General features: G+C 42.5%; 1 long non-coding RNA gene across 1 annotated transcript; it reads right to left on the bottom strand.

The window, feature by feature from the left end:
• Window positions 1-35106: 35106 nt before the first annotated feature.
• Window positions 35107-37443, bottom strand: LOC114429321 (uncharacterized). The gene is made up of 3 exons (XR_003669672.1): window positions 37164-37443; window positions 36454-36640; window positions 35107-35435 (listed from the first exon to the last, which is right to left on the bottom strand). It is a non-coding gene; the product is annotated as an uncharacterized LOC114429321 (long non-coding RNA).
• Window positions 37444-72089: the final 34646 nt, after the last annotated feature.

Here is a 72089-nt window from a genome sequence, read left to right as displayed (position 1 = left end):
TAAGGGTTAACACACTGAAGTTAGGTTAGCCACTCATATAAGTTTGGGGACACAGTAAATGAGTTCCCAGTCTGAACAGGTTTGTATTGAGTACACTGTTAAAAAAAGCTGTATAATATATATATATATATATATATATATATATATATATATATACTATATATATATATATATATATATATATTAATATATATACATATACATATATATAACTTCGATTTTTACGGACCATATATATTAAAAAACACAACTTTACTGTAAAAATACAATATTTTGCTAAAATAACTGGGAATACTATGCTGTCACAAAGAGGCCATTGTCCGTAAAATTTGCAGTGATATTCAGAGGAAATGACAGATTTTTTTTGCACTTTTTTTTTCACTTTTAAATTTATGGAACAAAACCATTCAAAAACATATCTTCATTTGTGCAAAATGAGATGTTAAAATATGTTATGTGTTTGTAAAAAAATACAAAGTGTTATACTTACAGTATAGTGTAATGGATTTTTTTTCTGGAAACACTGTAACAATCATTTGAATTTGCCACGTTGCATTATGCTTGTGTAAGGCTTTTAATAGTTGCAGTAATTGTGTCAATGATTGTGTTAATGGGAGGCACTTACAAAGATGCACAAATAGCTGCAAAGTTATTGTTATTCACTAAGCAATCACCTATAAACTAGATGCTTGCTTAGTAAAGTTATCATCTTAAACACAAATGTTTTTTTTTACTTAAAACATTTGACTATATTATTCATTTATTATATACTTCCAATATATTGCCCATTTATTCATTGTTTAATATGCGTATTTAAATATACTGAAGCTCTAATCCCAGATCAAATACTGCAACTCAAACTCCACACCAAAAGGGGGCGCTTATACGTTACTACGCGTCAAATGCAGGGAGAAAACGGTTCGGAGCCTGTGGAGGAACAGAGGCAGGTGGAGACGTCACGGAACTTTTTGAATTTGAACCTTAGCGCCACAGCTGCGCGCCAGAGTCTGAGCTCTGGTTTTAAGGACTTAGCCTTTGACTCCTGACAACGTTTGGTACTGGAGCCAACGTTAATGCCGCTGTCTGTAAGTATACTTGAATTTACGCTGTGTTTGAGAGTAATAGTTACGAAGGAAGCTCTCTCTGTTCCTACAATAAGACTTGCTCGCGGTTAGGAAGCGAAAATTAGAAGAACTGACTGACTGTCTTATGTGAGGCATTTTGTTTTTAGCTTAGTTAGCTGAAATGCTGTACGTGCCCCAGCTGCTACTGAGTCGGCTGGAAATGCTTATAAATGCGCGATACAGTTGTGTGAGTCCGTCAGATGTAACAGCGCACTTGAAACAACATAAGGTGACTTGTTCCATGAGAGGGTGCACACGCATGTTTAAAGTGAAATCCTCATTTACTTCCACATAACAAGGAAACACAGCTTTTGCAGACAGCGGTATAAGCGACATTTACAGAGAATCACGGACACGGTTCTCAAGTGTTACAGCAGAGAAACAGGTTAATTCCACTGGATATATATATGTCAGGAAACTGAAGGGACCTTTTTCATAGAATTGTAAGTTTATTCTATTTTTAAACTGCAGGCAGTTACTACACCTTCAGGATCCACCACTCCTGTGGCCCTGGCCTCCACACTGGAGTTCCTTCAGAGGTAAACAGACACTTTCTTCTCCTTTACAACTGATCAATTTGCAATTGTTGAACAAGAATTCTTGTTTCCACACAGGTGCTTCTTCCTGATAAATCCAGAGAAGACACTGGCTTGTTGAGTGAGGTTTGGACTGATTACTCTTCATACTCTGATGGGCAAGTGGTCTATTTTTTTAAATTTTTTTTTTTTTACAAGATTTTTGTGGCACTGCTATGTGAGCATGCTGAAAATGTTTTTATTGAGTCAGCTTAACTTATGCTGTAAAATTAACGTAATTCCTATGTAATTCGATATACATCACAATGTATTTGTTACGGTAAAATCCTGGCAACCACAGCTGCCGGTAATTTACTGTAAAGCTGAACTTTTTAAATAAGTGCCGTAATATAATTTACAGGTGTCCTGCTTTATTACTGCGATATGTTGTAATTAGGTCTACAGGAGTGTGTATTTTTTAATGCAAATTTCCGTTATTTTTAGTGAAAATAACTGTAACCAGATTTACATGATGGTTGGTAACTTTAAGGTAAACTGCCGTAAACAGGTTTACAGTACATCTTATAATTCACTGTAATTTACTGTAAATACACAACATTCTTTTACTGTAAAATGTACGGTTATCAAAAAGTCATACTGTAATCTGTTATACGTCCACATCTTATTTTCACGGTAAAATTCTGGCGACCACAGCTGCCGGTATTTTACCGTAAAATACACAGATTTTTTTTTTACAGTGTTGATACAGGGTCTGTTTGTAATTTTAATACTTTAAATTAAATAGCTAAATGTGTAAGAACCCTGCAAATAACCCTGAAAGCACTGCTTTAATGTGTCATTAAGCATCAGGGTCTGTCACTGCCACCAGAGAATTACTGCTGGGTGGAGGAGAGTGGGGCTCCCTGCAGGACCAGCTGTCTGTCCTGGAGGAGGTGTACTGACCATCATCACCTCTTGGAGGGTGAGGATACATATTTTATAGCTTTTCATATTTTAAGCTGTTTTTTTATTTTTGCCCTTTTTAAAACATCTTTAGTAACATGGCAGCCGCTGATCGTCAGCTCTGCAAACCCTGATGGACGATGTGGTGGACAGAGACAGACACCCCCCTCCCCAGATGATGTCCCCACTCACAGCCAGAGGACTCCAAGGTCTTCACCGTGGCATAATCCAGTCCAGCAGCACCAAGGACCTCCTGCTCAGCCAAACATTTATATATATGTTCTTTGTGAATAGTATTTTCTGCTGATCTTTATAAATAATAAACTGTACATTTTCATAATGCCCACTGGTAAATAGTTAGAAATGTTCTGTGTCTTTGTAAATATTGTACATAACAGAACAATAAATGATTTACTGTGGCACTGAGAAGTTGTTCAAAGTTTACTTCAATTATAAATAGGTGAAACACATGATGTAACAAGGTGAGAAGAGTTTAAGAACACAGAGACAAGAACGATTTAATACACAATTTAATAAGTGACATTTAAATAACAGAACATAAAATCACTGCTGTCCACCATCCTCTGTATGAGCTGAGGTCTGTCCGTTCTTTCTCTGCTCTCTCCTCTCCCCCTCTCTCTCTCTCTCTCTCTCTCTCTCTCTCTCCCTCCTCTCTCTCTCTCTCTCTCTCTCCCTCTCTCCCTCTCTCTCTCTCTCTCTCTCCCTCTCTCCCTCTCTCTCTCTCTCCTCTCCTCTCCCTCTCCCTCTCTCTCTCTCTCTCTCCCTCTCTCTCCAGCCTCATCTCCTCCGTTATCAATTGTCAGGTTTCTTCTGTTTCTCTCTGCTCCTCCTACAACAAAATGCCAACAGGCAGAATGACCGTTTGATATAATAACGATAATATTGCTCCTCACGTGAACTATACTTTATACTATACTACAGTAAACAACAAGAAACAACATCCAATCAAAGCGTTTAGTTTTAGCGCCTCGTATCAACAGGACGTCATGTTTGTAAATATAAAACTCATTTTTTTAATGCCGCTGTCACTACTAGCATTTTAAAACTCTCGAACTACTGCTCTTTACTTACATTTAAATGTGAATTCGGCACTCCTGCCGGTGCCGCTCGCTTGGTCCGTCATCGTACTATTGGACAAAAAGTAGGTCCGCAAAGCATTGTGGGATATGTAAGGCCACGAAGGATGGTAGCGATGCGTCCTCCAAATTCAGGCAAAAGGAGGACGCATTTGGAGGACGCATTTGGAGGACCCTTCGACTTTTGGCGAATTGGGACAGCCTTCGCGCAGCTTTGTGACGTAAGCGGCCTTAAAATGCGCACTGCGAAGGATGCAGACCCTGAATTGAGACACAGCTAGAGAAAGACTCGGAGAGACACTGCAGCGCTACCACGCAGCTGTGGACCTTTCTGAACCAACCCTGAAGCACAGCCGGTCAGAGCGCGCTACGATCGCTGCGTTTAATGTTGTTGGCAGAAAAGTCAGAGAGCAACAAACTGCTGTCTTACATCCATCCTTCAGCTCTGTGTTCTAAGAGTCTGAGAATATGTGGTTTCCTTTGTTTACAGTGGTGCATGTCATGTGACTTTACTTATGCAACATGTATGATAATGTTCTGTCTCCTCTCATTTCCAGACGTGCAGCCAAAACATGTGCAGTGATGATATGTGACGGTATCATCATGGTCTCAGAGAGAAGAGCTGAGTGTCTGTTCTGATCTGTGGATGCTTGTGTCTCTTCTCCCCTGTAGTTTCTGCTTGTTGCTCCGTCACACGCCCTCTGCTGGTGAGCCGCGTCATTACACACAACCGCTCATGTAATGAGGTGAATTTATAACTTTTGACTTTATGTGGAGGAGGGATTGATTTTGGAATGAGGAGGCTGCAACCTGCGATGGCACCACTAGATGTCAGTGTTTCACAGCATTGGTGGTTCAGTGGTAGAATTCTCGCCTGCCACGCGGGAGGCCCGGGTTCGATTCCCGGCCAATGCAATGACACTTTTAACTGCGGAACATGTGAGGGGACATATATTCACCTTCACATCTATGCTGTTGTTCAGCATGTTGATTTTAAATGTGTTAACAGACCTATCTGACTTCTGTTAACATCACTGTGACATACACACAGAGGCACTACACTTCACAGACGAGCTTCAGTGGTACAGTGCACATCACATTTGAAACAAGAGCACTTACCATCACTGGTAGTGAAGGTGTCCCAGGAAGAATTACTGTGATGTTTTACCTTTAGAGCCTTTTTATAGAACACACTCATTTGATTTGAATTAAGAATGTTTGTTGGTGCAGTAGCCAGCATGAGCACTGTAGATGTCTTTATTTAAAGAAGAAAAAGAGAAAAGACCATGTTTCACCTCTTTCTGAGCCTCGTTAGTGCAGCAGGCAGCGAGTCAGTCTCATCATCTGAAGAATGTGACTTCAACCCTCACAAGGGAACTTGTTTTAGAGCCAGAATACAGATTACAAAGAGCACACTGTATGTTTACATGTCATCCAGGTCATGTTCATAGAGACCACTGAAGCAAGGCGTCTGGACTTGTAGAGTTTTCTTGAAGACGTTTCTCTGCTCCTCCAAGCAGCTTCATCAGTTCTACCTGTTGGTGGGAAACATGCTTTATATGTGGAGGAGGACCTCAGTGGGTCTGGGTCAAACAAACAATAGCACTAAATGTGTCCATACTTACCTGTGATGTTCTGGCTGCCTGGGCCAGGTGTGTCTAACACTGGCTAACGCAGACCTGGGCAAAGTACGGCCCGCGGACCGTGCGCACAATAGAAGAAGAAACAGAAGAAGAAAGAAAAGAAGAAGGCAGCAAGAGTCAGCTGTCAGCACGGCATCACCGCTAACGTGTTTCCCACCCTCGTTTCTTCTAAGCTGCAGCACTGCGTCATCCCATCTACTCTTTGGAGAGACGCGCTGTGTACACTTTAAAAATGCTGCGCGACTATGCTGAAATGTACGGTAAAGCGTGAAGAAACGCCACGGCGCATTCAGATGTTTCCGCGGAGCTGCAGCCGACATCTGCTCTTAAAAAGCTCAGACCTTGTCCAACTTTCAGAGCTTTGGGATCTGATCGTTGTTAAAACTAGTTTGAACTCTAATGGTTTTCTTCTGTAAAAATATCTTCACATCATCTGCTGCTCTGTGCGGAGTGTGTTTCAACATACAAGCAGCAACACTCAGAGTGGACCTGGACACACACAGAGGACAGAGGAGAGAGCAGTAAACACACAGACCGGTTCACATCATCAGCTCCCTCCGCCACACACTGATTCTGTGGTGTTTTTCCGCCAATGCCATTTTATAATATCTATCTTTCCATTCATTCAACTCTGCGCAACTCTCTCGCTCCTCCCGTCCGCGTTCACACACATAAGCGCACATGCACGCGCACACACCGAGAGCAGCTGATCCGCCCGCTCCTCCTTTCAATGCACCATGACTGTTGAAGGAGAACCCGGACCGGCGGATATGTTCACAGAGAAGAGCCAACGTTCTTGATGATGGAACATCGCGCAGCCATTTATGAATCAGTTAGTTACCTTGGTGTAACTTTAGTAGTTCCATATATCTGATTATAGTTTTATATGCTATTATGTGGTTAAATCACATTATTTATTTGAACCTTTATTTCACCAGAAAATGTCATTTTACAGAACAAGAACAGGCGGACACATGAGGTCAGTGTTGAGTTCATATAGTGAAATAAAAACCTTCAGCTTCAGATGTTTGTGTAATCCATTCCTTAGATTAGAACTAAACTAGGCTCAAATTAAAGTAAGAACTTTCATTTCAGTTTGGTGAGTCATCCAGGAAACATGAGAAAGGACAGGTCTGTCTGAGCAAACTCATTCTACTGGCCTGTAATGTATGGAGCTGAGGTGGGGGAAGGTCCAGGCAGGGTTCAAGTCAGCATGTATTTATTCATCTTATCACCCAGAACTAACTGAGGGAATTAAGATTTAACTGAATCCATTCAAAATGCTTCTTGTAGCTTTAAAACTGTCATAGATAAGCATGCAGGTGTATATTTAACCTTTATAAACCCCAATGACCAACTCTCCGACCGATGTGACACCGAGATGCCCCCACACACTGCTTACAGTGATGAAAATGTAACAAGAGCATATTTATAAAGGTAGACACTGTGCCAGTGAGCTCCAATTCAATTCATATTATTATTGATGAAAGAAATGTGGCCCTTTGCTTTTCTAATGGAAGTCTATGTGGCCCTGCAAAAAAAGAATTGCCCACCCCTGGGCTAACGACTATGAGACTGGAGGGGGACTGGTGGACAGCCCTTTGTTCTTGCTGCGAGTCTGTGCAGACTTCCTGGAATGGATGGAATCACTGCATTGTATGTGGTAGAAAGATGATGTCTGAGGCCTCCACCTCTGTTAAGGGAAGGTTCTTCCAGTTTCACATAGATGCTTCCTTGACTCCTCTTTCAAACCACCTTTCCTCTCTGTCTAGGATGTGGACATTGTTGTCCTCAAAGGAGTGTCCTGTTTTTTGTAAATACTTGTTTTCTATAATGATTTTTCTTTAATGTTGTTAAGATTTCAAGCTGCAACTCGACACAAAATAGATGACGGCGGCCACTGAGTAGGTCTCATCACAGATGTAATGGCAGCTGTTCTGTCCCTCTCCTGACGGTTCTCTAGCTTGTCCACACTTTGAGCTCCGAGCATTCATGGAACGTGTGCTTGCAGCTGAGCCTCAGACCTCACCTGGCAACAAGGAATTCTATTTTCTGATTGGTCGATAGGTCGCTAAGTCCAGACAGCTATATGAGCACCAGATCCAGAAAATATGGTCAATCTTTCAGTCAGTCTGGTTCTGACATCACTCCGGCCACATTGCAGAGGTGGAGCTGCTCTGCTCATGATGTCACTGCTGCTGTAAAAACACAGACACAGACATAAGAAGTGCACAAAGTGTTTTGCAGTCATGTAGCATGTGATGCAAAGCTGACAGATGAAAGTCATGTCTGAAGCAGCACAGTGCATTTCCATCTGCTCAACACAACAACACAGGTCAGAGTCACACTGTAACTGATGCTTCACAACAAGTTGTGTAACTTCTGGTGTTTTTCTTTACAATCAGCCCTCAGGTCTCATGATCAGTGAAATATGAAGGAAGTGTCAGAACCGGTCTGACAGCTGGGTGACTCTGCACTCAGACCTGTTCTATCCACTGTTAACCCATTCATGTCAGTTCTGTGTCAGGTGTCCTGTTTTCAAGGTAATGAAATAGATGGATGATAATATCCTGAATTTCCCTGAGGGACCTCATCCCTGCTGCACTGTGTAAGGTGTGTGATCCATGCTGCTTCTGCTCAGTGATTGATACTCACAGTGAGGTCTCATTCAGTCAGTAACCATTCTCAATAACACTGTTAGACTGTAGCAGACACATGTTGAATCATGTCTGCCCTCAGGAGCATGAAGGTGTGACAGGAATGCAGGTTACAGAGAGTCCGGCTGCGACAGCTGATTCTTATATTTACTGTATTTGACTTCAGGGTTTGCAGCACATTATGTCGACCAAGTCATGTAAAGAAATCGGTCCAGACAGTGTTTAGCTTGTGTGTTTTCTTGTTGTCTGTCAGAGGCTGGGTCGTGGCTCTGCTTCAGAGAGTTGGCTGCTGACACCTGGCTCCCAGCTGAACCAACAGTCTGTTTAAACCTGTTCAGAGTTTCTAGGAAGTCATGTGACCACAGAGGCTCCTCCTATGATGGAGTATAAACACCCTGAACACTGACTGCTCTCTGCTTCGTCACAGAAACCAACAACACAGGTAAGACTCACTCACTGTGAAGGAATAATGAGAAAATGCTTCCAACATGTTGAGTGCAGAGTTTTAATGTGGACATTAGCTGGATAGATCAGTAGGAATCAATGGCTTTATGTTATCATGTTCTATTATAAAGGTGACATCATAAGGTCACAGGTAAAGTATAAAAATGTTGATGAAGAGAGAGAAAAGGCTCAAAAGCCTACAAGTGGCTGCTTAGTGCCAAAACCACAGATATGTGTGCAGCACACTGTAGCAGCAGCAGGTGCAGGGCCCACATCAGTGCAGAAGCAGGTCCATGGAGTGCACAGGCCGTCAGAGTGCACACAGCTTTAATGAGCAGCAGAGTAGTAACACAGAGCTGTGCTGATCTGTAGCTCATTGATTGCTGAGCTCCATCTAGTGGACGACAGTAGAAGTGAATCAGGAAATGTCTTTCAGACACTTGTTGGACCGGTTTTAACGTCACTGACGTGTTCAGACTGTGAGGCTGTGAGGAAGTGACGGCGTCCTCAGATCAGATTGTGTCAGACAGCAGGACTGAGGAGGACCAGGAGCAGCTTCTTCTCCACACAGGAAGCTGGAAAGTGTCTGTAAGTCCATCTGAACTGATCCAGCAGGTGAGAGTCCTTCCAGAGAAATCTCTCCATGTCTGATCACACTGTGCTGCATCACTGACTGATGGTACAGTACAGATGTTTCTGCTGCTGATTGGCTGCTTTCTCTTTGCTCTTTGATGACTTTTATAGCAGATGAACAGCTGTTTCAGAACAAGTTGTGTTACTGTAGTGTTTTTCTGTTCGAGTCACAGCAGACTGTAGAACTCTCAGGTCACATGATCAGTGAGGAATGCAGGGAGTGTCAGAACCGGTCTGACAGCTGGATGACACTGCATTCATATCTGTTCTATCTACTGTTAACCCATTCATGCCCAGTGGAGTTTGTATGATTTTGCAGCATTTAAACATCTGCTCTGAGACAAAGACAAAAGTTGAAGTTTTCACATCAGTCAAGTTTGTGTTTCAGTGTGTTTGTGTTCACTGCACTCAAAAAACTGAAATGTTGACTTTAATTAAATTCCGGTATACACTCTAACATTCCCCAGCTTTAATTTGCTCTGAAACTCAGACGACGACTTGTTTAAACCTTTAAATGGAAAAAATGTTGGTTTATACTGAGTTTATCAGACGACTTACTGACACCCTGCACACTACACCTACACCTACACACTGCACTGTGTAAGGTTTACAGACTCACCAAAATAAAAGCCTGAGAACCAAACCTGGTCTGAGGCTCTGATACTAAGCTAACAGCATGATTAGCCTGTTAGCATCTACATGAAGGATCAATAACAACATGCTGACTGTGTGTTTCTGTGTCATGTTGCTGTGTTTGTGTGAAGGTGTGAGCTCTGCTATGAGTCAGTGTGAGGACAGAGAGGAGGGAGTCCCTCCCTCTAAAAGCCCTCTGTGTGGGGACCATGAGAGCCGGACCAAAGCTCAGAGGTAAGAGGACCGTCTCTGACTGTCCATGACTCTTCTCCATGTCAGAGCTCACACTCACATTATTCACACATCTGTGTGTTCAAGAACAAAGCAGCAGCACACTGCACACTCTGCTGGACCTGGACCTGGACCTGGACCTGGACCTGGACCTGGACCTGGACCTGGACCTGGACCTGGACCTGGACCCAGACCTGCCAGCTGTGTGTCCATGAAGAGTGATTTGTCAAAGGATCTGGACATTAATTTCAAAGCTGTTGATCCATCTGAGGGTCAAAGGTCAGAGTTAATGTCACAGCTGCAGTTTGTTTCCATCATTATTAAACATTTAAAGTGTAACATGATGTTCAGCATCATTTTTCCAGAAGAAGCTCAGAGTCAGTGTTTGTGATTCTATCAGGATCCAGGATGTGAGAGCAGACTCTGCTGGACCTGGACCCAGCTGTGTGTCCATGAAAAGTGATTGGTCGATGGATTGGCCCATTGATTTCAAAGCTGATCAGCCATCTGATGATCAAAGGTAAGAATCACTCTGGAAGTGTCTCCATGCTGTGATGAGCTCTGCTGGACTCTTGGGGTTGTATGTGTCTGTTTGCTCTGCAGGTGGTTGATGGTTTGGAGCATCTGTAGCACAGAGTAATGCATATTTACAGTGCTGCTTCAAAGTGTATGAATCATTTAAAATCTTCTATATGTCTGCATAAACATGACTTAAACATCTGCCTCTTAAGAAAGCGTCACACTTTTAACCCGTTAATAGCGCTAGCGACCTTATGGGTTTTTCAATGCAAATTAGCATTGTGCTAATCGCTAGCGGTTTATGCATTTTTCTGTTGTCTAGCTCAGCTATGTTTTGTCGACCTGCAGAATTCAGCATTGATCGTGTTTCGGGTCATATTTATGCAGAAATATAGAAAGTTTGACCAACTTCCCAAAACGACTGTAGCTGTCAGCCTATATGTAGCTAGGAGCTAGTCTCCTCCTCCTCAGATTCCCAGGGTCCTGGTTTGGATTTTTGCACGTACCTCACACTGCTGATTATTCTGACTTGAACACAGCCTGTGCAGAACTTTAAGGTGGCTTCTGTTCTTCGGTGTTTTTGGTTGAATTTGGTCAAATTGTGATCAAATAAATTGTGTGATAACAGTCTTTCAGTCTCTTGTAGTGGCCATCATGGACACTGATCCAGCTCTGTGTCCATGAAAAGTGAACATTTCAAAAATGTTGATACCACTTTAAGTCCTGTTTCTGTAACTTAGCAGAGTTCTTCAATGATCATGTGGGTCTGCTTGGCTCTGTAAAAGACCCATAAGCAGGTCTGTGTTTGTAGATGTATAATAGAAAGTATCAGTATGTATTTATGTTGTCATGTTATCATCTCATGGTGGTTTCTGAAGGCTTTAAGTAAAGGAAATAACAAAGGTCTGCAGTGTGATGATATAGACTCTATATCATCACACTGCATCATTGTCTGACTGTGATTCATCCTGCTGCACGTCGTTAATGTTAAAGAAAGAGAAACATGGTGAGTGGAAGATTTAACTGAACTCTTACAGCTGTGCTGGCAGCCATTAAAGCAGAATATGTGAAGAAGAACAAATTACAAACCTGCTGGATGCAGCTGAACAGTGTGGAGTCAGGATAGTTTTCATTTTTAATACACACATTTTGTGTATTAATGAATTTTCTTCACCAGTCCATTGACTGTTGCACTTTGTATTTATTTCAGTCTGAGGTTTCAGTTTCTTTCATCTGAAATAAAGGCCTTCAATGTATTTGCCTGGGACTACTTTTATTCATGGTAACAGAGCTAGCTGTGCCCCAGGTAAACATTTCCTGCATTGAAAACTGACAATAGATATTACTGAAACATATGAACATGTGGACATAGGGGAAGCTAATAAGACACAAGCTAGACATCAGCTCAGACCTTTGACTTGGAGCAAATGTGAACAGCTGGACCTCAGTGACTTTAATTGAACCCCCTGGTCTAAATCAATGTGAACATATGATGACAGTGGAAGTGGAATGGAACTCTTAAAGCTGTGCTTCAGTCATTAAAGCAGCAGCAACAGGTTCAACATGAGCTGGATGTGTGGAGTTGGGATAGTTTTCAGTTTTAATACAACAATGCTTGTTTGTCACCAGTCTATTGACTGTTGTGTATCTGTTTAAAGTGAAAACACATCAAAACACTTAGTGAAGTGATTGTGTTGTTAAATGCTGATGTTTCTGTCACAGACTGCAGCAACCCAGTGTTCAGACTCCTGCTCAGGACGCCATATTTATGGTGAGTACAAAGAGCTTCTAACTACAACACAACAGTCCTGGTGCTCTACAGAGACCCAGAGCCTGACCCCTGAGCAAGCATTCACAGAGACAGAACTGTGGTAGTAATACTTATAACTACAGCAGCTGTGCATACACAACACTTCATATCTAATGTTGTAGATTCAAGTAATACATGTATGAACATAAGCTGTAATATCATGAAACACTAAACTGTTATTCTGCTCCTCAAAGTCTGAGAGTTTATACTCTGTTGTTCTGTTCCAGCTGCTGGAGGAGAACATTGTCAGGTTTGTGAAGGATGAGCTGAAGAAGATCCAGAAGCTCCTGAGTCCAGAGTACCCAGAATGCTCAGAGAGTCAGAGGGAGGATGAGGAGGATGAAGAGCAGAGGAGCAGCAGAGAGTCATTAGTGCAGATCACAGTGCACTTCCTGAGGAGGATGAAGCAGGAGGAGCTGGCTGAGCGTCTGCAGAGCAGTAAGAGGATTTGAAGAGCTTTAACATGATGGAAAGAGGAAATGAAGTTTACATCTACACACTCTGCTGTTAATATGATGCAGACATCTGTGAATTCTTCTGACTGAAAACACAAACTGTTTGTCTACAACTGATGAACAGATTTCATGGAGACAGAAAATATTTATTTGACACATTTATTGTAGCGTTCACTTATTAATGACATTTATTGTTTGTTCAGGAACTCCTGCTGCAGAGTGTGGACGTAAACTCAAGTCTAACCTGAGGAAGAAGTTCCAGTGTGTGTTTGAGGGGATCGCTAAAGCAGGAGAGCCGACCCTTCTGAACCAGATCTACACAGAGCTCTACATCACAGAGGGAGGGACTGCAGAGGTCAATGAGGAACATGAGGTCAGACAGATTGAAGCAGCATCCAGGAAAGCACACAGACCAGAAACAAGCATCAGACCAGAAGGCATCTTTAAAGGCTCACCTGGAAGACAGGAACCAATCAGAACAGTGATGACAAAGGGAGTGGCTGGCATCGGGAAAACAGTCCTAACACAGAAGTTCACTCTGGACTGGGCTGAAGACAAAGCCAACCAGGACATCCAGTTCACATTTCCATTCACTTTCAGAGAGCTGAATGTGCTGAGAGAGAGAAAGTTCAGCTTGGTGGAACTTGTTCATCACTTCTTCACTGAAACCAAAGAGGCAGGAATCTGCAGCTTTCAGCACCTCCAGGTGGTCTTCATCTTTGATGGTCTGGATGAGTGTCGACTTCCTCTGGACTTCCACAACACTGAGACCCTGACTGATGTCACAGAGTCCACCTCAGTGGATGTGCTGCTGACAAACCTCATCAGGGGGAAGCTGCTTCCCTCTGCTCGCCTTTGGATAACCACACGACCTGCAGCAGCCAATCAGATCCCTCCTGACTGTGTGGACGTGGTGACAGAGGTCAGAGGGTTCACTGACCCACAGAAGGAGGAGTACTTCAGGAAGAGGTTCAGAGAGGAGGAGCAGGCCAGCAGGATCATCTCCCACATCAAGACATCACGAAGCCTCCACATCATGTGCCACATCCCGGTCTTCTGCTGGATCACTGCTACAGTTCTGGAGGACATGTTGGAAACCAGAGAGGGAGGACAGCTGCCCAAGACCCTGACTGAGATGTACATCCACTTCCTGGTGGTTCAGACCAAAGTGAAGATGATCAAGTATGATGGAAGAGCCGAGACAGATCCACAGTGGAGTCCAGAGAGCAAGGAGATGATCCAGTCTCTGGGAAAACTGGCTTTTGATCAGCTGCAGAAAGGAAACCTGATCTTCTATGAGTCAGACCTGACAGAGTGTGGCATTGATATCAGAGCAGCCTCAGTGTGCTCAGGAGTGTTCACACAGATCTTTAAAGAGGAGAGAGGCCTGTACCAGGACAAGGTGTTCTGCTTCATCCATCTGAGTGTTCAGGAGTTTCTGGCTGCTCTTCATGTCCATCTGACCTTCATCAGCTCTGCTGTCAACCTGCTGGAACAACAAAGAACACCTGTGAGATCTAAAGTCTTTAGAGACAAACCTAAATTAAAACATCTCCACCAAAGTGCTGTGGACAAGTCCTTACAGAGTCCAAATGGGCACCTGGACTTGTTCCTCCGCTTCCTCCTGGGTCTTTCACTGGAGACCAATCAGACTCTTCTACGGGGCCTGCTGACACAGACAGGAAGTAGCTCACAGACCAATCAGGAAACAGTCCAGTACATCAAGGAGAAGATCAGTGAGAATGTGTCTGCAGAGAGAAGCATCAATCTGTTCCACTGTCTGAATGAACTGAATGATCGTTCTCTAGTGGAGAAGATCCAACAGGCCCTGAGATCAGGACGTCTCTCCGCAGATGAACTGTCTCCTGCTCAGTGGTCAGCTCTGGTCTTCATCTTACTGTCATCAGAAGGTCTGGAGGTGTTTGACCTGAAGAAATACTCTGCTTCAGAGGAGGCTCTTCTGAGGCTGCTGCCAGTGGTCAAAGCCTCCAACAAAGTTCTGTAGGTGGATTTATGAACCATTTCAATCATGGTTGATTTTTATATGAACAACAAAACATTGACTTTGTGTTCAATCTTTTTTTTCTCAGGCTGAGCAGCTGTAACCTCTCAGAGAGAAGCTGTGAAGCTCTGTCCTCAGTCCTCAGCTCCCAGTCCTCTAGTCTGAGAGAGCTGGATCTGGATAACAATGACCTGCAGGATTCAGGAGTGAAGCAGCTGTCTCACGGATTAGGGGGTCCAGACTGCAGACTGGAGACTCTCAGGTCAGGGTCCAGCTTTTTGATCATCAGTTAAATTCTGCTTCATGTTCATGTTGAAGATCTGTTGGATTTCCCTTCTTTCTTCTTGAGTTCATGACATGTTTTGTACCTCCAGTCTGTCAGGTTGTCTGATCACACAGGAGGGCTGTGCTTCTCTGGCCTCGGCTCTGACCTCCAACCCCTCCTATCTGAGAGAGCTGGACCTGAGCTACAATCATCCAGGAGACTCAGGAGTGAAGCTGCTGTCTGCTTTACTCAACAGTCCAGATTGTAGTCTGGACACTCTCAGGTACACAGAGACCACAGAGCATGAGTCCTCCTCAGTCTGTCAGTTTAGCTCATATATCCACAGCTGTTGATGGATGGACTGAAACTGCAGAGAAGAAATAATCACTGATCCCTGATGTTCATCTTCCTCCATCATTAAGTGTCCATCATGTTAACTTCACTTTTCTTTATACACGTTCTTCATATCAAAATACCTACAGACTGATTTTCAGTCACACTTAGTGCAGATCAAATACAAAATGATGCCCTACTTATTAATGTCCTCAGCTGTAAGAACCACTGAATTATTTCCACAAACAAATGTTCCTGAAACAATCCATATGTGAAGCTTCAGAGGAGACAACAACACAATGGTAGAAGGAGGAGTTCCTTCAGTCAGAGACAGAGAGCAGGGAGACACTACAATATTATCACTGTAAAAACTACACACAGACATGAGTGAATGTATTTATTTGAAGTGTGTCAGAAACTCTTCCATCCATGACACATGTGAACCAGGCTTGTGTTTGCATATAGAGTGAAAGCAACAAACAGTCAGAGACTGTGGCTTGTTTGCTGCTTTGGATAAATGCACAATGCTGATATCAAACCTACACTGTTGCTGCAAGAAGAGGATTTTACAGTAAAGCACTGACAGAGAGCAATATTTCACAGAATGGAGGACATGAATAAACACAGAGCAGATCAGGAGAGACTCTTCTGGAGTCGACACAGTTGAGTTTCAGTCTGTTTGTGTGTCTCTGACAAACTGAGGAACTCTGCTTCATGTTGATCAGCAGTTTGGACTCATGTTGGTTAGAAAATCATTCTGACTGTGTTTCTTCCTGCAGGGTGGAGCATGGTGGAGAGCAATGGTTAAAACCTGGGCTGAGGAAGTGTAAGTTTGACTCAGTCTTTCCTCATGTTATTGTGCATGAGTCAGTGTTCTATCAGTCCATCAGAGCTGTTGTAGCGCAGCCTCGGCGGTTGGATTTCTTTGGTGTTTACTGGAGTTTATTACTCCCCAGCAGGAGTTTTAGGTTCCAGCTTTGTCATTTTCCTTTTTTCTCTTGTTAGGGAGCTTTAGTGTGTTGTAGTGTCTTTTGTTTGGGGCACTGCTCAGCTCTGAGTTCATGAACTGCAGCCTAACACTGAAACCAGCCTGTGTAGCTGCCGATCTGAGAGTGGGGACGAGTGGGGAGGTGCAGACATGCTGTGTGTGGGTTTCCCCTCAGCCTGGGACATAACAGAGACAACCAAAGCAGACAAACGACAAAATCCAATGAGAGACCACAAAGGGTTGAAAAGGTCCAAACACAGGAATAAACAGCTCCACAGTCAAAAAGCAGGCAGGACTCAGACACAAAGAATCTCATCCAAAGGGTCAGACTGGACTGATGGACTGAAGAGTGAAGACACTGAGACACTGAGCTGTGAGCAGCATTATTAGGGTTAGGGTTAGGGCGATAAACGCCAATGTTTAAGAAAACGAGTTACCACCAAAATAAGTTTCACACGGGGTCTCTATTTAAAGTTTTTAATCAATTAGTAACAAAACACGTTATCCGCCATGTTTCCCTGCACCGCTTCTTCCCTTTTTTCCCAATCTGCTACAAACTCCCTGATTTTTAGCACAATGCAGCATTTCCATTCAACCAATCACAGGCCAGCTTTCCAACTGTCATGGCGAAGCCCTGTCAGTAGATAGAAAGTATGTCCAGTCATCTTTTAAATGAGTGTTTTAGCTGTGTGAAATGAATAACTTTGACAGTATCCATGAGGCAGTCCTTGTTTCTTCCATGGGAAAAAAGCGGAAGCCTTCCATACAGAATCCCAAAACTCAGCTGGAGGGAAAATACCGGCCATTTCCTGTTCGCATACTAAAGAGAAAAACTTTTGTCATGCGGATCAACTGACAGCCGGCGAAATAATATTATTAGAAATACATATATAAATACATAAAATTAGTTTTTTGATGAAATGGATTTATAGCTTTTTGGGTGGAAAAAAGATTTGATTGTTTAATAAATGTTTAAAATCAAAATATAGATTAGATTTTTTGATGTTATTACAAACTCATGATGATATATTACAGTTTGAAACATAAAGTAGAAGTTTTCATATAAACCCTTTTTTTTGGAAAGAAAACACTTTTTTCTGGATTTATAGTGTTTTGGAAGCAATCTCTTCATTTGTTAGGCGGGACAGCCGAAACCAGTTAAACAAGCTTTTACTGACAGCTCTGAACAGACCACATTAACTTATCATTCATTTTAGTGCAGCCGCCACAACTTCCATTTCACTAAACCATTTTTTTAATCTTCATTTATTATATTTCCTTTTATTTTGCTTTTTTGCTTTGGTTTCTTTCTGTAACACTGGACTTATTTTCTATGAAGGTTTGAACTCTGACAGTGTTTGAACAGGAGAGAAAGGAGAATAAAGTGTGTAGTGAGGGGGTCACAGCCTTAAAGCATCTAGAATAACTGTAAAAAATAAAGCCGATCACTTCACGGATTTCACCTTTTGCGGGTTATTTTCGGAACGTAACCCCCACGATTAACGAGGGACCTCTGATGAGAAGGAAGAGACTGGGCTCTCAGCTGCAGTAAAGGGGGCAGGTCTGGCTCCAAAACAGGTTTCAATGTGCAAGATGTCTTGCCCTCACTTTCTTCTTCCATTTCCACTTGTCCTGAAACTTCGGCCTTCGCTGTCAACCTTCCTTTTCTTACTCACACTTGCCATTTTAGAAATGGGCAATAAAAAAAACACAGATCACTGGCAAAACAGGGTGGTGAGAGTTTGACCATGTTTGCTGCCATCTTGTGGTGAAATGTTAAATATATATAATAATAATAATTTTTAAACGCGTGATTTCATCCTGTGGACAACAGTACTGGTGGCATATTATGACATTATTGATTTTAGGACAGAGGCTTCGGCCCAGTGAACATATGAACTGGACTTTTGGTCTGTTCTACAGGAAGAACCCTAAATGATAATGCACCAACAATCCCAACCAAAGAAAGGAACATAAGGACAGAGGAATCAAACAGGAAAGAAAATAGAAATAACTATTGTATATATAACCTAGAAAATTTCACAAGAAATTTTGAGTGGGCCAATGCGCGCTCACCCACACTCTGCTGCCGGTCCGCCCCATTATATACCACCAAACCTCATTCCTGATCACCGGCATATGTGAAAGCTTAAGTGGCTTGCCTGTCAAAACAAAAAGTGGCACAGACATGGGGACTCAATATGTCAGAGGTCTAATGTTTATCTACATTTTACATTTTAAATGAAGGTTCTGTGTGAAAGCATGCCCAAACACCATGGCTTCAAACTTTTGACAGTGATTTGATGCCTGTGGGGAGGGTTGATCGCAGTTTTTCTGGATTTTTTCAAACACCGTTTATCCAATCGCTACCAAACCTCAGAGGGTAGTAGTCCTGACCGAGCCAGTCGATTTGATGTATAATTTGTAGGGGTGGCTAGCGCTAGTTAGCTGTGTAATGAATTAGAGGCTTTTATTTTGAAAATCATTGTGTGTCTGTGTAAGTGTGTGTGTGTGTGTGTGTGTGGGGGGGGGGGGACACTCCCTAATGCATGTTAAAACATGTTTAAGTGTTTTATTTTGAAAATCTACACGTCAGCCATATCCTGTTATTGTGCAAGGTCTTTTATTTTGAAAATCCCTGTTTGTGTGTCTGTGTGTTGGCAGGTGTGTATAGTGTGTGTCTGCATATTTCTGGGTGGCTTGTATGTAGTTTGCCAGGCCTAGTAAGGTCTGTAATGATGTGGAGGCTTTTATTTTGAAAGTGCGTGTGTGCGTGTGTGTGTGTGTGTGTGTGTGTGTGTGTGTGTGTGTGTGTGTGTGTGTGCGCGCGCGCGCGCGTGTGTGTGTGCGTGTGTGTGTGTGTGTGTGTGTGTGCGTGTGTGTGTGTGCGTGTGTGTGTGTGTGTGTGTGTGTGTGTGTGTGTGTGTGTGTGTGCGCGTGTGTGTGTGTGCGTGTGTGTGTGTGTGTGTTCCTGTATGGTTGTGTGTGTGTTCCTGTATGGTTGTGTGTGTGTTCCTGTATGGTTGTGTGTGTGTTCCTGTATGGTTGTGTGTGTGTGTGTGTGTGTGTGTGTTCCTGTATGTGTGTGTGTGTGTGTGTTCCTGTATGGTTGTGTGTGTGTGTGTGTGTTCCTGTATGGTTGTGTGTGTGTGTGTGTGTGTTCCTGTATGGTTGTGTGTGTGTGTGTGTGTGTGTGTGTTCCTGTATGGTTGTGTGTGTGTGTGTGTTCCTGTATGGTTGTGTGTGTGTGTGTCAGATGATAAACTTTGTATGAATGAACAACACATCAGTCAGTAAAGACAGAATGAAGCCATCAGATGTGTCAGATGATAAACTGCAGCTGTGTCTTTTTCTCTCCATCAGATTTCTGTCAACTTGAAGTCGACACAAACTCAGTGCACACAAAGCTCAAACTGTCTGACAACAACAGGAAGGTGACACATGTGTGGTGGGAGGAGGAGAAGCAGCCATATCCTGATCATCCAGACAGATTTGACGGGTACCATCAGCTGCTGTGTAGAAATGTTCTGACTGGTCGCTGTTACTGGGAGGTCGAGAGGAGAGGAGTGGTTTATATATCAGTGAGTTACAGAAGAATCAGGAGGAAAGGAAACAGTGATGACTGCATGTTTGGAAGAAACAATCAGTCCTGGAGTCTGTTCTGCTCTGATGATGGTTACTATGTCTGGCACAATAACAGAGAAACATCCATCTCCTCCTCCTCTGTCTCTCACAGAGTAGCAGTGTATGTGGACTGTCCTGCTGGCACTCTGTCCTTCTACAGAGTCTCCTCTGACACACTGATCCACCTCCACACCTTCAGCACCACATTCACTCAGCCTCTACATGCTGGGTTCTGGTTGTTGGATCGTGGTTCCTCAGTGAGTCTGTGCTGTGTGTAGAAGCAGAGTGTGTGGAAGTGACAGCAGCTTCAACTTTGTGCTTTAAATGTTGATGATGTTTCACTTTCATTTGAATCACTGACTGTGATTTCAGGTCAGAACATGTTTTTGTCTTAGAAGCAGTGAAATGAAGAATGTGAAGCTGAATTTATGATCATGAACTTTGACATGTCCTCACAAATGAAACCCTTACATTAAGAAATGCATGATTCCATGTTGTTATGGCTCTGATATTAAAATGTAGTATTATAATAGGAGTTAATGGACCTAAGTGGAAAACACCATTTAAAACTGCTGCAATACAAACACTAATAACTCCAACTCAATATTTTGGCTAAACTTTGACATGACAGATATAAAATAATGCCTGAGCCTCCCAACTTGTAAAATAACTTGTTTTGTGCATTTTTACATTAAATATTTGCATCATGCAATCTAACTGGCATTTAAAGCGTTAAACTCCTCCAATGATGTTTGGTAGTTCTGAGCAGTCCTGAAGCTGTTTCACATATTTATGCAGAAAAATATGAATCTGTTCAGTTTTTATAGCAGTTTTTAGAAGCGGACATTTTTGTCCCTGATGACACAAAGGGTAGTAAATGTGTTTCCCAGTGTTCTGGTGATGGATCAGAAACATTTACATTTGAATTCTAAAATTTGTGTTGAACTGCCCGATTGCTCTTTTTTTCCTCAACCTGTGACGTCGGTGGAACTGCGATCACTCACCTGCTCCTGCCCGGGACGTTAAAAAGAAGCAAAGACACAAAGAAAATATAATACTTATGAGTGAATGACACATCTTTGAAAAAATATTTTATATATTTGAAAAAGTAAAAACACCTGCACTGAGGGGTGAAGTGGACATCAGCTGAAACTGCTTTAGTATTTTTCCCCTTTCTTGTATTTATGATAAAATCAGGAATTTACTGTGACGTATTGACAGGTTTATTTAAGGAGACGTCGTGACGTGCCGGCCGCTGCTCATTTGCATAAAACAGTTGGAGGCAGATATGAAGGATTTTACTGCTGCGTAAATATTGAAACTGGTTTTTGAACGTTGATCCAAAAAGTTCTGATCCCCACAGTGTGTGTGTGTGAACACTGTACACTGAAAACACATCATGTTAATCAAAGGGAAACAAACACAGATATTAAAAGTGTGAAAGATTCAGATTAAAATGATTGATCCCCATAGAGAATATATCTCTAACAGATTCACACACATCACAGTGTAAACATGCAGCTTCACACACACTGAAGCTTCATCTCTGTTGTGTCTCTGTGCTTGAAGGAGTCACACAGACACACTGTGCTGTGTCACTGTGTCCTCATATTGTTCCTCTGTTGTGTTACTGTCGATACAAACTGCTTCACACATGTTAACAAAAAGAATAAAAACCAACATGAACTGATGTGAGTGTGAGACATGAAAACACATCAGTCTGTCCAATGGCGCCACCTGCTGACAGAAACCTGTGATCAGCTGCTGTCTGTCTGTCCCCTTGACGTCCCCCAGCAGAGACAGGAGGACAGACAGGACTGCACAGCAGGAGTCCTTTGATATGATCATCATGTTTCCTGTAAAGCACAGAGAGGACTCCACATTAGACTCACAGGAGCAGCAACAGGAGCAGACATTCTTCTTCTGTTACTTACATGTTACTCTGATGGTCCATGTTTGATTTGAACTGAAGAAGACGTCTCAGAAGACGAGACCCTCTGGAACACGTCGTCATGACAACGTCCAAAGTTCAGCTGCAGCTCTCCTCATGTGTCTCTGTGGACTCTTCTCTGCAACATCTCTCAGAGACAAATTCATATGTTGTAGCACATTAGATAGCAGCTGAAAAACAGCTGATCATCAGAACTCCATGTGACAGGAAGCATCAGATCAGGTTGTAACAGGTAAAAGAGTGTGAACACAGGAACATGTTGGTTCTTGGTGTGCAGCACTGACAGCTGTCTGTGATTAGACTGCAGTGATCATGGTGTCCAGCACAGAAACAGAAAGTCTCCTCACTGTAGTCTCACAGTCCTTAGTGAGTGGTTACTCTTTAGCCACAGCGCTGCCTGTTTTGCACAAAACACACCCACCGTGGCTGTTTCCTTCTTTCTTGCAGAAGGAAAACACACAAACTCATTCTGTACAAACACCTTGCTTCCACACTTCTATACAAACCTACCTGTTTGATGTTTACAGTTGTTCAAACAGCATTCATTGTGTCATTAATAGGAGCAATAATCACCAACAGCTGCTGCATATTTGTGTCTGAATCATATCAACATCAGTCAGCTGTTACAGTGTGAGTGAACCTGTGGATACTCTGTGCTGATGTCCAAACACATCAGAGGTGGGGTCATCATCAGAGGTGGGACCGAGTCAGGAGAGCTGAGTCCAAAGTTCCTAACTTTTAATTCTGAGTCTTTGAATGCATGTGTGACAGAGCAAAGGTCTGTCAGTCATTGTACAGGATGAGGTGTAACATGAACACTCACTGTGACATCTGTACAGGAACTAAGCTGAAAACTCTCAGTCACTTTCAGACATTAAATGCATTTAAACACAGTTTGCTCCTCATGTTGTTGGAAAAATACTCAAACAGTTTGAGCTGATGTCCACACTCAGTGTAAATGTAACTTTTTTACTTGTGTTGTTTCTGAAATGTGTGGAATGATAGTGGGTGTAGCCTGTATCTAGCTGCAGACTGTGATTGTGTGTCTTCATATATCACCATGAATGCTTCATTAAATAACACTCAGCTCATGCTGAACTAACCATGTGATCATGTCTGCTGGAAGTAAAAGCTTTGATATAGTCAGTGTTTCTACAACTGCACTTTCTGGACAGGAAGTGCAGACCAGGGTTGATCCAACCAGCTGGAAGAAGATGAGCTGAAGCAGTGACAGAAAAGTTTGATGCAGCAGCTGTTGGTTTGTTTTGTGCTTTGGTGGAAACGCACTGAACACGTTTCAACACAACCCAAACCACAGAGGAGGGTGCGAAGTGTCATATAAAACCACACTGTAAAACCACACTGTCCCTCCCTGTATGTATATGTCTGTATGTGTGTGGTTAAGCTGAGAAATAGAAGAGCTGGTAAAACCACAGAGGAGGAAAGAGCGAGGTTTCACGTGATGGTCCAACCTCTCACACTGTCCCTCCCTGTATGTAAATGAGCATGGTCCTGAGCAGCTCGGTGTAAATCAGTACAGGAAGTGATCAAGTTCTAAATTAAAGTCACATTCATGAACTTCACGGTTTATTTGTCGCCTCAAATGTTTTCAGAAACTCGTTTAACTGAATTATTTCAACGATATCAGAGAAAGTTTTTCACCGAGCCGCCATGTTTGTTCTTTTTGAAACCCCGCCCACAGTGAGAAACCAGCCAATCAGAGGAGACTTCTGTTTATTTAGACTGCACGAGGACTTTCAATCGCCCAAAAACTTTAAAGGAGTGAGCCGAGGACATTTCCTCCTGTGAACCATTCAATCAGGTTTGCTGTGAGTCGTGCAGCTAAAAAGGATTTCAGGACCCCAGCCTGAAGGTCAGACTCGGTGTGTTACTGTGGGTTAAGGTGATTCTCGTGAAGTGTCAGCAGTGAGTGAAGGTGTTGGTCAGCAGCTCCATCAGTCTGTAACAGCTAGGGGTGGGCGAATCGATCTAAATATCCATAGTATCGATACCAACGTTAGGATCAGTAATTACTCGATACTAGCGTGATGAGATCGATATTTCTCTGGAAGTTTCTCTTCTGTACCTTCAGCAACTTTACTCGTATTTACTCGCGGTGCAAACAGCGCTGCTCCATCACTCTGCTCAGTGCGCAGGCGCTGAGTTATTTCACAGCGACAGACGAGGAAGAAGAAAAAGCGACAGGAAAGCGACCTGCGGCTGTGGAAACACAACTCATTTACACAAACATAAAGCAGCAGAGCCCAAAGACCTCGAGCTGCAGACCAGAGGGAGGAGGAAGAGGCAGATCTCCGAACATGAACCACAGACAGAGGTGACTGACAGATGCTTAACACTCATGAATATCCAGGTAGATGAGTTAAAGAAGTGAAAGTTCAGACTGAGTAATCACTCAGAATGACTGAACAGTCATCACATCACCAGCTGAAATAAATCTCGTTTTTCTCAAATTCCAAAATGTAATTATATAAGTTTATATAATGATATGTATTTCAGTGTGGTTAGTATAATTATTACCTGTAGAAGGATCTTTATTCTTCATATTTAGGCTACATGTGTTAGACTTTAATCAAATTACCTTCATTATGATATTTAACCTACATGATTCATAAACAGCCATGGCTGTCACAAGGAGCATCGCTGACATGATGGTGAAGTTATCATTTCATACACAGTTTTACAGTTTTGCACTTTTGTTTCAGCTTGATTTACTTAACAAATGTTTATTGTGTATTATTATTCTGCTAATCATGATCAACTAATTAAAAGGCAAAAGAATAATCATTGTATGATCAGGATTGTTTTTTTTATTCCTTTGATCATCATCATTTAGCAGCCTCTCTTCACTTAAAGCCCACAGCACCATCACACACTGGACTGGGCAGCTTTATACTGTAAAATGTAATTTAACTACACTCAGACTGAATGTGTCCTTCATCGCCACCTGCTGACAGAGGTTGTGTGTGCAGCAGTGCAGACTGTAAAAGCTGACACAGAGTGTGACTGTGAGTTTCAGTCAGACTGTAGATTGATGTTGTTGTAGCCGTACTGACTGAACCTGATGACTCTTCACCTCTGTGTCCTCTCACAGAGAGAAGATGATCCTGCTGCTCCTCATCCTCACCTCCTCAGCAGCAGCACTTGAAGTGAAGGAGACACAGAGCTCCTATCAGGCAGAGGAGAACCACAACATCACACTGGAGTGGACGTTCCCCACAGACACTCAGACTAAGACTGAGGACATTTATGTCAAATGTGGACATTTTACCGAACAGAAAGAATCAGTCCTGTATCAGGTCCATGCTGGTGTTGAGCTCTCAGAGTCTGTGGATGAAGGTTTTTCAGGAAGAGTCCAGAGTGACACAGACGCCCTCAGAGAAGGACGAATCAGACTTCATCTGTCCAGACTCAGGACTGAAGACTCTGGTCTGTATGTGTGTGATGTGAGGACAGCTTCTGGTCCTGGTTCTTCCAGCTGTGAGCTCACAGTCTCTGGTGAGTAAGTTAAAGCTGCTGTCTGCTGAGAACTGTCTGATTTCTGTTCTTCTAACTGTAACATATAATATTCTGTACAGACAGACAGCATCAGGTTCAATTCAAACAGTCCACATGTTCATTTAAACATCAACAAGTCTCAACTCACATTTTTGTCCTTTACAGCAGCTGCTGCTCAGACACACACTGACAGACCAGCTCTGAGTCCACCTCTGAGTCCACCAGCAGACACAGGAGGACGATGGACAGGACTCATCATTGGACTGACAGCAGCAGCACTTGTCTTTGTTTCTCTAACAGTTTCTCTTGTTATGAGACACAGAAATAGAAAGATTCAGCACTAACAGCAGAGTTACTGTGTAGTTCGTTGCTGATGTCTCTGAGTGATGGACTGACTCTGTCCACAGCTCTTCCAGAGGTCGGCCATGCTGTGTGTTGTTTCAGCTTTATTACAGACTGAGACAGATATGTTATTTATTGACAGAGTTACATTTGCTGATTGATGATCTGATCTGATGTTTATCTTGTAGCAGCCAAGTATTCACACTCTTTAACCCTTTGTTGTCTGAATGTTGACGTCCTCTATGTCTTATATGTAACAGCTCCTGTTGGAGTTTTATTATGTCATGATATTCATGATGTGGGATAGGACTCTTCTTTGCCTCGGTACAAACTGATCTGATGCTTCCTGTCACATGGAGCTCTGATGATCAGCTGTTTTTCAGCAATAAAATCATCAGTGTGTTCAAACTGTGTCTTCCTGTTTAATCTGACTTCCTGCTTCCATCTGTGTGCTGTAAAAAGTCACATTTAGTCTCAGATGTTCAAACTGTTCTGAATGATTGATATTTACACAGCTAGCAGCTACAGTTAGCATCACAGAGATGAGGTAGCTTGGATGTTAGCTGCTAAATGATAAATGTAGCTGCTAGCTGTGTGGATATCTAATGTGCTACAAACACAGACACGATGTTTGTGTGTTGTTGTGAGCAGCAGGTTCTCAGTACACGCTCACTTCCTGTTCTGGATCAGAGGAAGGTGGCGCCCCCTGCGCTCTGGACACACACACACACAGGAGAGACGTGACACCTCACATTTTAGGACAGATGAGCCAACAGTTCTGAGCATGCATGTGAACAGATTAATGTTTGGATGATCACAGATTAACAATAATCCCTTCATTTCAACAGTCTGTGTGCACCAACATTACAGAGAGTGTGTAAATAATTTAATCAATACAAACTTTATTGATTCTGTTTTACAGGTTTCACTAAAAATAATATCAAAGTCCAATAAAACAGTCTGACAGTAGAATAAATCATAAATGATGAGCTTTAAAGTTCTGTTCGGATGAAGGTCTCTTACAGTTTTTTCTGATTGCTTAAGCACATTTCTGTAACTATTGGCTATTTGTGCAAAACTCTACACACAAATAAAAAAACCTTACACCAAATCAGCAAAACATTGTAGATCTCTTGCAAAAGCTAATACATCTTGCTTAACTCTTCAAACCTTTGTAAAGAAACAACACAAACCATCATATTACTAAGCACACAATGTGCCAACTACACACTGATGGTATTAACTGAAAACACATCTGGCTTTTGCTTTTTCTGTGCACAAGGTCTGTCCATTTGAGGTCAAACCTTTGTCATAAATAGTTCTATAAACACAGGGATTCAAATTTCAAGTATGAATGTTTATTCACACACATCAAAACAATCACAAGAAAACATACAATTTCACTGAAAGAGAGAGAAAATCAGTCTCATTGTCTCTCTGGGTCCGGCCACAGAATTTCATCAACGTCTCATGCAATGTCTTCTAGACCAAGGCACCGGGGAACATGTCTCCTGGAGTGCTGTATCCAGGCCTGACATGATGCCTGGTCCATCATCCTCCTCTAATTCTCACTCTTCTCAGTTTCCTTCTCCCTCCATTGTTCTCCACACTGAAGCTTACCTGTGTCTTATTCACAGAGCTCATGCTGATTGCAAAGTGAACTAATGATGTAAAACAGTTCTCACATGTGACAGTGTAGCCAGACAGTTGGCAAAATACTGTAAATACCAGCCATAAATGTGTGTAGTTTTACTAGGAGTGTGTTGATCATTTGGAAGTTGTGTGTAAAGCAGTGAGTTGTGTTTACAGTTCAGCAAAAAGAGTTCTGTGAAGTGGATTATATTTATACAATTGCAAATTGTGTGTTACAAAAGTGCAAATTGAGTGTAGAGCAGTTTTTTTGCTTTTAGTTTTGCAAACTCAGTGAGTGATTTTGCTAAAACTATGAATAGTTTTAGAAATTGTGCTATAGGAATCATTGTTAGTGTTTAAGCAATCAGAAAAAACTGTAATAACGACTCTGTGGCGCCACCTGCTGACAGAAGGACAGGTGGAAGAACAAGATGACTGCAGTCAGGATGTGTGAATGTGAACCAAACACACACTGTGCTGTCCCTGTACTGTTGTTGATCACATGTGTTTCTGTGGTCAACAAGTCTCACCTCACATTTCTGTCCTTTACAGACGTCCCCCAGCAGAGACAGGAGGACAGACAGGACTCAGAGCTGCACAGCAGGAGTCCTTTGATATGATCATCATGTTTCCTGTAAAGCACAGAGAGGACTCCACATTAGACTCACAGGAGCAGCAACAGGAGCAGACATTCTTCTTCTGTTACTTACATGTTACTCTGATGGTCCATGTTTGATTTGAACTGAAGAAGACGTCTCAGAAGACAAGACCCTCTGGAACACGTCGTCATGACAACGTCCAAAGTTCAGCTGCAGCTCTCCTCATGTGTCACTGTGGACTCTTCTCTGCAACATCTCTCACAAATTCCTATGTTGCAGCACATTAGATATCCACACATCATGAAAACACATCAGAGTCTGTCCAAGCGTGTTCTGTTCACTTGACGGTGTTTTAGGAGCCACTCTATGGCGCCACCTGCTGACAGAAACCTGTGATCAGCTGCTGTCTGGTTAAAGTGAGGCAGAATCTCCATCAGTCAACAGATGAAGATCTACATCTATATGAACACAGAGGTCATCTGGATCCATCACATCTGAACTTTACTATAATAAAAACAGACATGTCAGGATGACATCACTGAACAGTGCAGGTCTGTCAAGGTGTCAGTCACTGTCAGATGGATTTCTCTGCACCTTTCTGTCTCACTCGCTGCTCGCTCACATACAAACAACTTCCTGGATTGTTGTGTTACATTTTATTAAATCTATATTCTTGAACATATGAACACACAGAGTCTCTGTCAACAACATACAGACAGCATGAGCAGCACAGGAGGCCGTCAGCAGAGGAAGAAGAAGAAAAGATAAAGAAACAGTACAAACAGTCAGGATCCATGTTTAACATTCTCCTGCTGCTACCATCCAGTGATGGGTCCTGTCTGCTGGTGGACAGAGTTCTGTGTGTGTGTTGGCAGCTTTCAGTCTGCAGTCAGTGCAACAGTGATGAAGTGAATCCAGTGACGCTGAGTCTACAGGTGCTATTGTCACTTCCAGAATCTTCAGAACTGCAGTTGATCCCAGTGATGGAGTCATGTATGGCAGCTGCTCATCACATGGATGTGAGGTAGACGTGCTTCTCAGCAATAAAGTGACCACAGTGCAGGTTGGACCTTCAAACTAACAGCACTTCTGTCCTTCGGTCCATCATTTGATCGTGAACTCAGTGTGTTCAACATGAGGAAGTGAAGCCAACAGTCTGATTATTGAGACATGTCCCAGCTTGGGATGAATAAAGTATTTCTACTCTATTACATGTTTGATCCAACTGATTCTCCTGAACTGGAAACTGTGTCTGAGGCTTCGGGGCTGTAGAAATCCTCTGTTGTAGGCACACAGTGATGGAACACACACAACACAACAGGAAGCACAGAACCAGCAGAGCTGCTGTCAGTGCACAGTAGAGGCCCGTCCTTCCTCTTCCTGCTGCGTTTGGTGGATCAGCTGTGATCTCAGGTTCAGACGGATCAGGAGCTGCTGCAGAGACCAAACAGACACAGAGTGAGTTCTTCAGGTAACACAATTCATTCATAGACACAACAACCAGGTTCAGATTTATACAAAATGAAGCCACTCACCAGAGACTGTGAGCTCACAGCTGGAAGAACCAGAACCAGAAGCTGTCCTCACATCACACACATACAGACCAGAGTCTTCAGTCCTGAGTCTGGACAGATGAAGTCTGATTCGTCCTTCTCTGAGGGCGTCTGTGTCACTCTGGACTCTTCCTGAAAAACCTTCATCCACAGACTCTGAGAGCTCAACACCAGCATGGACCTGATACAGGTCTGATTCTTTCTGTCTGGTTAAATGAGAACAGAGGACATAAATGTCCTCAGTCTTAGTCTGAGTGTCTGTGGGGAACGTCCACTCCAGTGTGATGTTGTGGTTCTCCTCTGCCTGATAGGAGCTCTGTGTCTCCTTCACTTCAAGTGCTGCTGCTGAGGAGGTGAGGATGAGGAGCAGCAGGATCATCTTCTCTGTGAGAGGACACAGAGGTGAAGAGTCATCAGGTTCAGTCAGACAGATGTGAGGGAAGCTGTCAAAGTTAAAACCATCAGTCACACTTTTTCCCAAACAGATCAAATTAAATCAAACTTTATTTATAGAGCACCTTTCATACAAAGTGTTGGAACACAAGGTGCTTTACAGAAGTAAAATAGGTTAAGACTCCCAGACACACACACACTTCTACTTGTATAAATGTAAAGGTCATTACAGCAAGGTTTGTAATGTGAGGAGACTCTGAGGAAATACAACCTAAAATAATGAAATAAGAAAAACCAAAGAAATCCATCAACTCAAACAAACAATAAAACAATAAGACTAGCACTAACAGACCTGTGCATAAATGAATAAAAACATGAATAAATCATTCATGAAATCTGGTGAGTTAAACCACATAATAAAATTATATCATAAATAGTATAGAACTAAGTAGCTATGAATGTAAGAGAGCAAAATGTCCTTGCTGTCCCTCCCACTTCCTGTGGGCAGCTACACAATCTGAAACTAGCTACTGTGCTACTGCAGGTTACTGCAGTTCATTGGACTTGTAGTTGTGCTTACACACCTCCCTGTGAGGGAGGTGTGTAAGCACAACTACAGCTGTGTCACTACAGGTTACCACTGTTCATGTCTGCCATTTCCCAGCTTGGGATAAATAAAGTATTTCTATTCTATGATGTTTTCTTCTATAACATTTCATCTTTCCAGAACAGTTACTTCAAATAAATGACTAAATAACCCGGTGATCAAACATAAAGACAGTTTAAACATAAAGACAGAAAGACAGGAGGACACACACAGAGAGTGACTGTCAGACCTGCTGATGGATCCTGCAGCCAGCCCCCAATAATCCATCAAACACATGCTGTTACAGACTGATGGAGCTGCTGACCAACACCTTCACTCACTGCTGACACTTCACCGAGAATCACCTTAACCCACAGTAACACACCGAGTCTTACTGCTGGCAAGTTTTCAGTCATACGTCTTAAATTCAAACACTTCTTCTGTGTAGCTCAATTATCCACACCAAATACTAACTCACGGACCAAGTGGTTGTCTTTTATCTTCTTTTCTTCTTGGTTGTAGTCTTCATTAAAGGCTTATTTCAAAAAGACATATTTCAAAAATGTGGTGATACGAATTACAGAAAACATTCATGGATAGGCAATAGTACACAGCCCACGGTCAAAAGCTATATGCCCTCCAGCTGCACACACGTCGGCTCCCTTTCGTTCTGAGCGGTCTGAAATTTATGGATCTCAGCCAATAGGAACTCAGCATTCACATTGCTGTCTCAGTTTTGGTATTTTCAATTAGAAGAGGCCTTAAATGTACCTAAACATACATCAGACATAATTACATTCAAAAATTATTAACCAAATGATTCACCTATAATCTGGCTCTAACTCTTACCTTCAGTCTGGGATAAATCCTCCAGAATCACTGCTCGTGGGCGCGGATCTGTTTTCACTGCTGTTGTTGTGACGCTGAAGCCGGCAGAGAAGTCTTCTGATTGGTTGGTCTCTCTGTGGGCGGGGTTTTAAACAGAACAAACATGGCGGCTCGGTTAAAAACTTTCTCTGATATCCTTGAAATAATTCAGTTAAACGAGTTTCTGAAAACATTTGAGGCGACAAATAAACCGTGAAGTTCATGAATGTGACTTTAATTTAGAACTTGATCACTTCCTGTACTGATTTACACCGAGCTGCTCAGGACCATGCTCAAAACAAGGAAAAGGACGTGCGAGGCCATGAGGTCGAAAACGGTCCGCCCTCACCTGCAGGTCCAGACCTGATAAACCAGACCTCTGTTCATGCATCAGGGACGTGGAGCACAACAGAAATCTTATCTTGTCTTGTCCTGACTGTTTGTATAGAAGTGTGAGAACAAGGTGTTTGTACAGAATGAGTTTAGCAGCTCAAACACATGTTGATGGAACAAAGACATGACAGGAGGGACAACATGGACCCACCAAGAGACACATGTGGACACATTCAGTCTTTTGTTTCTGATCTTACTACATTTCTGTACTAAAGTACAGACACTGTACCAAATAATGACTTGAGTGGAAGTTTTCTTTAAACATCATACTCAATAGAAGGATTAAAGTAGTCAGTATTTTTTGTACTCGAGTATTAAAAGTAATACTAGTCTCTTTACTTATGTAGATAGAAGGAATGGTGCAGAACATCAAACAGTCATAATAATCATAACGACAGTCAAACACCCACCAGGCTCTGTGGAGTCAAAATAAGTAATTCTCCTTTTGCACAAAGCTCTAATATTTATCAAAGAACAACTGTTTCCAGTCCATAGCTCACATTCACCATAACATACAGCCGTGCTGAACCTGATGACTCTTCACCTCTGTGTCCTCTCACAGAGAGAAGATGATCCTGCTGCTCCTCATCCTCACCTCCTCAGCAGCAGCACTTGAAGTGAAGGAGACACAGAGCTCCTATCAGGCAGAGGAGAACCACAACATCACACTGGAGTGGACGTTCCCCACAGACACTCAGACTAAGCCTGAGGACATTTATGTCCTCTGTGATCATATAACCAGACAGAAAGAATCAGTCCTGTATCGGGTCCATGCTGGTGTTGAGCTCTCAGAGTCTGTGGATGAAGGTTTTTCAGGAAGAGTCCAGAGTGACACAGACGCCCTCAGAGAAGGACGAATCAGACTTCATCTGTCCAGACTCAGGACTGAAGACTCTGGTCTGTATGTGTGTGATGTGAGGACAGCTTCTGGTCCTGGTTCTTCCAGCTGTGAGCTCACAGTCTCTGGTGAGTAAGTTAAAGCTGCTGTCTGCTGAGAACTGTCTGATTTCTGTTCTTCTAACTGTAACATATAATATTCTGTACAGACAGACAGCATCAGGTTCAATTCAAACAGTCCACATGTTCATTTAAACATCAACAAGTCTCAACTCACATTTTGTCCTTTACAGCAGCTGCTGCTCAGACACACACTGACAGACCAGCTCTGAGTCCAGCTCTGAGTCCACCAGCAGACACAGGAGGACGGACAGGACTCATCATTGGACTGACAGTAGGAGTTCTCCTGATGATCTTTGTAGTTTTATTTTGTGTGTTTAGAAAGAATCTGAAGTCTTGTGTCTCAGAACAACAACCCTCCACATACGATGCAGTTAGTGGTGAAACTAAGATACTAATTGAGTGATTAATAAGAAATGATCAACAGCACATAGTCCAGCTCTGAGTCCAGCAGCAGACAAAAGTGGGAGGCTTGCAACAGCAGTGTTACTGGTTCTCGGTGGTGTTTGTGGTCTGCTTTTGTTGCCTTTTTGTTTGGAAAAGATACATCTCATACAAACCATCTATCAGAACCGAAACAACTCTTTTCAAAAAGACTCGTTAGAGCTTCATTACACCTTGTTGTAATGTGGTTGTGTTGTTGTGTACGGATCAGTGAGCGGCTGTGACAGAGCTGGACTTTGTATCAGACTGATGCTGTGATGGAGGAGCTGAGAGGAGCCTGCAGGAGCTCATTCAAAGACACACAGCAGCAGTTCAAGCTGCTGGACTCTGATCCATCAAACTGATCGATCCTTAATCTGCTGAAGTTACTGATGACTTCTAAAACTCTTCTGAACATTTATGGATGTGGAGGGAACACGGACCTGGACTGAGGGGTGAAACGTCTGCTTCACCTTCAGCAGAATGGACTGCAGCAGCTCAGGTTTCTGTCAGCAGGTGGCGCCACAGAGTCGTTATTAAGAGACCTTCATCCGAACAGAACTTTAAAGCTCATCATTTATTATTTATTCTACTGTCAGACTGTTTTATTGGACTTTGATATTATTTTTAGTGAAACCTGTAAAACAGAATCAATAAAGTTTGTATTGATTAAATTATTTACACACTCTCTGTAATGTTGGTGCACACAGACTGTTGAAATGAAGGGATTATTGTTAATCTGTGATCATCCAAACATTAATCTGTTCACATACATGCTGAGAACTGTTGGCTCATCTGTCCTAAAATGAGGTGAGGTGTCACGTCTCTCCTGTGTGTGTGTGTCCAGAGCGCAGGGGGCGCCACCTTCCTCTGATCCAGAACAGGAAGTGAGCGTGTACTGAGAACCTGCTGCTCACAACAACACACAAACATCGTGTCTGTGTTTGTAGCACATTAGATATCCACACAGCTAGCAGCTACATTTAGCATTTAGCAGCTAACATCCAAGCTAAGTCATCTCTGTGATGCTAACTGTAGCTGCTAGCTGTGTAAATATCAGTTTGAACATCTGAGACTAAATGTGACTTTTTACAGCACACAGATGGAAGCAGGAAGTCAGATTAAACAGGAAGACACAGTTTGAACACACTGATGATTTTAATGCTGAAAAACAGCTGATCATCATAACTCCATGTGACAGGCAGCATCAGATCAGTTTGTACCGAGGCAAAGAAGAGTCCTATCCCACATCATGAATATCATGACATAATAAAACTCCAACAGGAGCTGTTACATATAAGACATAGAGGACGTCAACATTCAGACAACAAAGGGTTAAAGAGTGTGAATACTTGGCTGCTACAAGATAAACATCAGATCAGATCATTAATCAGCAAATGTAACTCTGTCAATAAATAACATATCTGTCTCAGTCTGTAATAAAGCTGAAACAACACACAGCATGGCCGACCTCTGGAAGAGCTGTGGACAGAGTCAGTCCATCACTCAGAGACAACGAACTACACAGTAACTCTGCTGTTGGTGCTGAATCTTTCTCTTTCTGTGTCTCATAACAAGAGAAACTGTTAGAGAAACAAAGACAAGTGCTGCTGCTGTCAGTCCAATGATGAGTCCTGTCCATCGTCCTCCTGTGTCTGCTGGTGGACTCAGAGCTGGACTCAGAGCTGGTCTGTCAGTGTGTGTCTGAGCAGCAGCTGCTGTAAAGGACAAAAATGTGAGTTGAGACTTGTTGATGTTTAAATGAACATGTGGACTGTTTGAATTGAACCTGATGCTGTCTGTCTGTACAGAATATTATATGTTACAGTTAGAAGAACAGAAATCAGACAGTTCTCAGCAGACAGCAGCTTTAACTTACTCACCAGAGACTGTGAGCTCACAGCTGGAAGAACCAGAACCAGAAGCTGTCCTCACATCACACACATACAGACCAGAGTCTTCAGTCCTGAGTCTGGACAGATGAAGTCTGATTCGTCCTTCTCTGAGGGTGTCTGTGTCACTCTGGACTCTTCCTGAAAAACCTTCATCCACAGACTCTGAGAGCTCAACACCAGCATGGACCCAATACAGGACTGAGGCTGTGAGGTTGGTTATATGATCACAGAGGACATAAATGTCCTCAGTCTTAGTCTGAGTGTCTGTGGGGAACGTCCACTCCAGTGTGATGTGGTGGTTCTCCTCTGCCTGATAGGAGCTCTGTGTCTCCTTCACTTCAAGTGCTGCTGCTGAGGAGGTGAGGATGAGGAGCAGCAGGATCATCTTCTCTCTGTGAGAGGACACAGAGGTGAAGAGTCATCAGGTTCAGTCAGTACGGCTACAACAACATCAATCTACAGTCTGACTGAAACTCACAGTCACACTCTGTGTCAGCTTTTACAGTCTGCACTGCTGCACACACACACCTCTGTCAGCAGGTGGCGCTGAAGGACACATGACTTTGTCTGCTCAATGTGAACTGATATGTGTTATGAGTGTTCAGAGCAATTAGCCTGCAGCTCTAAACACAGGGGTCCCTTGAGTATATATTTTTCTGGGTAATTGTACTTTTACTTAAGTACCAAGCTTCAGTACTTCCTCCACCACTGGTTCTACGTGTGCAGCAGAAAGCAGGACGCACTCAACATTGTCCACAACAAAATGTTGTGTGACGTCTGGAAGGAAGGAGACTGTACATTTACAAGACAAAATATATACAAATTCCTGATCGTGGCTACGTACAACAGCACAGCGACACAAATTCTCTTTATACACTTTTATACACAGTGGCGGTTCTACATTGAAGTACTCCCCGGGTGAGAACCACTCTGAGGAATAATAAATATTCATTCTCCACTTTTTATGTGTGTAGGAGTGGGAGAGAAGGAGCTCACATCGGATCAGCATATACTGATCACAGTATCGTCCACTGTGCAGCAGCAAACCGGTTAGGTTAGGCTACTTATAAACAGTTCATTGTTTATTATAGCAATAAAATGTATCGCGTTATAATGAGATACGTTTTGACGTCATAACGAGACAATATGTCGTTATAACGTGATAGCATTTGACGTTATAACGAGATAGTGATCAAATGTTTTTTTTTCTAATGTGGCAGTTCAGCGCTTCCGTAGTGATGTATTAACAAGTGTATGATTCAAATATTGAAGCAGGAAGGTTATCAACACTGTTTTCTTATCATTAGCGCCCCCGCCCTCCTTCCGGTCAGTATTTTTTTTTCTTACAATGGCCCTAATACTGCTCTTCATCACACACACCAACAACAGTAACAACACAATGGATCTTACCTTATGTCTCTGTACAGCTGTGTTTACTCAAGTCGTTCAGAACGTCATTCTGAAACAGACAAGTTGTCTGGAAAACAAGCTCAGCTCATTTCCTTGGAAACTACTACACACGTTTCTCGGTAACTCCTGATGACTCTCCTGTCTCTGATTGGCTGGTTTTACTGTGCGTGATCTGCCTGATCTCAATCTGAGTGGAAAAAAATCAGCCAAAGTCAGAAAGATTCATTGTGTTAATGTTTTATTGATCAACTCATTTAATTTTATAAAAAAAAAAATCCATGATTAGAGTTTGATTCCTGTAAACTGCACCTGGTTTTTATCTGACAGTGGGTCCAACTTTTGCATTTTGCTTTGTAGGTTTGAGCACAGAGAGCGGGGAAGGAGCAAATTTCTACCATGTGATTGAATGGGCATTATTTTATTTTTTTTAATTTAAATAACGTTATGTTTCAAAACTGAGGTTAATTTGTGTTAAAGATAATAAAAGTGAACACTGTTCAGCAATGTTCTGTTCAGATGTCATTTCCAACACACGCTGTCCTTTCCACCATGCAACAACACGTATTTTTACATAAAATTCATAACAACACAGTTATTTTTTCTGCCTGTGGATGTAACAAAGTGTCACTCAATGCACGCTGACAAAATAGACATGACTGTGGACATCACAGGGGAAAGACATGCTTGTTAATGAAGAACAAAAACTATACCGCAGGGTTTTCATTTGTCGTAAGAATCCATGTGCCAAAGAGCATTGGGTCCTTTGGTGTTGTACTGCCGGTGTGTCGGATTAACTGGTGCCCGAATTAACTGGTGACCGAGTTGGTGCGATACAGATGTAACGTGGGCGTGTCTCTGTAGGACCCGTTTCTGTTCAAACCAGGAAGTAAACATCGGGAGTTCTTCTTCCATAAAATTCTATTTTTACTCGTTTTAGGAGTAACAATGAACGTGACGATGTCGGTCAGCATGTAACAGCATGTTCAGCGTCCTCAGCTGTGTGGAAAATAAATATATTATGAAGCCAAATATAAAAAAGAAAACGCGGTCACATCTGGAACCACTGGAGGTTTGTTAACAGGGTCAGTAGAGACCATACATAGAACCTGCTAGTTATGGTCGGGTAGATTTTCTATGGCCGTGATTGTTGATTCCTGACCCCCAGGAAAATAATCTTGCAATATACTTGAATAATAGTCCTGATTGTGTCTGTTATTAGAAGACAGAATCCACGCATCTTCTGTGGATGTGGGCTGTCACAGTTTAACCTGGCTGTGGAGGTGTGGACCACGGCGCTGCGTGGGATTCAGCCAACATTCATTGGGTCATATCAGTGCTGTACTGTTTATTTTTATGTGTAGGTTACACCACAAATCAACAGTGTCACTACACAAACGCTGCTGATAATGTTAACAATATATTTAACCATGAACCTGCATTCTAAGCAGTATTGTCTGTATCGGATTATTTGGTGCCGCAGTATTTTGAACAGGCAGATGCGCGGACACCAAACACCTCTGTTGACACCGCTAAACTTTTTGTTGTAATAAAAACTCATATTGTTGCTTTGCTGGTCACATTTAAACAGATGAACAGCAATAAATGAAAACGTTTATCAGATGGGGCTACACTCATAATGCTCAGCTCAAGAAGCGATGACGTACGCAGCGATAATGTGCGAGCGTCTTCGCCCAGGTTAACTGGTGACTGTCGCACCTGGCGTCTTGACGGGTGAGAAGCAGCTTGTGTTCCTACATGAACAGTGTGATCATTCAGTAACTCTCTGATAGCATTCACCAGTTATCTTAGAGTGTGTTTCTGAGGTCACCAATGAGTTCAATACTTTTACTAATAAACCATGTTTGTTTAGCCCTAAAATGGGCCCTGGAAGGAAAGTGTACTCCAATACAGCAGAAGAAGTTGGTTCTGAAGAAGGTGGGGCTTTGTTATCCGTACAAAGAAATACAGAAACACCTGAAAAATCCGGAGCACCTTGGAGCTGTTACCTGACCATCCCCTGCAGAGTTTAAAAATTGAAAAGTCTCACAGATCAGACCGAAACTCAGAAAAATGTGTTGACGTCACTTGACATGGTAAAGTTAAAATAAATAAGTAAATCAGATTTTGACTCTAGCCTAAATGCTAAATAAAAAGTTCCATGATATCATTTATTAGTGGGCCAATGCACTGCAATAGGACGTAATGCAAAGCCGCATGCGGCTCTTTCATCCCTCTGTGGCTCATGCAGCTCATGTTTGAAAAGAAGGAAAAAACAAAGAAAAATAACCATGTGAATAAATAATGGCCTCTAATTTAAATGTATTGTATTTATTAATGGTGTTTTTGTCATAGTGTTGTTGTTTCTTTGGAGATTGAGATGCTCTCATGATATTAACATAAAACGTTTAATATTCTGTCAAACAGTTTTATCTGAGGGGTTTGTGGCTTTATTCGGTGAGAAAAGGCCCAATGGTTCTTTTCATGCTGAAGGTTTCTGACCCCTGCGTTCGGTGCTCGAGTCATCACAGCGGTCACAGCATGGACCTTCCTCCATTAACACACATGAAATACACACTTTAATGAGGACCATGTTTGTGTTTTATCAATGAAACAAATATGGACAGACACTACATGAGACTAAATCCATATGAACATATGGATAATCAACATAATCACTGATTAATGTTCACAAACACAGAGCTGTGTGTGTGTTACAGGGTGGCAACTTTCTTCTGCAGGATTCAAACGTCGTCATTGGTCATATACACAAGTTAATAAGGAGGAGTTAAGAGTTATCTGCCGCTTTGAGCTCCTTCATACAGAGTTGTTTGGACGCCAGGTGCGAGGGTCACCAGTTAACCTGGGTGAAGACGCTCGCACATTATCGCTGCGTACGTCATCGCTTCTTGAGCTGAGCATTATGAGTGTAGCCCCATCTGATAAACGTTTACATTTATTGCTGTTCATCTGTTTAAATGTGACCAGCAAAGCAACAATATGAGTTTTTTATTACAACAAAAAGTTTAGCGGTGTCAACAGAGGTGTTTGGTGTCCGCGCATCTGCCTGTTCAAAATACTGCGGCACCAAATAATCCGATACAGACAATACTGCTTAGAATGTAGGTTCATGGTTAAATATATTGTTAACATTATCAGCAGCGTTTGTGTAGTGACACTGTTGATTGGTGGTGTAACCTACACATAAAAATAAACAGTACAGCACTGATATGACCCAATGAATGTTGGCTGAATCCCACGCAGCGCCGTGGTCCACACCTCCACAGCCAGGTTAAACTGTGACAGCCCACATCCACAGAAGATGCGTGGATTCTGTCTTCTAATAACAGACACAATCAGGACTATTATTCAAGTATATTGCAAGATTATTTTCCTGGGGGTCAGGAATCAACAATCACGGCCATAGAAAATCTACCCGACCATAACTAGCAGGTTCTATGTATGGTCTGTATTGACCCTGTTAACAAACCTCCATCGGTTCAAGATGTGACCGCGTTTTCTTTTTTAAATTTGGCTTCATAATATATTTATTTTCCACACAGCTGAGGACGCTGAACATGCTGTTACATGCTGGCCGACATCGTCACGTTCAATGTTACTCCTAAAACGAGTAAAAATAGAATTTTATGGAAGAAGAACTCCCGATGTTTACTTCCTGGTTTGAACAGAAACGGGTCCTACAGAGACACGCCCACGTTACATCTGTATCGCACCAACTCGGTCACCAGTTAATTTGGGCACCAGTTAATCCGACACACCGGCGCCTGAGCTGCTGCACTCTCCGAAGTTTCACCCCCTGCGGATCAATTCATTTGATAATTTGTCGTAAGGTGTCTTGCTGCACCACGTAGCCCATCTGTATGCTCCCATGCCCGCTGATGTAGCCATCGATAGCCCTGCCTCTGTCCAGTCTGTTGCAGCTCCTGGTGAACAAATGCTATGACTTCATCCAACCTGGTATGATTTTTTTCTTCTGAACAATCCCAGTTTCTTGCAGTGTCTTTTTAAAGTCCGGATGCTGAGGATGACATGATGAATCTGGGCTAAGCTTATAAGTATCTCCTCATTGCTGAACCCAGCTTTAAAAAAAACTTAATGTGGTTTTCCACAGCGACCATGACTGCAATAACGTCTAGCCTATGAGGATTTCTCGTACATTTCTGAATTGTTTTCTAGCAAATCTGCACGTTTTTTTTCTAGCAAATGTGTTACCTTAAATCTCAAAATATTATCCCCCCTCCTCTTCCGGGTCAGTATTTTTTCTTACAATGGCCCTAATACGCCGTCGTAGAAAAGACCCCGTCTCGCTCCAACCTGCTCCTGTCGCTCCTTGTCCTCCTCCTCTGATTGGCTGACTTGTCTCTGATGTCTCTGGCTCATTTTAAAACTTTTCCCGATATCTGTGAAATAATTTAGTGAAATGAGCGAAAACAATATTAAAAAAACTAAAGGCGAGAAATAAACCGTGAAGTTTATGAATGTGACTTTACTTTAGAACCAGAACATGACTTTATCACTTTCTCTCCACGTGATCATAAATCAGCCAATCACAGGCAGGAGCGCTCTGTTACTAAGAAGAAGAGTTTGGAAGTTACTGAAAACAAGAACTAGACCAGACTGAGACTATTGTAGCTGAGGAGTATAAATACAGAACGCAGTCACACTAATAATATATCCGTTAATAAAACGTATGACTGTGCCATGAAAGAACTTGATTAAAAGACTTCAGTGAAGGAGTGAAAAGGTGTTTGTCATCTAAACAACGGTAAACTATTATTTTTAAAAATGCCTAAAAAGAATACAATTATACATTTTGCTACATCTACATGTGAAATTTCATTACAGGTTTCAAAAACATGGATTGTATTATTCATTTTGTGGTGTGATGGAAATTATGCTTACCCCTGAATGAAGGACTAAAATTCACACAACCACTGTCAGGGGGATGGGGTAGTAAAACATGTCCAAATGTTTCAAAACATTAACAGGCCAAACTTGTTGAATGACCCACAAGTGACTGAACACACTGTTTACATTCCGTCAACATTCTGCTATCAGATTACATCTGATGTTTTGTGTTTTTTGTCACAGACAGATGAGATACTGCAGTTAAATATGTACAATGATCACATTCAAAGATCATTCATTGCGTGTGACGCATGCAGCAGCTGTGTACTTGACCTGCGTCTGCTGTGTTTCCACATGATGGTCTTACTTCCTTATTTGAAACTTAACCTTCTGTTCTTTGGTTTGGTTGGTAGTCAAATGTTTAATGTTTTGGGTTTTATTTATGCAGAAATATAAAAAGGTGAACAACACTGCATGTGTGTTGTCTGATTTTTCATGGTTGAAGCAAGAAGTTTTGTTTTTTCATAAACCCTGGCAGATCCTCACAAATTCATCTGACTGTGACTGCAGCCAGTAAGAGAACAGGGAGCAAACCGTGTGTTTGTTTAGCAGAGTGGCTGGTTTATCTAAAATGGATCTAAAATATCCTGTACCTTTTTTCTGCTGTAATATTACAGTTGAACACACATGTGAACAGGACACAGTGGAACATCTACATCATTGAAGATCTTTCCAGCAAGTGATTAGTTTGATTGTTGACTTATGTCCACCTCAGTCCAGAGGTCGGGGACCTCAGCAGTAACTATGGTCTTGGCCATGAGTCTACAGGGCTAACACTGCACCACTGAAGCCCCACCATTCAGAACAGCCTCAAAACTATGGTTCAAATGAAGAACATGTGTTGTCATCTACAAACACATTTTGTTGCTCTGACAGGCTGCAGTCACGCTCAGATGAATTACATACACCTTTGTCAACCTACAACCTGATCTGATGCTTCCTGTCACATGGAGTTCTGATGATCAGCTGTCTTTCAGCATTAAAATCATCAGTGTGTTCAAACTGTGTCTTCCTGTTTAATCTGACTTCCTGATTCCATCTGTGTGCTGGAAAAAGTCAAAAACTGTATTTTAGTTCTGGCAGTTGATAAACCAATGAGTCATCAAACGTGCTTCAACATGTTCTGTTCAGGTGATGTGTTTTAAATAACAAGTCTCTTGTAGTGTGAAGAACACAGTGGTGCTCTCAGAGCTGTGAAGAAGAAGACTTTCCTTTTTCTGCCTGTGGATGTAACAAAGTGTCACTCAATGCACACTGAGAAAACAGACATGACTGTGGACATCACAGGGGAAAGACATGCTTGTTAATGAAGCTTCATGCAAACCAGTAGTTCATTTGTTTAACAGGTAGATATTGCAGAAAGTCACCCACAGAGAGGAGGGGCAGACTCTGCTGCTGCAGGTGAAGCAACATATAAGGATGTTAATCTGCTCTTTACCGAACAAAAACTATTGTTAATCAGTGTCGCAAGTCTGTCCTGCTGCTGTGTATCTACACTGGTCAAAAAATAAAGGGAGCACTAAAATAACACCTCCTAGATCTCAATGAATGAAATATTCCAGTTAAAAATCTTCATTCATTACATAGTGGAATACATTGAGGACAAAATAACATAAAAATGATCAATGTAAATCAAAGTTATTAACCCATGGAGGTCTGGATTTGGAACCATACTCAAAATTTGAGTGGAAAATCACATCACAGGCTGAAGTTCCTCCAGACAAGTCAGAATGAGGCTCAGTAGTGTGTGTGGCCTCCACCTGCCTGTGTGACCTCCCTACAACACCTGGGCATGTTACTGATGAGCGTGGATGCTCTCCTGAGGGATCTCCTCCCAGACCTGGATTAAAGCATCAGTCAGCTCCTGGACAGTCTGTGGTGCAGCATGGTGTTGGTGGATGGAACGAGACATGATGTCCCAGATGTGCTGGATTGGATTCAGGTCTGGGGAACGGGCAGGCCAGTCCATAGCATCAATGCCTTCATCATGCAGGACCTGCTGACACACTTCAGCCACATGAGGCCCATTGATGTGCCATCCTGGATGAGCTGCACTACCTGAGGAACTAGTGTGGGTTGTAGACACCGCCTCATGCTACCTCTAGGGGTGAGAGCACTGACAAAATGCAAAGTGATCAAACATCAGGCAGAAAGGATGCAGAGAAGAGAGAGCAGAGAAATGGTCTGTGGTCAGCACCTGCAGAACCTCTCCAACGTCTTGATCACTGCCTCTCATTTCCACCTGTTGTCTGTTCCATTTGCACAACAGCAGCTGAAACTGATTCACAGTCAGTGTTGATCCTAACTGGACAGGCTGATTTCACAGAAGAGTGATTGACTTGGAGTTACGCTGTGTTCTTTAAGTGTTCCCTTTATTTTTTGAGCAGTGTATTATACATTATTTCAATTCATGTGTAAATTGGTCAAATACTATCATTTGTGTAAGTTTAGACTATGCAGTTTCCCAGTATATGAGTATACTAATGTAGCTCTTAGCGTAAGTTCAATCAGGAAGACTCTGTTTCCCATCATTCACCATTTATCCCTATCCACTTCCTAATCTCTCTCCTTCTATCCCTCTCTTCCCCGGGTGCTGTCGGGTGCTTAATAGAAAGCACCTCCCTCACCAATCAGCTGTCGCTTTCCGTCCCTCTCCTGACCAATCACAGCTTAGCACGAAATTTAAAAGTCTCCATCTCCTCTCCAGCTGTCTTCTGATCGAACCCGGCAACCCTCCTCCACCCCAAGCACCAGATCCACGCCAGTTCAAGCCTCCTATCTTCTGCCCTCCAGCTCTCCACCACCACCAGGTCTAGACCCCGGGGGATCTTCTGATCCAGTGGCCTCTCCTCTTGTGTTTTTCCCCCTTTTCGGATGTGGTCTTCACAACGGGGTCTAGGACGCCAATGCACATTCAAACTTTGTACTTAATCAATATTTCTCATTCAGTTCGCTGAGTCTCTCATGATTGAAATATAGTAATATGTACATAGGAAGGTCTAAGCAATGAGTTGCACTTAGTCAACAGACTTCATGTCCAAACACCAACTCTGCACCAACTCAGTCCCCTTTAGTGGTAATGCCAGGAGGACGGCAACTCTACAGAACCCACTAACCAGTGGGGAGCGGACATTTTGCATAGGGGGGCATTCACGTACTTCATCCCAACACCCTGTACAACGACACAATTTTCGCCCATCAGATATTTTGTCAGCAAAACGAAGCCTTCAGAGATAAAAGGTCTGAAACAGGGGTCAGGGTCATCCTGTAACCTTTCCTTTTGTGGCTCCTGACTGCTTGGGGTAAGGGGTGTCACAGTCTTAATCAGTCCCACGCCTTTAGACTGAGGCTGCGCCGGACCAGAAGAGGACCGCTTACGCCTCAAGGAAAGGCAATCAGCAACTAAGTGTCCCTTCTTATGGCAATAAAAACACTCCTTTTCTCCACGTGGAGGTGATGATGGGCCCTTGGGTTTGTCAAAAGGGGGACAAGCAAAATCAGAACCTGTTGGGCGAGACACAGGGGGTCTCTCAGGGTGAGAAGACACAAAAACTTGTGAAGTAATTTTTTAGAAGCGAAAAATGAGGGATTAACACAAGTTGAAATCAAATGTAATAAGAATGTTAACACAGCAGGCCGCAGTAGTTATGTTGCCATAGATATTTAAGTCCAGTTTAGTACATTAAGGAATTTAATTTAAATGACCATACTATTTAAATTGACCTGAAAAAGTTTTGCAAGTTCAACCATCCCCACGAAGGAGTTCACTCAATTAACAATCAACGGTTTACACAGCTGACAATTTTAATTATATTGAAATAGATTTGTTTAAATAACTACTGGGGAATAAACTATGAATGTTTGTTTGCTTCAATGTTTACATTGGACTGATAATAAGAGCAGCGAGCTCTTGTGTCTCCTGTTATGATACATTCTATTGTTTGGATTTTTGCACTTTTATTTTCTTACATGAAGAACTCTGTCATGATTATAGAGGCATGTCTGAGCTCTCTGTGTGTTTCAGTCTCTTCATCCTCCTCCTCCTCATCCTTTAACTCTTTCAGGCTGTGAACCTGCTGAATCAGCATGCTGCTGTGCTCTAATAAAGACTGTAATTAACTGTTCAGTGTCTGTGTCCTCAAACATGCTCCAGAGCTTCTTCTGTTCTCATGAAGGTCTTTTTAGAACAACTCTCTGGCGCCACCTGCTGACAGGAAATGGATGAGCTGCTGTGTGGGTTCAGAGGAGAACATGATGAGAGCAAGCGGATTTTTTTATCAATATTATCAACTGTAATTGACTCTGACATGAAGTGTACTAAATGTAAACACATCTATGAAACATGTGTTCATTTCTGATCAAAGTGCAGCGACTGATCCTCAGAGAGATGATCCATCAGAGGAAGAGGAGGTCTGCACATCACTCAGATGATGAAGATGGAGGAGGAGGAGAGTCTGCAGGTCAGATCACTCTGAATCTCATTGAATAGATCTTTGATGGTTCCATTTCTTTGAAAACAGTGTTGTTACGATGGATGTAAAATGTATCAACAAACAAATACAGGACACAGAAGACACATACTACTGTCAGTCCAATGATGAGTCCTGTCCGTCCTCCTGGGTCTGCTGGTGGACTCGGAGTTAGACTCAGAGCTGGACTCAGAGCTGGTCTGTCAGTGTGTGTCTGAGCAGCAGCTGCTGTAAAGGACAAAAATGTGAGTTGAGACTTGTTGATGTTTAAATGAACATGTGGACTGTTTGAATTGAACCTGATGCTGTCTGTCTGTACAGAATATTATATGTTACAGTTAGAAGAACAGAAATCAGACAGTTCTCAGCAGACAGCAGCTTTAACTTACTCACCAGAGACTGTGAGCTCACAGCTGGAAGAACCAGAACCAGAAGCTGTCCTCACATCACACACATACAGACCAGAGTCTTCAGTCCTGAGTCTGGACAGATGAAGTCTGATTCGTCCTTCTCTGAGGGCGTCTGTGTCACTCTGGACTCTTCCTGAAAAACCTTCATCCACAGACTCTGAGATCTCAACACCAGCATGGACCAGATTCAGGACTGATACTTTCTGTTCGGTAAAATGTCCACATTTGACATAAATCCCCTCAGTCTTAGTCTGAGTGTCTGTGGGGAACGTCCACTCCAGTGTGATGTTGTGGTTCTCCTCTGCCTGATAGGAGCTCTGTGTCTCCTTCACTTCAAGTGCTGCTGCTGAGGAGGTGAGGATGAGGAGCAGCAGGATCATCTTCTCGGACAGGACTCATCATTGGACTGACAGTAGGAGTTCTCCTGATGGTCTTTGTAGTTTTATTTTGTGTGTTTAGAGAGAATCTGAAGTCTGGTGTCTCAGAACAACAACCCTCCACATACGATGCAGTTAGTGGTGAAACTGAGATACTAATTGAGTGATTAATAAGAAATGATATCAACAGCACATGAAGGGTTAAACACTGAAGTTAGGGTTAGCCACTCATATAACCTATGATGGTATTTTCAGAGTGTATATCTGCACTGTACATTTCATACGTTGCTGAGCCTTCAGTCATGTCACATGACACAGCCAGCAGTGGTGCACATGGTGCTGGAGCCACTGTGGTTGACCTCTGTCTGGGTTAAAATGTGTCAATTCCCTGTTTGACCAGAAGGTGGAGCACGCGGTGTTGTGAAGGTATAAGGTGTGTAGGAAGTAATCATTTTAGGGTTGTTGGCCGGAGGAAGCACACAGTTTTTTGACCGTCAGGTAGCGTGTCATGATAAATTTGATTTTATTTCAGCATGTTAACCAGTGGTTCTCGTTAATTATATGTGGATCAATGATCAAATATCTGAGTGGACATGATGGTGTCAGAATAAAAATGCACTTATTAATCATATGGAAGTTTGGACTGTGATTTATGACACGCTGGACAGGAGACGCGTCAGGAAGAAACCCCCGGCATAACAGCACGCAGACTGATTTATCTTTGATGTTAGATAGTCCAGGTGGTGTCATCAGCAGCCTGCTCACTGCTGCCTCTCCTGAATTCCAAGATCATCTCCACATTCAAGGTGAGGTGGTTGTTGTCACACCACCTGGTCAGCTGCTCCACCTCTTTTCTGTACAGTGTGTCGTCATTGTTAGTGATGAGACTTACAGCAGCATCATCTGATGATTTAATGATGTGATTGGAGCTGAACCTGGCAGTCAGAGACGTGAACAGGAGTGGGCTGAGCACACAGTCCGGGGTGGAGCCTGTGCTCAGTGTGATGTATAATTTCATGAACTGCGTCTCAGTTGGTGACTCTAAATTGCCCGTAGGTCTAAGTGTGAATGGTTGTTTTTCTATGTATGATGTGTCACATAAAGGAGCCTCATTAAAGTCAAAACATAAGAAAACCTGCAACACATTACAAGTTCTTCTTCAGTTTGTCCTGTTTGCATGATTAAGAAATGGTAAACAATACCTGTTGTAGTCTGACGCTCAACATAAACTGAATGACTGAATGTTTTGCAGTGGGAGCAGAAGAATGGCACATAAGGCGCTCACAGCAGCCTCATTCCTCTTTTCTGTTGAAGTGGGTATATATTTATTTAAAACTGTTCATATAGTCACAGAGCTCACTGAGGAGGACACACAGCATTGACTACAACAAGTGACTGCTTTAGAATACTGTAAGTACCAGTGCAGACATACATAGCATTTGTTTTACCAACCATTTGAAGTATTTATTTGTAAATGTTTAAAGGAAAATACTAATATAATGAGTGCTTTATTGGTGGCCATCTTGAAGGTAGCATGCTGCTCTCCTGTTTCCTTGTACATAGATGAATACAGATAATGTCTGTATTTCACAAAATACACTGATATCCATAACCTAAGCTTCCTGCTTCCTGCTCTGCATTCAAGCTGCAGCTGAACACATTCGCAGCCTTCTGCAGCGTCATCAGTATTCAGATAAAACTATAAACTAGTTTAAACCCTAAAGAGTGAAAACAAACAGAACATGGACAGACACAGACTTCAGATGTTGTTGAAGCAGTCCAGCCCCCATTCTCTGTGAGATACATAAGCTACATAAGAACTGGATTAAATCTGCTGTTTAGATCAAATAGGATTCACATATTGATACTACAATGAGATTCTTCACTCTTGCTTCTTTGACTGCATTCAGTATGGAGACTGTCTCTGTGCAGCTACTTTCACCAAGATGAAATGAGAGCCTCCACAGACACCAGTGGATCAGGATGCTTTCTATTGTCCCTCAGTAGAAGGTTGTCATGATGTGTGGAGGGGTTTTGGAACTTTTCAGTCTGTGCAGGAGGTGGAGGTGCTGCTGGGCTTTCCTGATGAGAGCATGGTTGTTGGTAGACCAGGTGGTGTCGGCAGCAACATGAGGAACTTTGATGGTCAGAGGTGGCTGCTCACTGCTGCCTCTTCTGAAGTCCAAGATCATCTCCTTGGTTTTCTCCACACTTAAGTACAGGTTGTGGTTGTCACACCACCTGGTCAGCTGCTCCACCTCTTTTAAATTGCCTGTAGGTGTGAGTTTGAGTGTGAATGGTTGTTTATCTGTGCATGTTGCCCTGTGATGGACTGGTGACCTGTCCAGGATGTACCCCACCTCCCACCTGTAGATAGCTGGGATAGGCTCCAGCCCCCCGTGACCCTGCACTGCAGGATGAAGCAGGATCAGTTATCAGTTATCATAAAGGAGCCTCACTAAAGTCAAATCATGGTAGTGATTTGTTGCCACACTGCAAATTGATGACAGCCCCACAGTCACATGTGTCTGGGTTTCCCAGCCTCTGTCATTCAACCATTCATTCATGTATCTGTCCATGACTACAATCACTAATGCCAAACCCTGTGAACACCACAAATAAAAAATGATGGCAAAAACCTGCAACACATTACAAGACGAGTTTCCCTCAGTTTGATGGATCCCTGACCTTTGCAGTGCAGTTTGTTGGCTTATAGTAAATTCTCCTATTTGTTATGCTGCTCTCCTGTTTCAGAGATGAATACAGATAGTGTCTGTATTTCACAAAATCCACAGATATCCATAAATTAAGCTCAGCTTCCTGCTTCCTGCTCTGCATTCAAACTGCAGCTGAACACATTCACAGCCTTCTGCAGCTTAAGATAAATCTATAGTGTCTTTCCAGCCTAAACAATTAGAACTTTAAACAACTCCTCACAGTAAAAATGCAAACGTGGATGAGTTTGGACCTTGATCATCAAGTCATGCCACACAAAGCTTCTGATAACAAGTGCAGGGATCGTTGGACCAACAAAGAGACTTGTGACACTTTGCTTTGTTGTTTTAAGACTCAAAACAGCAGCGTTGATGACTTGGATTGAATACAATGAAACAGATATTACAGCTGGACTGTGTGCATCAAGCTGGGAAACCAGTGCATGGTGTGTAGTCAGAAAAAATTTTGTCATCGGTGTTATCTTTCCACTGCACCTTGTAGGATGAGGTCAAGGCTTATAGATCTGACCTGGAAAAGGGACGAAGAGCTATAGTTTGACATGAAATCAAACGGCAGTACATGTTAGGCTGTCTTCCTTGGACTCCCTGAACCTTTATCTTGCCTATGTTGCCTTTTTTTCTTTTATTGTTTGCAGGTTGTATCACCTGCATTTTATAGTGCTATGTTTTTCCGTACTAGACCTGCTTTGCAAAAAATGTTCATAAAAATATGTTTATAAAAGGTGTGGTGGTTGTAGTTTTTGTCCTTGCATATGAAAAAACTTGTGTCTATTTATGTTTTACTTACTTTTAATCTTACTCCAGTAAATGAAATCATCCTATTGTATAATCATGAGTGTGCTCACACTGATTGTCAGATAACAACTGTTATCACATGAGAACTGTCAGCACACCTGACTTGTACGCAGACATTTACATAAAACCACTGCAGTTCTTTTTGCATATGGAGACCTACAATAATGTGTCTGTGTGGCAGAGAAGTGAAGCAGTGTGGACTTTCCCTGATGTTTGCTGATAAAAGCAGAGTTTCCTCTGAGAGCCCACAGAGCTCCTCATGATGGAGAGGATCCTGCTGGCTGTCTTGTTCCTCTCAGGTCAGTCAACTCTTTCTGTTCGCTAGAATCTATTGGATAAAATCCTCTTTTTTAATCTGGAGCCACCTCACATGTTCAAACATTTGATTTCCTCACAGGGGGACTCGTCCTCTCCTCTTCTCGTCTTGTCCATCAGTACCACTTTGTTCATGAATATAAGACTTGGTCTGAGGCTCGGACCTACTGCAGAAACTACCACACAGACCTGGCTACTATTGAAACCACTGAAGAAATGGAACAACTTGTCAACACAGCTTCATCTGCTGGTTACAGTGCTGAAGTCTGGATTGGCCTTTATGTAAATTTCTATTGGCACTGGGCAAATGAGATTAATGATGATGTTTGGAACACGATAAACCAAACAGACACAAAATCTTTCTTACCTTATGCGTACTCTGTATGTAATTTCACCACATACAGTGGATCAGGGGGCTGGACTTACTGCCCCGAGGAACGTCCATTCCTCTGTTATGATGGTGAGTACACAGCACACATTCAGCATTCTGTGTGTTCATATGTATGTATTTTAAATTCAATTCAATTCAATTTGAAACCTTTATTAGTCCCACAATGGGGAAATTGCTTAAGGCAGCCCAGCAAAGAGCACCATACACCAGTGAGTACACTGGAGGCTATGCAGGTAAAGTGTCTTGCCCAAGGACACACAACACCAACCAACCACCAACCTTCTGGTTACTGGACAACCCTGCTATACCACTGAGCCACTGCTGCCCACACAATATATTCTGTACTGTATATAATGTGTAGAGTACATCCTTATTAAAGAACTCAACACTTTGTTTCTACAGCTGGTGGAAACAGGAATATTTTTGTGAATCAATCAATGAGCTGGTTCAGAGCTTGGAGGTACTGCAGGGAGAACTACACGTATCTGACGTATAGCTGGTCCAGCAGTGACTATGTGTTGGTTCCGAGTGGAGTGGAGGCATGGAGTGGTCGCATCTCCTACCCTTATGTTTATTGGAGTGATCACTGCAATTCTTCATTCAGGTACTGGGATGAAAAAATAACTGATATGTACTACAATGCATTGTATGGTGCTGCAGCTGTGCAGAAATCAGGAAGATGGAGGTTACTGCAATCTGGCACCCAACTACCATTTGTCTGTTCTGGAAACAAGGAAAATGTTTTAGACCGTAGAAAGAAAAAAAAGAAGCCTGTAAAAGAAGAGCTTCATAAAAAAGGTACGTTGTTAAAGTTGTGAGGTCACACCTTTAAAACAACAACAAACTCACACTCAGTTTTTGTCTCTCGTGTGTTTGAAGTGGTTCAGGTGAGGATAAAGTCAGAGAACTCCTCTGTGGATCTGAACGACCTTGCTGCTAAAGCAGAGCTCCTGAAAAAGGTCAGTCTGCAAACTCTCCAACATTTATCTTTTGAAATGTTCACTGTGCTCAGTGCAGGTAAAGAAACAGAAAAACATGCAGCTAATTTAATGTTCAGTCACTGATTTATCTTCCTGTTACTGTGTGTGTTGCAGCTGCAGGACAGACTGAAGGAGAAAGGAGTGACTGGAGTCACCCTGAAGTGGAGAGAACAGCCTGATGGGAAAGTCTTCCACAAAGAGAGGAAGAGACAGAAGAAGGAGCTCTGAAATATGAACTATCATCATCAGTAGAACTGAGTGGAACATGTACATATAATGACTGTCTTCATTATGAGATAAGAGAGCCCAATCAAACTGATGAAACACAAATAGTATATTGTTTTATTCAATGCTAGAATACGACAGATGATGTAAAACTGTAAAACTAATTAGCACAGAAGAACAGAAATCAGACAGTTCTCAGCAGACAGCAGCTTTAACTTACTCACCAGAGACTGTGAGCTCACAGCTGGAAGAACCAGAACCAGAAGCTGTCCTCACATCACACACATACAGACCAGAGTCTTCAGTCCTGAGTCTCCTCATTTACCAGAGGCCATTTCCTGCATTCTGGTGGATTTTAACAGGTTGTTAAACACCTACAGAATTTTACCATTCTACCAAATAAAACCATCTACTGGAACTTTAAGTAGACAACAGCTTCCTCCCAGCGTTTCCTTTAAGGTCAGTCTAACATCAATGTAACGTCACAGAGAGCTCCACCGTCTCTACAGTCCCTGGGTTTACACTTCTCTGGTCTCTGGATCACCACAGTGGAGTTCGCCCCAATACGCACAGACACAGACACACACAGGCCTTGAGTTTGACACATATAACTTACACTGTTCTTCATCACACACACACTAACACAACAACAACACACTGGTTCTGTACAGCTGAACGCTGATCAGCAACACACACACACACACACACACTGTCTCTGATTGGCTGAAAGAAAACTTTGACATGTGCAAAATAATTTAGTGAAATGAGTGTTTGTGTGTCAAAACATTGAGTCTATAAAATCCAGGAATTGTAAAGTTTTTACACCTTTATAACACACCACAGATTGTATGTTTTAAAAAGTCAAACTGACAGCAGCATGCTCGTTCTGAGAAAGAGGAACAACGACACATGATGATAGAAATGACCTAAACCCCTCTGTACACTACAGACTGTGAATATGAATAGATAAACACACTCACAGCAGCTCATGCTGGTTTTCATTCTTTCTGTTAACATGTGTTTGTATCAACAGTAACACAACAGAGGAAGGAGTGTGAGGACACAGCGACAGCACAGTGTGTCTGTGTGACTCCTTCAAGCACAGAGAAACAACAGAGATGAAGCTTCAGTGTGTGAAGCTGCATGTTTACACTGTGATGTGTCTGAATGTGACACATGATCCATCAGACTGATCTGACTGTTGTTCACTTCATGCTGCACGTTCAGGCTGGTTTCACTGCTCAGGATGTGTCAGGACTGAAATGAGGAACATGCAACAGGAAGTGGTTTGTTGTACAGAGACACAGACCACAGAGCAACTGGTGTGAGAAACTGACGTTCTGTAAGTTTTATATATATGTATTATCTACACTGCTGTTAAATGAAGAATCTTTGACTATTTAAGTGTGTTACTGTGTGAACATTGTGAATACGTTTGTTAAGGACGACTAATGTAAATGTAAAATGGATATTCAGAGCATATTTGAAGCTAAGTTTTATGACTCAATATAAACTGAGGAACAGACTACACACAAAAATGTATGTTCATATAATTGATAATGATTAAATATAGTTTACATAAAACACTTTTAATGAACATAGAAAAAGTCATGTTGGTTTGTACGACTGTGTATTAGTGTCAGGACTTGGATTCTGTTCCAGTCTTATTGTTTTTATGTCCTCTTAGGTTTGGTCTCTGGGTTAACCTGTGTTCTGTTATTGTGTCATTGTGAGCTGTAGGTAATGTTCATCTTAGTGTTTTCAGTGTCTCGTACTTCCTGTTTGGTGAGCACCAAGTTCCTGGGTGTTAAAGTTAAAGCTGATAAACTTCAACCAGATGTGATTTTAAAGGCGTGGCTTAAAATGTTTCCATGTTTTAAATCACGTGTCCTGGTTTAAAGGCGTGGCTTCTGTGGACTTTGGTTTTTGAGCTCCTGTCAGACAGACTGCAGCAGAACCAGCAGCTCCACACATGAAGGTGGAAACTTCTGGAAGTCAGGACTGATTCAGCAGGTGAGTCTGTGGATATCTGATCAATCATCAGTGTGATCACCTCATTGATCTTTACTGCCTGTAACTGATGGATCTTTATTGTAGTAAGTCCCTGAAACGCGGAACAAACAACAAGCGTCTCTGTTGATCGTTCTCTCTGTAAAGTTCAGCAGCTTCATTTGCTCTGAAACTCAGATCGACTCGTTCAAAGCTTCAAGCGGAGAAAAGGTCGCTTTATTCTGACTTTATCAGATCAGTCTGTTTCCGGTTTAACACACCTGTGGTGCAACAGCCGCGCGCCACGTTACGTAAGTTTGGTTGGTTTACTGTTCATGGTGCGTTCAGGTGCATCTGGTTTAATTGAGTTCAGATGATTCTTATTACTAAAACTAAAACATTTAAATGCATCAATTTGTCATGTTTTATTTTTCATGAATCCATATTGATGATTGAAACTCATCAGAAGAAACATTTTCTCTTCAAGGGTTCATAAATATGTGAATCTAATATTTGCCATGAGGAGAAGTGTGTCAGTCCTCAGAGCTCAGACAGTAGCTGCTCATGTGTTTGTCCTTTCTATAGAAAACAGTCCACAGACTGTTACAGAGGAAGGTCTCAGTGTTTCACTCACAGTCTGTTCCTCTGACTTTTCCAGGAAGCTGTGATGATGTCAGAGGACCTTCTGAACATTCTGCAAGATCTGACAGATGAAGAGTTCAAAACATTCAACTGGTTTCTGCAGCAGCCCGGCTGCCTAGAGGGCCACGCACCCATCAAAACATGCCACCTGCAAAAGGAACACAGGCTGGAAACAGTGACTGTGATGGAGCAGACATATGGAATTCCTAATGCAGTGCAGGTCACCTGGAACATTTTAGGGAAGATCCCCAGGAAGGACCTGCAGCAGACATTGGATGACATCAGGAACACTAACCCTGGACCTTCAACTCAGACTTTGTCTTCTCCTCATGCTGAAGGTGAGAAGCTGCATTCTCTGTTATGTACGACAGCATATTAGGGCCATTTTAAGAAAAAGAAATACTGACCTGGAAAGGGGGGGGGGCGCTAATATTCTGAGATTAAAGTAGCAAATTTGTGAGGAAAAAAACTCAGAAATTTATATCAGTTTTTGGCCATGTTGTTTCACCTGCAGCAGAGACGTGTTTTGGACAATGATGGATCTGTATTGCTTTGTAGGAACAGACTGGGCTGCCTCTAAAAGTTAATGCTCAATGTCTGTATGTGTACAAACACTAACCTACTCACTGTCTTTGACAGAGGGGATGGTTCCAGTGCCGGAGCCACGCCACATCACATATTACCAACAGAAACTCCAATCCCACTTCCAGGACAGGTTTCTGTGTGCACAAGAAGGCTGGGCAGTAGATGAAGAGTGTCTGGTTGATATCTACACAGAGCTATACATCACAGCCGGCCGTGACATACACATCAACACACAGCATGAGGTCCAACAGATCCAGAAAGCCTGGAGGCCCAGAGACACTGAGACATCTGTCAAACCCAGAGACATGTTCCAACATCCTTCTGGAAAAAAAAGACCTGTAAAAACAGTGCTCACCAACGGAGTCGCAGGAATTGGAAAGACCTTCCTGGTGCAAAAGTTTATTCTAGACTGGGCTGAGGGAACAGCCAATCAAGATGTGCATCTCATTTTCCCCTTCTCCTTCCGTCAGCTGAATCCACTGATGGGAAAACAGTTCAGTTTGGCAAACCTCATTTATGAATGTATCCCAGAGGCTGTGGACATCAAAGAGGAGGCCCTTCATTACATCTTTACTGCTCTGCAATCATCAGGAAACCGCAACTATGACAGGAGTGAGTTCAAGCTTCTCTTTGTGTTTGATGGACTGGATGAGAGCCGCCTTCATCTGGACCTTCATGTTGACGATTGTCACTCTGTTGATGTAACTAAGTCCACCACCACTGATATCTTGGTGAAAAACCTCATCAATGGAAAACTGCTGTGCTCCGCTCGCATATGGATAACCACACGGCCGGCAGCAGCCAAACAGATCAAGTGTGTGGACGTGGTGACAGAGGTCAGAGGGTTCACTGACCCACAGAAGGAGGAGTACTTCAGGAAGAGGTTCAGAGAGGAGGAGCAGGCCAGCAGGATCATCTCCCACATTAAGACATCACGAAGCCTCCACATCATGTGCCACATCCCAATCTTCTGCTGGATCACTGCTACAGTTCTGGAGGACATGTTGGAAACCAGAGACCTGCCCAAGACCCTGACTGAGATGTACGCAGAGTTTCTGATGTTTCAGGTAAATCAGACCAAAGAGAAATATGGACCAGAGTCCAGTCAGTGCATTTTTTCACTAGCAAAACTGGCTCTTCAGCAGCTGGAAAAGGGCAACATAATCTTCTATGAGAAGGATCTGAAAGAGTGTGGCATCGATTTCAGTAAAGCCTCAGTGTACTCAGGAGTGTTCACAGAGATCTTCAAGGAAGAGCGAAGAAGGAAACAGAAAGACACAACATTCTGCTTTGTTCACCTGAGCATTCAGGAGTTTCTGGCTGCTTTCCACCTCATAAACTGTTTCATCAAAGGGGACACTGAGGAGCTGCTAGACTTCCTGAGGGGTGACGACAGCGATGACGACAACGACGGTCACGAAGACGGCGACGAGTTATCTCTGGATGACATCCTGGACAGAGTCATGGAGAAATCTCTGCACAGTGAAACTGGCCACCTGGACCTGATGGTTCGCTTCCTTTATGGCCTCTCTCTGCAGTCAAACCAGAGCCTCTTAAAAGACCTGCTGGTTGAGACAAAAAACTATTCAGAGGCCATCCAGAAAGCCATCGACAACCTGAAAGAGAAAAGCACTGATACAGTGTCTCCTGACAGAAGCATCAACATCTTCCACTGTCTGATGGAGATGAACGACCTCTCAGTCCATCAGGAGATCCAAGAGTTCCTGCAGTCAGAGAATAGGTCAGAGAAGGAACTCTCTGAGATCCACTGCTCAGCTCTGGCCTACATGCTGCAGATGTTAGAGGAGGTTCTTGATGAGCTAGACCTGATGAAGTACAACACAACAACAGAAGGACGATTGAGACTGCTTCCAGCTGTGAGGAACTGCAGAACGTTCAGGTGAGTCCAGATGTGACCAATCAGTGTAGATTATTGGTTTAGTTCACATTCACACTGTATGTTTCTCTCTAACAGAGCTCCTTGTGTTCATTGACACATCACATCAGCTGTGTTTTTGTCTCAGATGTTCTTCTACTGTAAAAAAAAAAACATTGTTTTTTATGTTTCTGTTTGAAGCTGTTAAATGAATGGACAATAAATGTGTCTTTATTTGTAGTTAAAACAGCTGTATGTGGCCAAAGTGCTGCGCAAACAACATAAATACAAAACTGCAAAAACTGCAGCACAACATCATGGTATGCAAACATGCAGACACATACCATTACACAAACAGTTCAATCAGGATGTCACACAACACAGAATAATTCTTGAAAGTCTCTGAATGAAAGAGAAGAATTTATCTTTCTCAGCAATATCAGCTGAAAGAACCTACAACAGAGAAATAAAGTGAAATGTTGAAATATTCTTCTTTCTGTCATCACAGACTTTCTGACTGTAACCTCTCAGAGACTCACTGGGAAGTTGTGGCCTCAGCTCTGAAGTCCGACCCCTCCCATCTGACAGAGCTCGATATGAACGGGAACAAACTGCAGGATTCAGGACTGAAGCAGCTATGTGCTGGACTGGACAGTCCTCACTGCATACTGCAGGTTCTTAGGTCAGTTAATGTAATTATTAGGCTGAGGTCCAGTTTTAAAATCATCTGTCAGGACTGACAAACAGAAAAGGACCACAGACATGTGTATCTTCAGTCACTGTTGCTCTGATGACAAATCAGATCTAATCATATGTTCAAATGTTGCTCAGTAATTCAATGAATAATTATTGTCTTCCTTCCCAGTAACAGTAATCTGTATGTTTTAATGTTATTCCATATTATTAAATTATCAGTGGTATCAATGGCTCTATCAATGTCTTGTATTGTCTTATTAGGTTGTGTGGCTGTGGTTTGTCAGAGACCAACTGTCTACCTCTGGGCTCAGCTCTGAAGGCTAACCCCTCCCAGCTGAGATATCTGGACCTCAGTGAGAACAATCTGCAGGATGTGGAGCACCTAGGTGGTTTTCTGGAGAGGTGTAGCCTGCAGACTCTGAGGTCAGTCTTAATAGTTTTATCTACACTGCTCTACCTTTTACAATTAATATCAAAATCAGTAGTGTTAAATGTGCACATTTCATTTCATTCAGACTGAGCAGCTGTAACCTCTCAGAGAGAAGCTGTGAAGCTCTGTCCTCAGTCCTCAGCTCCCAGTCCTCTAGTCTGAGAGAGCTGGACCTGAATAACAATGACCTGCAGGATTCAGGAGTGAAGCAGCTGTCTCGTGGACTGGAGACTCCAGACTGCAGACTGGAGACTCTCAGGTCAGGATCCAGCTTTTTGATCATCAGTTAAATTCTGCTTCATGTTCATGTTGAAGATCTGTTGGATTTTCCTTCCTTCTTCTTGAGTTCATGACATGTTTTGTACCTCCAGTCTGTCAGGTTGTCTGATCACACAGGAGGGCTGTGCTTCTCTGGCCTCGGCTCTGACCTCCAACCCCTCCTATCTGAGAGAGCTGGACCTGAGCTACAATCATCCAGGAGACTCAGGAGTGAAGCTGCTGTCTGCTTTACTCAACAGTCCAGATTGTAGTCTGGACACTCTCAGGTACACAGAGACCACAGAGCATGAGTCCTCCTCAGTCTGTCAGTTTAGCTCATATATCCACAGCTGTTGATGGATGGACTGAAACTGCAGAGAAGAAATAATCACTGATCCCTGATGTTCATCTTCCTCCATCATTAAGTGTCCATCATGTTAACTTCACTTTTCTTTATACACGTTCTTCATATCAAAATACATACAGACTGATTTTCAGTCACACTTAGTGCAGATCAAATACAAAATGATGCCCTACTTATTAATGTCCTCAGCTGTAAGAACCACTGAATTATTTCCACAAACAAATGTTCCTGAAACAATCCATATGTGAAGCTTCAGAGGAGACAACAACACAATGGTAGAAGGAGGAGTTCCTTCAGTCAGAGACAGAGAGCAGTGAGACACTACAATATTATCACTGTTATCAAACCTACACTGTTGCTGCATGAAGAGGATTTTACAGTAAAGCGCTGACAGAGAGCAATATTTCACAGAATGGAGGACATGAATAAACACAGAGCAGATCAGGAGAGACTCTTCTGGAGTCGACACAGATGAGTTTCAGTCTGTTTGTGTGTCTCTGACAAACTGAGGAACTCTGCTTCATGTTGATCAGCAGTTTGGACTCATGTTGGTTAGAAAATCATTCTGACTGTGTTTCTTCCTGCAGGGTGGAGCATGGTGGAGAGCAGTGGTTAAAACCTGGGCTGAGGAAGTGTAAGTTTGACTCAGTCTTTCCTCATGTTATTGTGCATGAGTCAGTGTTCTATCAGTCCATCAGAGCTGTTGTAGCGCAGCCTCGGAGGTTGGATTTCTTTCGTGTTTACTGGAGTTTATTACTCCCCAGCAGGAGTTTTAGGTTCCAGCTTTGTCATTGGTTTTCCTTTTTTCTCTTGTTAGGGAGCTTTAGTGTGTTGTAGTGTCTTGTGTTTGTTTGGGGCACTGCTCAGCTCTGAGTTCATGAACTGCAGCCTAACACTGAAACCAGCCTGTGTAGCTGCCGATCTGAGAGTGGGGACGAGTGGGGAGGTGCAGACATGCTGTGTGTGGGTTTCCCCTCAGCCTGGGACATAACAGAGACAACCAAAGCAGACAAAAGACAAAATCCAATGAGAGACCAAAAAGGGTTGAAAAGGTCCAAACACAGGAATGAACAGTTCCACAGTCAAAAAGCAGGCAGGACTCAGACACAAAGAATCTCATCCAAAGGGTCAGACTGGACTGATGGACTGAAGAGTGAAGACACTGAGACACTGAGCTGTGAGCAGCATTATTAGGGTTAGGGTTAGGGCGACAAACGCCAATGTTTAAGAAAACGAGTTACCACCAAAATAAGTTTCACACGGGGTCTCTGTTTAAAGTTTTTAATCAATTAGTAACAAAACACGTTATCCGCCATGTTTCCCTGCACCGTTTCTTCCCTTTTTTCCCAATCTGCTACAAACTCCCTGATTTTCAGCACAATGCAGCATTTCCATTCAACCAATCACAGGCCAGCTTTCCAACTGTCATGGCGGAGCCCTGTCAGTAGATAGAAAGTATGTCCAGTCGTCTTTTAAATGAGTGTTTTAGCTGTGTGAAATGAATAACTTTAACAGTATCGATGAGGCAGTCCTTGTTTCTTCCATGGGAAAAAGTGGAAGCCTTCCATACAGAATCCCGAAACTCAGCTGGAGGGAAAATACCGGCCATTTCCTGTTCGCATACTAAAGAGAAAAACTTTTGTCATGCGGATCAACTGACAGCCGGCGAAATAATATTATTAGAAATACATATATAAATACATAAAATTAGTTTTTTGATGAAATGGATTTATAGCTTTTTGGGTGGAAAAAAGATTTGATTGTTTAATAAATGTTTAAAATCAAAATATAGATTTGAGTTTTTGATGTTATTACAAACTCATGATGATATATTACAGTTTGAAACATAAACTAGAAGTTTTCATATAAACCCTTTTTTGGGAAAGAAAACACTTTTTTCTGGATTTATAGTGTTTTGGAAGCAATCTCTTCGTTTGTTAGGCGGGACAGCCGAAACCAGTTAAACAAGCTTTTACTGACAGCTCTGAACAGACCACATTAACTTATCATTCATTTTAGTGCAGCCGCCACAACTTCCATTTCACAAAAAAAAATTTTTTAATCTTCATTTATTATATTTCCTTTTATTTTGCTTTTTTGCTTTGGTTTCATTCTGTAACACTGGACTTATTTTCTATGAAGGTTTGAACTCTGACAGTGTTTGAACAGGAGAGAAAGGAGTATAAAGTGTGTAGTGAGGGGGTCACAGCCTTAAAGCATCTAGAATAACTGTAAAAAATAAAGCAGATCACTTCACGGATTTCACCTTTTGCGGGTTATTTTCGGAACGTAACCCCGCGATTAACGAGGGACCTCTGATGAGAAGGAAGAGACTGGGCTCTCAGCTGCAGTAAAGGGGGCAGGTCTGGCTCCAAAACAGGTTTCAATGTGCAAGATGTCTTGCCCTCACATTCTTCTTCCATTTCCACTTGTCCTGAAACTTCGGCCTTCGCTGTCAACCTTCCTTTTCTTACTCACACTTGCCATTTTAGAAATGGGCAATAAAAAAAACACAGATCACTGGCAAAACAGGGTGGTGAGAGTTTGACCATGTTTGCTGCCATCTTGTGGTGAAATGTTAAATATATATAAATAATAATTTTTTAAACGCGTGATTTCATCCTATGGACAACAGTACTGGTAGCATATTATGACATTCATATTGATTTTATGACAGAGGCTTCGGCCCAGTGAACATATGAACTTGACTTTTGATCTGTTCTACAGGAAAAACCCTAAATGATAATGCACCAACAATCCCAACCAAAGAAAGGAACATAAGGACAGAAAAACCAAACAGGAAAGAAAATAGAAATAACTATTGTATATATAACCTAGAAAATTTCACAATAAATTTTGAGTGGGCCAATGCGCGCTCGCCCACACTCTGCTGCCGGTCCGCCCCATTATATACCACCAAACCTCATTCCTGATCACCGGCATATGTGAAAGCTTAAGTGGCTTGCCTGTCAAAACAAAAAGTGGCACAGACATGGGGACTCAATATGTCAGAGGTCTAATGTTTATCTACATTTTACATTTTAAATGAAGGTTCTGTGTGAAAACATGCCCAAACGCCATGGCTTCAAACTTTTGACAGTGATTTGATGCCTGTGGGGAGGGTTGATCGCAGTTTTTCTGGATTTTTTCAAACACCATTTATCGCCGATCGCTACCAAACCTCAGAGGGTAGTAGTCCTGACCGAGCCGGTCGATTTGATGTATAATTTGTGGGGGTGTCTAGTGTAGTTAGAAAATAAATGAATTGGAGGCTTTTATTTTGAAAATCATTGTGTGTCTGTGTAAGTGTGTGTATGTGTGGGGGGGGGGGGGGTTGGGGACACTCCCTAATGCATGTTAAAACATGTTTAAGTGTTTTATTTTGAAAATCTACACGTCAGCCATACCCTGTTATTGTGCAAGGTCTTTTATTTTGAAAATCCCTGTTTGTGTGTCTGTGTGTTGGCAGGTGTGTATAGTGTGTGTCTGCATATTTCTGGGTGGCTTGTATGTAGTTCACCAGGCCTAGTAAGGTCTGTAATGATGTGGAGGCTTTTATTGTGTGTGTGTGTGTGTGTGTGTGTGTGTGTGTGTGTGTGTGTGTGTGTGTGTGTGTGTGTGTGCGTGTGTTCCTGTATGGTTGTGTGTGTGTGTGTTCCTGTATGGTTGTGTGTGTGTGTCTGATGATAAACTTTGTATGAATGAACAACACATCAGTCAGTAAAGACAGAATGAAGCCATCAGATGTGTCAGATGATAAACTGCAGCTGTGTCTTTTTCTCTCCATCAGATTTCTGTCAACTTGAAGTCGACACAAACTCAGTGCACACAAACCTCAAACTGTCTGACACCAACAGGGAGGTGACACATGTGTGGGAGGAGCAGCCATATCCTGATCATCCAGACAGATTTGACTACTGGCCTCAGCTGCTGTGTAGAAATGTTCTGACTGGTCGCTGTTACTGGGAGGTCGAGTGGAGAGGAGGGGTTGAAATATCAGTGAGTTACAGAAGAATCAGGAGGAAAGGAAACAGTTATGACTGCTGGTTTGGAGGAAACAATCAGTCCTGGAGTCTGATCTGCTCTGATCATGGTTACTCTGTCTTTCACAATAACAGACAAACATCCATCTCCTCCTCCTCTGGCTCTGACAGAGCAGCAGTGTATGTGGACTGTCCTGCTGGCACTCTGTCCTTCTACAGAGTCTCCTCTGACACACTGATCCACCTCCACACCTTCAGCACCACATTCACTCAGCCTCTACATGCTGGGTTCTGGTTCAGTTTGTATTCTGGTTCCTCAGTGAGTCTGTGCTGTGTGTAGAAGCAGAGTGTGTGGAAGTGACAGCAGCTTCAACTTTGTGCTTTAAATGTTGATGATGTTTCACTTTCATTTGAATCACTGACTGTGATTTCAGGTCAGAACATGTTTTTGTCTTAGAAGCAGTGAAATGAAGAATGTGAAGCTGAATTTATGATCATGAACTTTGACATGTCCTCACAAATGAAACCCTTACATTAAGAAATGCATGATTCCATGTTGTTATGGCTCTGATATTAAAATGTAGTATTATAATAGGAGTTAATGGACCTAAGTGGAAAACACCATTTAAAACTGCTGCAATACAAACACTAATAACTCCAACTCAATATTTTGGATAAACTTTGACATGACAGATATAAAATAATGCCTGAGCCTCCCAACTTGTAAAATAACTTGTTTTGTGCATTTTTACATGAAATATTTGCATCATGCAATCTAACTGGCATTTAAAGCGTTAAACTCCTCCAATGATGTTTGGTAGTTCTGAGCAGTCCTGAAGCTGTTTCACATATTTATGCAGAAAAATATGAATCTGTTCAGTTTTTATAGCAGTTTTTAGAAGCGGACATTTTTGTCCCTGATGACACAAAGGGTAGTAAATGTGTTTCCCAGAGTTCTGGTGATGGATCAGAAACATTTACATTTCAATTCTAAAATTTGTGTTGAACTGCCCGATTGCTCTTTTTTTCCTCAACCTGTGACGTCGGCGGAACTGCGATCACTCACCTGCTCCTGCCCGGGACGTTAAAAAGAAGCAAAGACACAAAGAAAATATAATACTTATGAGTGAATGACACATCTTTGAAAAAATATTTTATATATTTGAAAAAGTAAAAAGTGAAGTGGACATCGGCTGAATCTGCTTTAGTATTTTTCCCCTTTCTTGTATTTATGATAAAATCAGGAATTTACTGTGACGTATTGACAGGTTTATTTAAGGAGACGTCGTGACGTGCCGACCGCTGCTCATTTGCATAAAACAGTTGGAGGCAGATATGAAGGATTTTACTGCTGCGTAAATATTGAAACTGGTTTTTGAACGTTGATCCAAAAAGTTCTGATCCCCACAGTGTGTGTGTGTGAACACTGTACACTGAAAACACATCATGTTAATCAAAGGGAAACAAACACAGATATTAAAAGTGTGAAAGATTCAGATTAAAATGATTGATCCCCATAGAGAATATATCTCTAACAGATTCACACACATCACAGTGTAAACATGCAGCTTCACACACACTGAAGCTTCATCTCTGTTGTGTCTCTGTGCTTGAAGGAGTCACACAGACACACTGTGCTGTGTCACTGTGTCCTCATATTGTTCCTCTGTTGTGTTACTGTCGATACAAACTGCTTCACACATGTTAACAAAAAGAATAAAAACCAACATGAACTGATGTGTGTGAGACATGAAAACACATCAGTCTGTCCAATGGCGCCACCTGCTGACAGAAACCTGTGATCAGCTGCTGTCTGGTTAAAGTGAGGCAGAATCTCCATCGGTCAACATGAATGTTGATGAGGAGATGAAGATCTACATCTATATGAACACAGAGGTCATCTGGATCCATCACATCTGAACTTTACTATAATAAAAACAGACATGTCTGTCAGACACATCTCACTCGCTGCTCGCTCACATACAAACAACTTCCTGGGTTGTTGTGTTACATTTTATTAAAGATAAGATAAGATAAGATAAGATAAGATAAGATAAAACTTTATTAATCCTGAAGGAAATTCTTGTGCCAGAGGTATCAAGTTACATTAAATGCAGTTAAGTACAGAGTATAAGAGTATAAGTGTCACTATGATCCAATCAGAGTACAGTACGCAGTATGAGCAGATACAGATGACTCTGTCCCTTCTTGTATATTGCCTCTGCGTTTGTGGACCAGTCCAGTTTGTGGTCAATGTGGACACCCAGGTATTTGTAGCTGTCCACAATGTCCACGTTGGTACCTTTGATGCTGACTGGGTCTGGGAGTGTCTGGTGCTTCCTGAAGTCCACCACCAGCTCTTTTGTCTTTGTGACATTCAGCTGCAGGTGGTTCTGTCCGCACCACTCCACAAAGCTGTCCACCACACTCATGTACTCCGCCTCCCGACCTCTGCTGGTACAGCCCACAATGGCAGAGTCGTCCGAGAACTTCTGCAGGTGGCAGGACTGTGAGCAGTGTCTGAAGTCCGATGTATAGAGTGTGAACAGGAATGGAGACAGTACTGTGCCCTGGGGGTCCTAACTTTAAGCCTGGTCCTGGCCTGAAGCTCTTTGCACCTCTGAGCACACAGACACAGACTGAGGAGCTGCTCTCCATTCAGGATGAAGGCTGCCTCACATGGACCAATCAGAGGGAGGAGCTGGAGCCGTGTGGCCTGGAGCTCAGCCTGACATGAAGGTAGAAGAATCAGTCTTCTTCCACATGTAGTCAGTCGTACTCATGCCCACTCAGACCCTCGGGGCCTCTGCTGAGCCTCTAAAACCACAACCCGGCTGCTACCCAAGAGCCTGGATCCATCAGAGAGGAGCGGACATGGCTGAAACCGGGTCCAGGACCCAGTGAAACAGAGAGAGGGTCCACTGTAGGTCCTGCAGCTCCAGGGTTTAACACACAGAGAGTCTCTTCTTCTGTGGTTCAGCAGCAGCTTGATTCTGAGGATGGTTCAGTGCAGCTTCATGGAAACATGTAGCTTGATTCTGAGGGTTTAGTGGATCAGAGATCAATAATCATCTCTGATCTGTCTGGAAAAGCTTCATGTTGATGGTTGGAGGAGGCTTCAGGAGCCTGTTGGTCTGTAGAGGAGCGAGCGTCCTCTGTTGAAATCTCTGTTGTTGTAAAGTCAAAGTTCAGCTGTGTTCTTGTAGATGTGCTGGAACTCTGCATCTGTGGACTGATGAACTTTCTGCCTCACTTCAAGCAGACAGCAGCTGATCACAGGTTCCTGTCAGCAGGTGGCGCCACAGAGTCGCTCCTGAAACACCTTCAATGGAGCCCAGCAGTCTGAATATGATGTCATCATCTTTCACAGGATCAGGTGTGTTTCCTGTGTCAGTGGCCTTTGTGTTGTGGTTCTGTTTTCTTTGGTGTGTGTCACTGTTTGTATGAATTTATATCTTATACAGCTGTTGTGTTTAGTTTCGATTTAACCCCTAACTAGTAACACAGTGTTTGCTGTGTGGTGGTTTCTTATCAGGTTTACATCACAGCCTGTGTATGTGAACACACCTCATAAGAAGTCCCTGAAAACACGTCACCTGACAACTTTAATAACAAAGTGAAGTAACTTCATGGTCAAACTACCATGTCAGCAACACAGAGGGTAAAGAAAGGGTTAATAGCTGCTGCTTCTCTCTGTGCTAGAGCCCTCTCTGCTTTCATCCTCGTACAGTTTCCCCTTCTTGGTTCCTTCAGCAGGTCCTCCACACTGGCCCTTTCATGGCAGACCGTGGCCCCTGACTGACTGGACCCTGCAGTCCCTGTCCTCTGCTCCATCGGCTCCTCCTTTGCCTCCAGCTGCACCTCAGTTTCTCCCTCCCTGTCTGCAGTAACACCAAGGAGGAGGACTTTGGTTGTGATTTATTTCACATGTATCTAAGTATTCAAGCATAACACTGCAGGTGGTTCTTTGATCGATCTGATACATCTGCATGGTTCTGATGTGGCACAGTGGTCAGCTGACCAGCTAAAGAACTCGGCTGGATATTACATGTATATATAAAGATAAAGATACATTGGTAAAGCAGACACTGGAGTCCTGTAATGCTTAACCTTATGATGGGAGGGACCAGACTCTAACTCTTATTCTGCAGTCCATAACCCACTCCACAGTCAAGCCTCTGAGGAATGGCCTCATCCCCACAGAGGCACGAGCATTTATTGTGGGTTAGATATATTTTTCCTTTTGTTTAGTTCATAGCTTTAATCAATGTTGACTGAACAGCCTGATGAGACAGAGGCTACTGAATCTGCTAAAATACCACAGGACCCATGCTCCCCCTCAGTCTCTCACTCACTCTCCCGGACACATTAGTGTACACACCACCACTACCAAAACCGGGACTATCCCGGTCAAACTGGGACGCCTGGTCCCCCCGCTTTACGAGTACAATTGCACATTGAACATGTAAACCTGTAATAACCTTCCCTCCCGATTTAACCCTCTCCAAGTAATACATGCAGTACGTTCATTGGTCAACAGCACGACTCAGCATGATTTACACAAATAACGGTCAGAAATATATTTTTTTGTATCTTTACCAAGAAATAATGCACTCGCTGCTGTCTTTTCCATTGACGTGAACGGCACGCAGTTTGATTTATTACCTATGAGGCTGGCATAAACCACGTGATCACTGCGACGTCAGAGCGCTGGGATGGACCAGGGACTCGGGAAACCAGAGAAAAAGCTGCTATTCCACAGAGGAAGGAGGGCACACAGCGAGGTGTCATGTGATCATGATCACACCGCAACTTCTTCTCTATTTCTGAAACTCTTTTCCTCCGAGAAAGTTTTTAACCGAGCCGCCATGTTTGTTCTGTTTGAAACTCCGCCCACAGAGAAACCAGCCAATCAGAGGAGACTTCTGCTTCCTTTCCTTTTCTTGGAATCATTAGTGGGCCAATGCTCTAGTGCATTGTTCCACTATTGTTATTCCACTTGTTGTACTGCGCAGCGGGTAGAAAGGGTGAAAACATCCCTCAGCCTGAAGGTAAGACTGAAGCAAAGTGTCAGCAGTGAGTGAAGGTGTTGGTCAGCAGCTCCATCAGTCTGTAACAGCATGTGTTTGATGGGTTATTGGGGGCTGGCTGCAGGATCCATCAGCAGGTCTGACAGTCACTCTCTCAGTGTGTCCTCCTGTCTTTCTGTCTTTACTTTGTTCTTCACACAAACTGTTGTTGGACTGCAAACAGCTTTTACTTTTTACTCATTTGATGCTGATTTCAGGATTTTCTTCACTTTGATCCACAAAGTCTGAAACAGACTGTAAAGGCTGCTGACATGTAGACTGTCAACTGTCTTTATGTTAAACTGTCTTTATCTTAAACTGTCTTTATGTCTAAACTTTATGTTGGACTGAGCAGGTTATTTAGTCATTTATTTGAAGTAACTGTGCTGGAAAGGTGAAAGGTAGACGTCATCCGGGAAAGCATTTTCAAAATAAAACACATTGCAGACTGCAATACTGAAAAATTGAAGTAGACTGTCTCTGTGTCCTGCTCCGCCTGTTTGCTGTCTGTCACACCCACCAGCAGCAGCACTCGTCACTGTAAATGCAGAAACACTGTCCAGGTCTGTGAGTAGCGTGGTCAGACAGACAGGCAAGGCAAGCTTTATTCATATAGCACCATTCATACACAAGGCAATTCAGAGTGCTTTACATAAGATGAAATCACAGAATAAAAACATTTTAAAACATTAAATTCAGACGGAAATTAGAATCATAAAAAGAATAAAATCAAAAAAACATCAAATAAAATCAGGATGATTAAATGAGAAGAGTGCAGTCAAGAAATTAGGAGAACGCTGCAGTAAACAAATGTGTTTTCAGGCCTGACTTAAATGAAGTGACTGTCTGAGCAGACCTCGGGTGTTCAGGAAGGCTGTTCCACAGGTGAGGGGCAGAATAACTGAATCCTGCTTCACTCTGTTTGGTTCTGACCCTGGGTAAACACAGTAGGCCTGTCCCTGATGATCTCAGGCGTCTGGATGGTTCATAGGGAACCAATAAGTCCAGGATGTATTTTGGTCCAAGACCATTCAGTGCTTTGTAGACCAGGAGTAAAGTTTTGAAATGGATCCTTTGACTCACAGGAAGCCAGTTCAGTGATTTGATGACCGGTGTGATGTGGTCCATTTTCCTGGTGTTACTCAGAACTCTAGCAGCAGCATTTTGGACCAGCTGCAGCTGCCTGATTTTTTGCTAAGACCTGTGAGGACGCTGTTACGATAATCTAGCCTACTGAAAATAAATGCATGAATAAGTTTTTCTGTGTCTTGTTTGGACAGAAAGCCCTTGATCCTAGCAATGTTTTTCAGGTGGTAATAGGCAGACTTAGTAATGGCTTTTACATGGGTGTTAAAGTTCAGGTCTGAGTCGAGTATTACACCGAGATTTCTGGCTTGGTTTGTGACCTTTGTCACCTTTGTTCTGGCTCATCCACTCATTGATTTGTTGAGTACACTTACTTAGTGAGTTTAAGGGACTGTAGTCATGTGATGACACTGATATATAAAGCTGTGTGTCGTCTGCATAGGTGTGGTAGGAGATGTTGTGCTGTTCTGTGACCTGAGCTAGGGGCAGCATGTAGATGTTGAACAGAAGTGGTCCAAGAATGGACCCTTGAGGAACCCCGCATGTGATTTTAGTTCGGTCAGACTCATAGTTACCAATTGACACAAAGTAGTCCCTATCATTTAAGTAAGATTTGAACCAGTTTAACACAGTGCCAGTAAATCCCACCCACTGCTCCAGCCTGTCGAGCAGTATGTTGTGATCAACTGTATCAAATGCAGCACTAAGGTCCAACAGCACTAAGACGGAGACTGTGGATGCATCATTATTCTGGTGTATGTCATTTAAGACCTTAATAAGTGCAGTCTCAGTGCTGTGGTGCGATCGAAATCCAGACTGAAATTCATTAAAAAGATTGTTTTGCACCAAAAATGCATGAATTTGTTGAAAAACAGCCTTTTCAATTACCTTTCCCAGAAAAGGAAGGTTAGATATTGGCCTGTAGTTATTTATTGCTGAAGCATCCAGATTTGATTTTTTGAGCAGAGGTTTGATTACTGCAGTTTTCAGGGCCTGAGGAAACTGCCCTGACTGAAGAGAACTGTTAACTATCTGCAACACATCTGACGATATGCAGTTAAAAATGTTTTTAAGAAAATGTGTAGGCAGATTGTCAAGTGAGCATGTTGTGGGTTTTAACTGTTTAACAGTTTCTGTCAGTGCTCTAGAAGGTTAAAATGTGCCACCTTAACTGGTGGATGAGAAGGCACAAGTGACATTATGGTTTTGCCAGAGCTAGAGCTACAGACGGTTTGTCTTATTTTTAACACTTTATCTGTGAAAAAAGTTGCAAAGTCATTGCATGACTTTTTAGACAGCAGTTCAGGTGGGACTGACACTCCTGGGTTTGTTAGTCTGTCTATAATAGAGAACAATGTGCAAGCATTGTTGCTGTTCCTGTCGATCTCTGAAAAATAGGATTGTCTTGCATTTTTCAGTTCCTGGTTGTAGTTATGTAGGCTCTCTTTGTAAATGTTATAATGAACCTGGAGTTTAATTTTTCTCCATCTGCGTTCTGCCTGTCTGCAGACTCTTTTTTGAGCTTTAACAAGTGTGGCATTTCTTCAAGGTGACTTTTTCCTTCCTGACAGAACTTTGGTTCTGATTGGGGCAATTGACTCAATAACAGTCATAACTTTGGAACTGAAACTGTTTACAAGGTCATCAACAGGAGCTGTGAGCAGGGTTGGTGATGGTACAAAAGCCTGTGTGAACAGTGCACAGGTGTTATCATTAATGTGACGCTTTCTGATCACCTTTCCTTCTATCTTGTTGGGATTAGCAGGGTTGGTCATTTTAAACGCAACACAGTAATGATCAGAAAGAGCAACATCGGTCACCACAACCTCAGAGATGTTCAGACCTTTGGAAATAACTAGATTCAGTATATGACAACACAATCAAAGTCAATGCACATAATAGACAATAGTTTGGCAAACTCATCAAAGAACTTAGCATTGTATTTCTGGGTTTTGTAGATAACTGCAAAGGTTGCTTGACGGGAGGATTTTAGCTGACGAGCAACATATTCAAAAGAGTCAAACTTTCCATAGGATACCTTTTTGCACTGGAGGCAGTGATTAAACAAGATGGCGACTCCTCCACCTTTCTTGTGCAATCTTGCTTCACTCATGAAACCAAAGTTAGGAGGAGTAGACTCAATAAGAACTGCTGCAGGTGCAGAACTATTGTCTTGCCCCAACCAAGTTTCAGTTAAAAACATAAAATCCAGATGGTTCTTTTGAATAAAATCATTAATTAAGAATGATTATATATTAAAACCTGTGTCCTGTCTATGTTCGGGGACAGACTGTGGCTGACATGGAATAGATTTTAAATTTAATACATTTCTGCTGTGGTGCTGTGCTCCCGACTGATCAGCTGCAAGAAGTCATGTCTTCCTCTCTGATACATACAGAGGGATGTTTTTACCCAGCAGAGAAGATGATCCTGCTGCTCCTCATCCTAACCTCCTCAGCAGCAGCACTTGAAGTGAAGGAGACACAGAGCTCCTATCAGGCAGAGGAGAACCACAATATCACACTGGAGTGGACGTTCCCCACAGACACTCAGACTAAGACTGAGGACATTTATGTCCTCTGCGATCATATAACCAGACAGAAAGAATCAGTCCTGTATCAGGTCCATGCTGGTGTTGAGCTCTCTGTGGACATTAGTGTGGACACTAATGTCCACAGACACTCCACAGAGGTGGAGAGTCATCAGGTTCAGTCAGTACGGCTACAACAATATCAATCTACAGTCTCACTGAAACTCACAGTCACACTCTGTGTCACCCACAGCAATTCCTGCCTCTGACTTTCATTGTACATCCTCATCTCACTTACTCCAAATGCTAAACGGCCCACTGACGTCACACTAGGCATTAAAAAGGAATGTGTATCCCTGAACACACTCAATCCCACCATGTGATTCACATGGACAGATCAGCCAATCAGAGACTGGAAGACGTCATCTGATTCACGGGAAATGGTTTATTAATCCTATAGGGAAATGCTCCCCCTCCCATGCGGTTGAAATTGGAGGAGGCTTGT

Source organism: Parambassis ranga, unplaced genomic scaffold (genome assembly GCF_900634625.1).
Source record: "Parambassis ranga unplaced genomic scaffold, fParRan2.1 scaffold_101_arrow_ctg1, whole genome shotgun sequence".
Lineage (NCBI taxonomy): Eukaryota > Metazoa > Chordata > Actinopteri > Ambassidae > Parambassis > Parambassis ranga.
This window is presented reverse-complemented; position numbering and strand designations above follow the sequence as displayed.